The following is a 52335-nucleotide window of genomic DNA, read 5'->3' on the forward strand; positions in this document are numbered from 1 at the left end:
CAGAATATGTAGGCACGTGATCTCAGAGTCTCACAGGAAAAAAGCAGCACATGGTAAGAATTAACTAACTGCTGAATCTCAGAAACTTACTGTGCATTCAGAATGATCATCCTTTGGGGATATTTTTAATGTCTCAAAGGCATTTTTTCTTGGGTAATTAAACACTAAAATATCTTCAAGCTTGAAGTTTTTAAATCTAGTTCTCTAGAAAATATTATTCATTTCAAGCAACATAAGGAGCTGCAGAAGTTCTCTGCCCTGTGTTACCATGAGTATGAGTGTTTGAACATAAATCTCAAAGGCTTTAGTCTCTTCACTTAACTCCTGCTCACTTTACTTTGGAACACAGGGGCCAACCTGTAGTTCATGCCTAACCATGAAAAAGGATTCCTGCCTTGCTTATTGAGGATCAAAATGTCTTATAGAATTTCTGCATGAAACAAACTCTCTTCACAATGACATAGGAGTCCCACAAAAGTGCTTTCAAAGACAAACAAGAAGGGATGTGTATGTTAATGGCAGCAGGGATTGTAACAGCAACAACACAGCCTACCCAAACATATGCACAGAGGGGAGAGCAGCTCTTCAGCTGAAGGAAGTGCAGAAAAGGAGTCAGAGGAAGCATCACAAGGCACAATGCAGCTGGAACAAAGCTGTCTCCCAGCCCCTCTACTCCAACAGCCAGAAGGGCACAGTCCCACCAGAAGGGCCATGCGCTCTGGTGACCTCTCCTTTCTTCCTGCCTGACAGCCACAAGTTGCTTTTTAAACGCTGGCGAGCTGAAGGAAGGGCTTGGTGGACTCTGACCTTTCCAGGCTCATGTTAAACACAGGACTGTCAACTGAAAAAAGCAGAGATCTCAGCACTGATCATAAACCAGGTGTGAATACATCAGCTTTATTGCACCTAAGCGCTGAACATTGCTCCCATGAACAGCAGGCAATCCTGCAGGGCAAACCTTTGCCCACAGGATACAATCTGTGGCAATCTCCTGGCTGAACATTTGTGACTCACTGCACTGCTTGTGTGGGGCAGGAGAACCTGGCTCCAGTGTAAACACAGCATTCCATATCCTGGGCACACTATACATGTCTGACAGGCTGCCTCCAGAGAAGTGCTGCTCACTCCTCAAGAGCAGCCAAATAGGGGTTGTTATCAAAAGCAATGACCACAACCATTTAGCACCATCACTTCCTGTACCAAGTGACCCTTCTAATAATACTTTGTCTGTGAATCTTCTGTCCAAGCCCCAACATCTCCTCCATCCTCCACTCTGGCAGGCAGAGCCCAGTGCTGACCAGCTGCCAGTGAGGTCTCAGTGTTTGCTGTGCCCCTTGGTGACTGCACAGCTGCTACTGGAATAAAACAGCGGCTGCAGCCGCTGCTGCTCTCTGCTCCAAGGTCAGGCCAGGAAAACTGGGCACTCCCACAGCCAGTTCAACCCAGGTGGCTGCAGTCTGATGTATTCCCAGGAGAATATTCTCTGCTTTCTTCTCCTGGCTTCATTGGCTGCAGTCTGGTGTATTCCCAGGAGACCTGCTTTCTTTTCCCGGCTTCATTCCTATCCTTGGGAAAATGACTTTGACTTCCTCTTTTCTCTCCCATCCTTTATCTATCTTTTGTGATCAGACCATGATTTTTTATCTCAGTTTTATAATTTGGTTTTCTTTAGTTTGGAAAAAAAAATTAAGTAGGGTAGGGTCATTTTGAAGAGGCAGGGAAGGAAAAGAAGTGGAGTGGAAAGGGAAAGTACTTGCTGCCAGTAACAAAGTTTGTTGGGAAAGTGGGGCGGTGCAGATAAATTATCGCTCCCTGGGGCAGAGGTGAGAGAGATAACTGGTACAGTATGACATAGTAAAGGTGCAAGTGTTAGTGGCTGGTGAAATTATGAAGTTGCCTAATGGGTGCCCTGATGGGAGGCATTTGCATTTGGGTATTAATGTGCAAACCATGCACATTAAAACACATCCTGGGTTTGTTATCACTGAGGCCCCAGTTGAAAAATATCTCCACCCTTTGCAAGCTGCAGGAGTGGAGAAGATGCTGGAGAACAGGATGACAGCTCCCTGGCTGTGTGGGCTTTGGGAAGTCAGAGTTCAGCAGCTTGTGGCAAACAGGAAACTGCAGCCAAAGAAATACCCTGATAACTGCTTAGGAGATGCTGCAGCCGCTCCTGCCAACCAGTTCCTGCTTCTCGGGAGGCACCCAAGTGACCCCTGACTCCAGAGGTTCCCAGCCAGGCACTGGGAGGGATTGCAGTACAGCTGCCTGGCACAGGGATACTCAGCCCCAGCCCTGGAGCTGTAGCTGGGCACTCCTGATTTACACAGCTGGCTTCTTTACAAAGGCAGCACTGGACACAGCAAAACCCGCTTTGGGATTGGTGTTTGTGTAAAAGTTATAATAAAATCTGTATCTGGAAGATAAGTTAATATAGTAGGAGTCCTAGTAAATATATGTATTGTATAAGTGGCCTTGCCCCAGTCCTAGTTGTTCTAAATGGGCTGCAGCTGTGATGTCCTTAATTGAGCAGCAGCTGTGGCTAATGAAGATAACTGGGATAAAAGGGGGGTGGGCTGGCTGGTCAGGGAGAGTCTTGGAGGAGCCCTGACAAAGAAGCAGGAACAACACTGCTGTGAAGAGCTGCTTGTGAGAAAACCACCCAGAAGGGAGGGGACTCTAGAAAGAATATAACAATAAGAATACAAGTGGTGACCCCGACGTGATAGAAGATAGGACAGCCCAGAGCTGTGGCAGCCTGAGAGCTGGGACTCTAGAAATATAACAACGAGTGGTGATAGAAGATAGGACAGCCAAGAGCTGTAGAAGAACATGGCCTTTGAGTCGAGGAGCTGTGGGAATATGGCTTATGAGCAAGGAGCTGTGTGTGTTGTAAATGGCCTTTGAGTCATGGGGAAATGTATGTATTGTACTTGAATATCTATAGTGTATTTGAATATCTGTAAGTAAAAGAAAAGGGGAAATATAGTTATGAGTCTCAGTAAAATATGTATTGTATAAGTGGCCTTGCCCAGATCCTAGTTGTTCTAAATGGGCTGCAGCTGTGGCTAATGAAGATAACTGGGATAAAAGGGGGCAGGTTGGCTGGTCAGGGAGAGCCTTGGAGGAGCCCTGACCAAGAAGCAAGAGCAGCACTGCTGTGAAGAGCTGCTTGAGAGAAAACCACCTGGAAGGTATGGGACTCTAGAAATATGAATGCAACAAGTTAAGAGTGAACAAAACAATTCCCAGGTTCCCACTCAATCCATGAAAACCCATCTTTTCTTGAGCTGTCCTGTGCAAAACTGTTCATTCACTCTCCCAGATGCCATGTACACTGCAGTATAGAGACACTGCATTAAACATCTAGACATCACCTACAATTGTGTCTACTGGCTCAGACACCTTCAGCACTTGTTTTTTTCCCCTGACATCTTTAGTACTTCACAAATGTTGGAAAATAACTCATGATTTTCATACCCATCTGTGCTCTCCAAAGGAGTCTAGAAAGCAGCCAAACAATTCAGTGATTTTATTTTTCAGCCATTTGTGAGACTTTATCCTCTTGATTTCCTACTGCTCAGCACAGCCAGCCACTGGCCACTTGACACAATAAGATCTGAGCAGAGCCTTGGGTAGCACTTGAACCAGTCTGTTGAGCAGTTTTATTTACTCCTGAGCCCCAGTGATCTCAGTAGCACATTTTTGCCACCAGTTCTTTGCAGTATACTACAGTGGACAGCTGCTCACTATTTGCATATTCTGGCAAAATCACATAATATTCTGAGTTAGAAGAAACCCTCAAGGATCATAAAGTCCATCTTTTAAGTGAATGGCCCACACAAGGATCAAAATCCACAACTTTGTCATAATTAGCACCAGATGTGATTTTTCCCCCTGAAATAAAGAAGCAGAGAAGAATACCATGGATAAAATTAATTTTTATCTTCCAGTCCTTAAATTTCACACATTTTTGGCAGATAATGACCCCTCTGGTATTTGCTTTTACTTTGCATGGTGTTAATTTTTTAGCATTTTTAAAGCTTTGTCTTTCTGGTGGCTTTCTTCTTTCCTGGCAGTATTAATATTATATCTTGATTTACCTGTTGAAACATATAGTCCCTGCTGTCCTTATCTTTGGATATCAAAATTATTTAGCTACCATTTCATTTGTCCTGCGCTTGCTTTCGATGGAGCTGCTTGAAGCATTAGTCTGTCATTTCAATCTCATTTTCCAACACCACTAAAACAGTTTTGCAATTACAGCTGTGACAGCATTAAAAGCTTCTGCTAAAACAGCTGTTATGAGACTGCACCCTAAACCACTGCACTGCCCAAGTGGAACACAGGGTTGAATCACAGGCCACACTTGAGTAAACTAGAATAATTCCTTTCTTATTCCAAAATGCAGCTAGAAAGTAAGCAGAAGGAAAGTGATTGAAATTATAAATAAGTTGCAGCATTGTTGGTTAAGTTAACCATACAATAACAAGAACAGGCACAAGCTCCAGTAGCCACACATAAAGGCACAGTGGAGTGAGTTGATAGCTTGTGTTTCCCAACACCTTACCTTCAGAAAAGTGTCGAATGGCACGCTTTTTCATTTTTTTTAATCGGTAATTTCCCAAGTACCTATTTTAAGGGAAACTCAGAAATACCAAGAGCATGCTCCGAACACCAACAGGCTCCGGCCGAAGGATTTGGGGAAAGCGACCTTTTTGCTCGGGGCGTGTGTTAGCACCAGACAAGCCCACTCATCACTTAGTGACTTCCACTGCTCTTGGCAAAGCTGCCAACAAGAGGGACAGGGAATCCCTGTCTGCCCAGATTCCCTGCTGTCCCCGAGCGTGGAACCAGGCAGGGAAGGGAGCAGGAGAAGAGCTCTGGACAAGGGCTGGGGTCGAGCAGCCTTTCGCCACCGCCGGGAGCGAGGGGGCAGCGGGGCAGCCCCGGCCCAGCCCGGGGGCGGCCGGCCCGCGGGCAAACCCCGCCAAATAAGGCGCTGGCGGGCGGCACGGAGGGAAGCGGGCACCGAGCCCCGCCTCAGGAACGGCTCTCCCGTCCTTGCCCGCCGCGCCGCAGACGCCTCCCCGGCCCGCTTGACGGCAGCGGGGAGGAATGTGTTTCCGGGGCGGGTAGAGCGGAGCGTGGACCTCCCCTCCCCCGCGGGCTGGGCTCCCGCAGCAGCTCGGAGCAGGCGGCGGCGGGCAGCCAGCGAGCAGCGAGCCCGGGCGTCCCGCCGCGCCCAGCCCAGCCCTGCCCAGCCCAGGACGCCGCTGCCGCAGCGAGCCGGGCGGGCCGGAGCGCGCCCGCTGCCCGGAGCCATGGCCGAGGTAACGGGAGGACGGGCGGGGGTCGCAGCCGGCCGGGAGCAGGATGAGCGGTGCCTGTGGCCGCCGCGGGGCTCAGCGCCTCGGGCGGGCTCCGGCGGGCGGCGCGGGACTGCGAGCGCCGCTTCCCGCGCCGGGAACCGCCGCCGCCCCGAGTGCGGGTCCCTCGGCGCCGGTCCCGGGCGGAGGAGGGGGCGCCGCCTCCCGCCGTGCCTGCCCGGCGCTGTGGGCGGGAAGGTGTCGGGCCCAGCCTGCGGCTTCCTGTGGCGGCGGGACGGCGGCCTCGGGCCTCCCGTGCCGCCGGGGCCGGCCGGGCCTTTGTCCGGCCCTGGCCCTACCAGTGGAGTAGCGGCCGCCCCGGGCAGCGCCCCGAGCCCTCCTCTCCGAGAGGGACGGAACCCGTGCGGGTGCCGTGCCCTGTGCCCGCCGCGGCCTCCCGCCGGCGGTGCTCGGGACGGGGGCAGCACTCGGCTGGGAAAGTTTCGGGCGGCTTCCCCGGAGTGTGGGCGAGGGCGGGCGGCCGGAGGAGGACGGTTCCTTGTACGGGAAGCGGGCTCTGGAGTTACAGGAATGGGAGCCAAAGGAGTGAGGCAGTGCAGGAACTGAGTACCCCGGTTTTTGACCTGCACAAATCCGCAGAAAGGGAGCACTGAGAGCGGGGTCCATGCAGTTTGAATGACGGGATGGTCGCAGTGCAGCGTTTGGCTGCTCGATCCGTCCAAACTGGCACTGAGCCTCTGTAGTTGCTATAAACTTGTGTCGGGATAGAGTGGGAATGCGAGGCCGCTGTACCGTGTCCCACATGGGGATTTCTGAAAAATCTTACAGCAGTACCGCACTGCTTTGTCTCCTCTTATTGCCTTCAGTTACTGGTGGTTGGAAGGAAACATGGAGCGATGGGAAATTCATTCTGACTCACTGTCCAGGCCCATGTCAGATGTCTTTATGTTATAGAATAAGGATCTGACTGCCTGTTAAACTCATTAGGTAGTCTGTGACTGTTTATGAAAAGAAGCTGATCAGCGTTCATGTTTGCTTCTTCATTTGTCCTTGATAGAATAGAGCAGTCCATTCATGCCAGCACATGTGCACATAGCTGTTGGGTGAAAAATGTTGATTTTTCTGGTAGATTTGCCATCGCTGCTACAGTCCTATTCATGCCAAGGTACACACAAACTTTCAGGAGTAACGATTGTCTCCATTTAGATTAGTGGAACCACTCACGGCTAATGCTTCTTGTGTGCTAAAGCGTTGAAATTAAGCAGGACCCTACGTATGTGGAAAAAGATTTAAATAACTTGTACTCCTGGCACGCAGATCATTTGGTAGGTGATGGTAGCAGTGTGAGGAAAATTAGTTTTGAGAAATGAGGCAGCTTGGTGGCAGTGAGGGGATTTTGTTGTTCTTGATTGTTTGTATGGGCCTTTTAAAAGTAGTATTATACTACTAGAAGGATGTAAATTAGACTAAATTAAGCAAGACTAAGAGCAAAGACATTCATTGTCCACATCCATCGCAGCGATGAAACCGACAAAACCGATGATTCATTCTCCTGTCACAAAAAATATTACTTGCCGCTGGGTAATGATTAAGTAGCATTTTGCAAGCTTGCCTAAGGCTCTATTTATAAGGGTTGCAAAAACAGTGAGCCATTGGCAATAGATTGGCAAGACAAGACACGTTTAAGATGTGAACGCCTTCAACTTTTGTCCTTTTCAAAGATGTCTCAGCTGAAAGGTGAAAAGCTGACAGGCATGCATAATCTTACCTTAATCAAAATTGGAGCTGCTAAGTGCTGTATCTGTTTGCCAGCCACATGATAAATGAACCATATTTATTTCAAAATGAAATGTCAGCAGTTAAAACTCTGTTGTTCTCTGTGGGTGCAGCCAGGGAGCTCATTCTGCTGTCTCTGTTCAGACGCCTGATCTGTGCCATGTCCCCAGTAAGGCCCATCCTTGTGAAATTGGAGGGATGCTTGTTTTTCTAAGAATGTACGTGAATTTCTGATGGGATTGCAGAATTTTAGTGTCTTGTCTTGAGTATTTTAAATGACTCAGGTGGTTAGCCTTACACCACTTCCTTTGGGAAGTTGAGTCCCAAAGCTGAAAAAAAAACTGTCTGAGAACTTTTCCTGCTGTTCCTTCTTCCTGATTCATGATTCCATTCCTCTCTCTAAACCATTCTCTCTATACCTCTCATTGGGTAACTCTGCTGTAGTTCATATTTGAAGAAAGCTTGTTTGCTGTAGCAATAGCTCAGGAAGTAGATATAACTTGGGTGGCAGAAAGGTGAACTTGGGGAGAGCCGTGCACACATGGCATGGGCACGTGCTGTGGCCTCCCTTGCCCTGAATACAATTCCCTTGCTGCTGCTGGTATGAGTGCCAGTCAGTTGTTTGTAAATAGTTGTCATGCCTGCCTTTCCACCCAGTCTCTATTTAGCTGGGTGATGTGATGTGATGTGATGCACGCTTTGCTTGTGGTTCACCCAGCTTCTCATCGGTGTGCTACAGGCCTCGTGCTTGGCTGTGGCTCTTGGTGCTGAAACAAGGTGCTGCTAAAGTACCTTGTCTTGATGGGACCCTTTTAGTAAGCAAAGGCTCTAGTTCTGCATCGGGCTCCCTTTCCTTTTAGTGGACAGCCATGCAGGGTCCCTGTTGTTCCTCTCCTGCTTGTGGGTTTCTTCAGTGTGGGCCTGCTCATGATGCTTCCTGCAGCCTTTGCTGGTGTCCCTGTCACTGCTGCACAGGAGGTTTAGGGGTTTAATTCTGTGCTACTGTGCTACTGTGCTACTTTCTCTGGTAGTTCTGCCATGGTGTAGGAAGTGGGTTTTGTGGAGGAGGGCTGGATGGAGCTTGCTGGCCATTGGTATACCTGACCTTCCTCTTCCTCCTCATTCCTTTCCAAATGTGTCTTGCACCCCTTCCATGTAAGACAGACTGTTGTAATCAGTGAGGCATTGCTCAAATGAAGTTAAATCAGTATTAATCACTAGCTTTAAGATTGCTCATGCCACCTCATGTGGCACTTGGAAAAGACATTGATTAAATAGGTCTAGGAAAGACAGAATGCATACTTAACAATAGCAGAGTCTATTCTGTCTCCTTTGCTTTTCTAGAATGTCAAGTGATTTATTTTTTCCAACCTTTTTTTTAGGATGGCCAATCCCCTTTGGCATCCTTTTAATTCTTAGGGGCTGCCGTCAGCCCTCTGAGAGGGAATCCTTGTTGGGAATGCCTTTTTTTCTTTTTTCCTTTGCCTTTTAAGCTGCATCTATTGGTAGAGCTCATAAAGCAATTACATAAATTTAATCAATCTTAAAAATGTAATTAAGGCAATATGTAGTCAGATTTATTTTGGAAGTGTCATTAAAAAGTACTTGCCAGTATGTGTACTATTCCCCTATGACTAGATTTTTAAGTCAGCTGCTATATTCTGTGCCTGGTAGAAAATTTCCGGTCTCCCAGCAGCAGAAAACTCAGAGTTCAGTCTGTGTTTTCCTGCCTCTCATCTCCCATCTGTCTTTATATTGCTGATTCTTCAAATTGTTTCACTCGTCCCACTTGCCTTACTTTGAAGTCACCTTCTAATAGCAGCACTCTCACTGCCACTTTTGCTCCAGGTTTTTCAGGCTTCTGCTCTGGTGTAGGTGTGCAGGGATATTTTTTAGACAAACGCATCTCAGACCTGCAATGACAATAAGTTTTTGTTCTAGGGGAGAGTTAGCTGGTTTTTTCTGAAGAGGATGTTTGTTTGCTTTTCAAAAGGGAGGGAGTATCACAGATTTGAGAACAGATGAATAGATGAACAAATTCAGTGGCTCTGTCTCCTGGACAGATACTAGCAATATCTGTGTGTGATTTAATGCTCCTTTTGTGTCAGAAAATTAAAATCTGTTGGATAGTTCTAGTGCTGCTGACTATTGTCATTTATGGTGACAAATATGTTCTCCTTTTTACTGCCTAGTTCCTCCTTGCTCTGCTCTGTGGTGTATTGTGTTGACAACTTTCTATAAAGGATGATGTTTCTTGTCATGTGGTAACCAGAGGGGACCACAATATTGACCAGTATCTGTCAATTGTTGTGGTTATGGCATTTCTGGGGTAGCCTACAAAGGCATTTTTATGTTTACCCACAAATGGGAAGACATATTCTATTTCTTTTTTTTTTTTTTTCATAATTTGTCCTGCATAGGTGTGGTCCGATAACCTGAACTCCTAAAACTGTAAGTCAGAATAAATTTATGAGAAGACTTTTTCTCTGAACTTTTTTCTTTCCCAACATGTGGATTATTAGGGTAAGAACCAGTAAAAATATATATGGCTTCACTGAAAGAAGTGGTTGTGTGCTTTAGCTGTGTGAGTTTCTAGCCCAATGTAAGACACATCTAAGCTTTCTGAGCAGCAATTGTTGGGAATGTTATGCAGGAAATGAAGATTCTAACTTCTGTGAAAGAAAAATGCGACCCTAGGCACCTTATTATAATCACTAAATAATATGATTGCCTTTTTCACTACTAAAGGTGCTCTATTTAGCAGAATGTTGCTATTAAACATCCTGTGTTTTTGTGATAACCACCTTCTATTATTTTTCTATTCTTAAAGTAATCAGAGTGGTTAGTGGACTTCCTAGGCTATTGTATTTTCTCATTAATGGATTGGATATGTTCAGAAAGATGTTAACAAAATTTGCACTTAACCAAGCACATGGTAGGGGAATTAGCCTGATGAGACTATAATATTAATGTTTTCTTTTGCAAAAGGTCATAGAATTCCTACTTGGAATCATCTTTGGGGTGTCACTGAGCAGAGGCTCTTTAATATTTTAGTGATATTTTTTTGTGCTATATCTTTTTCATTTCTCTTTACAGTCAGATGCAAAATGGCTTATGAAACATGCTTTCTGTCTTAAAAGCAGTTTCGTGTATTTCATTTGTTTCTTTTTCAACAGCAGCAACGAAATGCCATCAGTATTCTTGTGGTTTTATTAGAGGGGAAGTTTTGAGTAACAGAACTGAGTCTGGAATCTTAACTTTGTTGTTGCTCATAAGAGCTGAGAAGATATCAGTCTTTTCTTACCATCCTATTCATTCCTTTCTGTCACAGAAAAATGTTTTGCAAATATTTGTTTAATTAATGCAGTTCTCACATTTTGTCAGCAAATCATTAGACTATAAAAGTCACTTTCTCAAAAATTCTAATCTGTAAGACCATGTTTAAGTGCAGATTCCTCTTTATAATGCTCATAAACTGCAACATATACAATACCTAATGCCAGAATTTCCTCCCTCAAATGATTGGCATCATATTTGTAGTTCTCCTATTTCTGCTCTGGGTTTTGTATGAGATCACATACTTAACTTAGTCCTAGTTTTTACCCACTTAGTTTTAACTTCTGCTCTTGGTACATTCTTCTGTAAAAGCAGGAAGGGCTGTTGTTTGTATGAATTCTTGTTGTTTTAAACTACAAATTTCTCTGTAGTATTTATACTACAAAGAAATACCTGCATTTAATTTTCTATTATAGCTATTAACAATATATTTTAAATTTTGTAGATATAGAAGTAAAAGCATTTTTGATGTGGAAGCTGAATAGAAGAAGAGAAATATTTCTTCTTTTCTCATCCTTTGTGGTAGAATGAAAAACAGTGATTATATATTGGGCTGAACTGAAACACTGAACTTACCCTCATTCAAAGATGACTGATCTGTGGTTATTTAAAAGAGAAGAAAAATAATTGTGTCAGATTAATTTAGAAGGAGTCAGTATTTCACTTAGGAAATGGTGATGAGTCAAAGTGACATCTTGGATATCCGTGCATACTTGGTCTCAGGAAAACAAATCTGAGACTGGGATGGGTAGTTTGGCATAATCTTGCCCTTGAGGTAAATATTGAAGTAAGGATGTGTCCATTTGGAAAGGGGGATAAGCTGTTATTCTGGTGTTTCTTAATTTTCTTTGGTGGAATTGTAATTTAATGTGTCTTAACATGTGCTTACCTTGGGCAGTGGCACCAAGAGCCACATCTTCCCCGTGTGCAGGAAGCTGCATCTGATCTCTCCTCATCTGCTCTGGGTCCTTGTAGGCTGGCAAGACCTGCTGGGAGTGATGTTCCACAAAGCAGAGGGTGCTCTTCCAGGGAGCCCTGGGGTCACCAGAGTGTCCAGGAGCATCCTGGGGACCATAAGGGGGCCATCTGAAGGACCTGGCATTCCAGTAGCTTGGCCAGCACCCTCCAATTCAGCTGCTTAAGTATTGAATTGGCAACATCCAGCTCCACCTAGATCCTCAGCTGTCTGGTGTTCCAAATCTTGGGTAAAGACGTTTTGGATAAAGATGAGTACAACTAAAAGGAAGGCCTGTAGTGGAGACAGATATGAAAGAACGTCATCTTTTTGATGTTAAATCAAAGCACTCTCCCAGGTGTCAAAAGATGACACATTTTAGTATTTGGTTATCAATAAATTTGGAATAAATTTTGTATCAGGATGACTTCTGATACTGCTGACACATCTTTGAGAATGGAGTGGTGGTTGAAGGTTTTATGCTTGTCCAGTCAGCAAGTGAAATGCCCCCTCTTCTGCTAATGAGAAGGAGAAATGAGAAAATCTTTGCTATCACCATCCACAAGGTTGGCTAGGGTAAGCGTGGTTGCTGCCAGTGAATTCTGGCTGGGCTTTTTTCTTATTACACTGATATTTTATTTTCTTGTGTATTAGGAAATTAGTTTTAGTGGGCTTAGGAGAAAGTCAATAATTACTTTCTCAGAGCTTCCTTCTGTGCTTTTGCAAGGTTGTATTTAGTGTGTGTTACTGTGCTGACTTTGTGATGCCAGGTGGAGATTGTCCCACAGCTGAAAGGCATGCTATAGCCCATCTGCATAAAATACAAGGCTTGACAGTTTTTTAATTGTCAATTTGCTGATTTTGTGGCAGAATAGATTAAAAATCTGTCTTTCAGTGACATATGAATATAACTTATGTGCATTTTCAAAACATCTAAAAGTGTAACATTTTAGAAGGTAACACTTGTTCTGTGTAGTTCAAAAACGGAGATGATTTTTTTGTGTTGTTTTTGTCACTTATATGCAAATACAAATCAGTGTGAGAAATTAATGTACAAGAAGTTCAGTGTAATTTTTCCTGGGTGTGGACTTCAGCATAAAAAAGGAAACAGCAAATTTCCTTTTTTGGAAGAACATGCTGTACATACCAGCTATAGGTTGTTAAAAACCACATAATAAAATCAATAAACAGCAACAAACATTTTTTTCCTGTGTTATATCCCTCCACTACACATGTTGTTTACACAAGTTTTTAAAAACTAGACTAAAATGTTACACAGCTATGTTACAGATATCTCCTTTCAGTGAAAAACTCAACTTCAGCTTTAAGGAGTAACTATACTGTGTGAGATTGCTGCCAGCATTTTTGCCATTGCCAGCTGTCTGGTTTGGATAGTAATAAAAGAGTTTGCACAAATACTGCCTCTTTTTGGTGCATAATTCACAATACAGTTTCACTTTCTAAATGAAGAATATCTGTATTTAATATGATTAACATTTGTTGTAGCTGGAAGCAATTTTAATGCTATGTTGCTGCAGAGTTTAAAAAAAAAACTCACTCATTAGTGATAACTCAAAACTCTGCAGCAGACAACTGCTTTTCAAATTTATCTGAATTTCATATTTTGTAAAATGTTCCATTGGCTTTTGAGCCATGAATTCAACTAAAATTGTGTTTAATTTTCATAGGAATGTGGTTCTGCAGCAGTTTATACCAGTGCTAGGTCTCAACTGTCCCTCCTGCCAGTAACTGTGCAATTTTGCCATCCTGCTTGCATCAGCTGTGGAAGTTACAGGGCTGTACATTGAGTTATTGAAATAACTGTTCTGGCCAAAAATTAATTTTCAGCTAGGTCAGTTGTTGCAGCTGGGAGATCACATATGCATTGTGAGGGATGTGCTTCACAGCCAGGGGAGGAAGGGGAAAACGTGCAACTCATAGAGAAAGTGTGTGCCACTGTGGCAGTCCAGAGATAAGTTGGCATAAACTGCTGTGGAACCTCACAGCATCTGCTCGTGCCTGCTTCAGTGCTCTTCTGACTTGAGTAAACCATCTTAACTTGCTAGATCAGGTGAGAAATCACTCAGCAAGGTGTTATTGCTCAGCTTGTTCCGCTGGCTCAGCTAAGGGGCAGAAGTATCTTCTGTAGTTGGCACCAGAGAAATAAAGGGTGCAAAGTGCGCAATTTTAGGGTCTGGAGAAGTTGAGCTGTCTCCTGGGTTCTCTAGTAGCAAACTGGTAGATGTACTTGGCTACTATGAGAAACCTCACCTTTTATTATCTTTTGCAGTGCTCTTAGAAGCAGCTTGTGGACTCCAGGCTTGAAATCTGCTCTGGAAAGCAGCAGAAGTGTGTGAATAGGAAGATTGTTCTGGCCAGAACTGCTTTTTATGAAGTACTTTGTGATGAGTCTGGGTGGTTTTGGTTTTGATTTTTTTATTAAATAGTCTTTTAAGTTGAAGTTATTTTTTTCCTGAGATTGATGAGCTTTTTGCAAGTGCTCAAATTCGCATCAAAATCTGGATAAAGTTCACTGTTTGTTTCAGTTTGTGCTTCTGCCTAGTCTTTTATCACTGCCATTGAATTAATAATCATCATTAATTATGTACACAAAAATATATAGCATACATATGAAAAATATATAGAGAATTAAATTCTGTTCAAAATCTCATAGATGCAGATTTATAAGGCTGTATGTACTTCTGTGGGATGACCAGTTTTTTATTGTTTCTACATGATCACTTTTGTGGACACTGGCATTAAGAATGTTGAGGACAAGGGTTGTTCCAGTACAAGTCTCATTCTAATTGTGTTTGAATAGTGAATCTTTTTAAAAACTTGATGTTAAATATTTGAATATTATCTGTAAACATTATTTTATGTGCTTGCTATTCAAATTCTGAACTAAAATATGAACAACCAACAACAAACCTAAAATCCTTCAATGTTTTGTTCTTTGCTTCTGTTAATTTTTTCAGCCAACTAATTTATTCTGATAACCTGTAAAAATAAAATCAGAGTAGTTCCTCAAATTGGCTGGGTGTGTTGCAGAGCATTTATAAACAATTCATCCAAGATCAGCTTAGGGTGCTTGGCCTGATAGCCTGAATTTAGGCTGGTTCAGCAGCAGAGAGCCTTCAGTGTAATTTTGGAGGGCAGCCAGTCTGACAGCCACCTGCCCCTTCTTAGGAGCTGTTTGCTCCGCACTCCTCTGTCCGTGTGGAGGTCTGGTTTTCACTGAGCCTTACAGAAAGTGCCATTTGACACAGAGGGGAAAGGGGTGGCCCAAGGTCCAAGTGGAGCCGGCTTGGATAGAGGTGGGGCAGGTCCCTGAGTTGTTGGCACAGGGGTTTGCAGCAGAGGTTGCTGTTGCGGAGATGCTGCAGCACTGCTGGTTCTTTCAGCTGCAGTTTGCTTTCATCTGGGTTTTGGCTGCTGAAACTGTGCCCTGGGTGTTAATGATAGCTTCTGGTGGGTGAACTCTGCCATGTAACGACAGACGAGTTTCCGCTGAGTGTTCTCTTTGTGGCGTGCCAGCTGCCGGCTTCCTGCAGTACCTGCAGCAATTGCCAGCAGCGCATTTGCAATTGTTTTTTCTTAAAGAAATAGATACATGAGACACTGCATTTACTGAAACTCTCTAGCTTTTTACTTAAGAACATACTTGCCTCTGTTCTGCTTTTACTTTAACAGAGAAGCTTGGATTAAAGTAAGTTTAGCCAGATGTTGTGATAGTCGTGGAGGCAGTACAGCCTCGGAAGCATCAGTTACAGTCAGCTGTGCAAGAGCTATATTTATATGCATAACTAAACTTTTCATTTCCCCGTGTGGATAAATGTGAGGTTTAAGTTGCACAAAATTAAATAGTGTCTTTATGGGAGTAGTAAGTGGTGCAGAGTATGCAGGAATTTAATACACATGGAACAGACCCCCATATTTTCTACTAGAATGGTTTAAATCATTATGTGGCATTCTTGATTGTAATCTGTCTGTGATGGAAATGCTAAATGTAGCCAAGAAGTCTTGTAGGCTGGAAAAAGCTATGTAAACAAGTTAAGTATCCAGTTCACACTTTCTCCCACCAAAAAATCATGTTATATGTAGACTAGAGCAGAAATTAAGTTATTATGGCAAAAACAACTCATGGTTCTAAAAGCATTTGAAAAGTACTGAAACAACAGATTTTTAAAATTCTGTTTTAATCACAGTTGTGTGAAGAGATGCTTATAATAATGAAAATCCTGAAATATTTGTTATGGAAAAAATGCCTACTGATAACAGCAAGATTGAGTGCAGTAATAATTCTTATAAATTTTTGGAGACAACATGCTTTGAGTCAGTAAAGTTGTGATGAACTCTTGGAAGCTTATGTTTGGAAGAGCATGGAAAAGGGATATCTTTGACAGTGACAGTTTTAATGGGAAAAAATGACATATATTTGTTATTGGTGCATATTGTTGTATATTTATCCTTAAAGAGGAAAGTTTCTAGCTCTGCATGTATAGAGGTGCTGTAGGTGTAGCAAACACTTTCAACCGCAGCAATAAAAAACAAAAAAAAGTAGCAATAGGCCTGGTGTGTTTCAGTGGTTTAGGCTTGGAGAGGTGCTGCCTTTGCAGGGTGCTTGCACAGCAGCCTAAGCAGCACAGGACAGTGTTTTGTCCTTTCCTGAAATTCAAAGAGCTTCATTGTATCCTTGTATGGATCCTCGGGTTCTGTGGATGGGATGCAATGACATAGGATTTCATAGGCACAACAGTTTGAGAAATGTAGAGCAAGCTGTAGTCGCAGATTGGATTGTCAGGAATGTAAATGTTATAGCTTAAACTAGGTGTAAGCCAAAGGTGATCAACACATAAAGGACATTGCTGATGTTTTAATGAGGTGTAGCTTCGAGTCTGAGTGCTCTGCTGGACAGCATGCAGAGTTGTATTTCTCTCCTAATTTAGTGTTGAAATTTAAGCACAATACACCTGCTTTGTTAGTCTAATTTTCCAAAATGTAGCTGTCAGAGTTCATGCTGTAAATTGCAGTTTGTGGATAACTGCCTGATAAAAAAATTTAAATAAAAAGGAACATTTTTGTGAGAAAGAGTACCTGACTTGGCTCTTAAAATGTTTCATATATGTGGTCATCATGCACAGGTTGCTTGTTCTTGTGAGCTGTGTTGAAGTCCTACCTGTCTTTCAAGCATTGAGATGCTTCCCAGGGTAACTCCTGAACTGTGGAATCTTGGCTTCAAATTATGATGCAACAGGTCAAGAAAGTGGTATTCAAATCATCTCTTCATGTGCATACAAACCAAGCCAGGGACAAGGATGGTTAATACAGCAAAGCAGTGTTCTTAAATTGGTAATGATTTATGGAATGGTAGTACTGTGAAGATCTAGCCATGAGTTACAAGCTGTCTGTGCATGGCAATGTGTACACACACTGTTTGAAGAAATGTTCTTCCTTCAAAAGTGGTGCTGACTAACCAGTGTTAATCCTGCCTGCACTACAGCGCTCTCCAAAAAGCCTGAGAACAAAGGGAAGAGATCAAGGTTGCACTTGGGGTTTGCTGACTAGAAAGATGAAGGCTCTTTGTCATAGCTGCATCTTCAGGTAGCCTCTGTGAATCTTTCCTGTTCTTCTGCCTTCTGTCATCGTCGTCAGCAAGACATTCTGACGTGTGTGGGTTCTGAAATAGAGCTCGTTAATGAAAAGACAAATTGTGGTGTGATTCTTGGGACTGTCCTGTACAGGGCCAGGAGTTGGACTTCTGTGATCCTTGTGTGTCCCTTCCATCTCAGAGTATTCTGAGAATAAATTGATTGAGCTTTAGTAGCAGTATTCTTTTTTACAATTTGCTATGGCACTTGTTTTTCTTGTGATGAGTATTACTTAGGTGTGCAGCCAATTGCAGGAGTTTGTCATTAAGAGAAATTGTCAATAGATTTCTGCTAGTGAAAACACAGAAATACAGTGAAACACATACAGAAATACAATGAAATCAGGCATGGTATGTAATTTACCCTGCCTTTATAGGTTTGCTATGTTCCATAATAGTCTACATTCTGTAGGTTTTTCTGGCTTTCTAGAAGTTCCCTGGCTGTCTTTGGTTCCTTGTTTTTAGCTCCTTGTATTCATTTTTAATGTAAGTCCCTAGAGAAGTCTGTATAGTTTGGATTGGTCAGGTCTGCAAGTAAAGAGGGATTTCAGCCCAGCGTCCACAGGTCAGAGTGATCATCCACGACCCAGGAGGTTTGCAGTTGAGGCTCTCATATGTGTCTGAGTGTGAACATACATCTGTTTTACCTCAGGGTAGAGCATTTGGTGAGAAAGAAATACCAAGTTCGTACTCCAGATTATGAACCCAAGTGTCTGTTTTTTCTCATGGACAATATGCTGTAAGTCTGTAAATATTACAGGGAACAGTAACTGGAATCCCACTTATACCTTTTTATCTGACTCTGCTATGTGAGCCCTTCAGTAGGTAAACTAGAGACAAAACTATCAGTATTTCTGTCTCTGTGCCTTTTGTTCTGTGTAGCAGAACAAAGGTTTAATTAAAGCTCATACTAGAGGATGATAGAGCATTCCCAGAAAATGGGAATGCAAACCCTTTGGGGCTGAGGAGGGACTGGAGCCCATTTACCTTACTTCCTGTGAATGCCACAATACTGTAAAATATCTGGGATCCATTACCACCTTCTGTCATGTCCCAGCTGGATCTAGAGCATTTTATCTTTCTCATTGTGCAGAGATGTCAGATACCCGAAAACTTTATCATCTACAGTTGTTCTGAAACCTCTACCTGTATTTTTTCTGATTATAGATGAAATCTATGTCTTCCATTAAGAAAAATTTCCCCACCACAATTCCCTGCAGCCAGGCACCTAACTTGGGCAGATTTGTTTCCATTCCATAATTCAAATCAAAACCAAAAAGTAGTTTGCATAAAAATACCCAGTCGCTTTTCATTCCATTATTTAGAACTGTCAGAAAATTGAGAGCTCCTGTTAAACCCAGAAACAAACATGAGCAAATTCTATGTAAAAGCAATAACTGGTCAAACCATGTGGGTGCTTGTGAATTTAGTGGTTGAGTCTTGAAGCAGCTGTGTCCTATATAAACTAACAAAACACCCCATACTCTGGGGACACAAGATGATACCATGAACAGCCCTCCAGCTCTGTTCTCATGAGCTGTGGCCTCAGCCTGCTCCTACTTGTACATGAACATTTTCATTTATTCTGCTGAAGAGGCCATGTGGTGTCGGTGCCCATGCTGAGATTTCAGCAAAAGACACAACGGTATTTTAGAACCTAACACCTACTGATTTTTTCCACTGCATTCAGTCTTTTTTGGTGAATTTTAAGCTACTTGATCTTGTGGGAAAATTTTTAGAGCTGTATGAATCAACTGTGGGTAGTAATGTAGTGTAACTCAGAGTCTTGGCAGTTGCATTACTGTTGGTGTTCGCCTGCCTTACTGGACATGGGAGTGGCACAGGAGTTTCAGTGTCAAACTGGTACAATTGTGGTATCTTTTCTCATGGCTTGGGCATGCACAAATGTGTATTCTCATCTCTTTTGGGGCTCCCAACCCTGCAGGGGAATCTTCTGAACTAGCAGTGACATACACTAATTGTGGCAGGTGACCTTACAGAACCATACTGGAATGGAGGAGCCAGTCTCCCTAACCTAAGCAGAAAATCAGTTTTCTGTAGATTTTAACTCTTGTAATTGAAAGTTAAGTCTTAACTAGTTTATTATATATTATTTAAATATATAATGCCCTGCTAAAACAGTGTTTAGAGAAGTGATTTGGAGACATGTTTTATTCCATTAACTTAGAAATAACTGACAGAAGTTAAGTCCAATGTGAAATACTGTTGTTTCTTTTATGCTGTAGCATCACAGTAGCTGAAGTGTGTATGCCTTAAAGTTTTCTCAGGAAACACTTTGAGTAAGCAGTCTTGATGCATTGAACTTTTTGTGTAAAAGTTATTTCAGTGCTAAGGAATTTTTTATTTTGCACTTCAGTCTGTGATAACATCCCATTCTTTCCATATTACTGCAAGCAGTTCAGAAACCTCTGCGTTCATGTCTGTAAAGTTACCAGGGGCAGAAGGAACATTGTGGTCTTGTAGCTGTGGTGTGAGGCTGGTAGATAGATAGGCTGTTGAAGGAAGGCTTACTTCTAGAATTCCCATTTGGATTGGTGTGTTGCAAAGCCCTGCTCTTGGGACTGCACTTCTTGACTTTTGTCCATCAAATTCACTTTCCCATCAAATTCACTTTCCCTGCACGGGGATGCTCTGCTAGTTCATCCATCATGATGCAAGGTCAGGAGCTGGACCTCTGTGAAGGGCAACCATCACAAGGCTGGTCTGCATCCAGGGAACAAATAGTTTTGTAGGCTGAGTTTAGGATTGGGGTTTTTGATTAAAATTGCCAGCAGTTCAAGCACCAGTGTTTATCCCAAATATCTGCTTGTTTATTGAAGAAGGCATCACATAGTTTCTTAATGGTGATCCTGGAATTTACTGTGTGGTGTATTCTGACTATACTTCAGTATCATAGTAACACTGATTAAGTAAATTAGATAGCTGTGAAGGTCATAAATGAAGAATTACCAATTTAAGATTTGTGGGAAAATCTATTCCTCGGACTTGAAAACTTTAATCAAAAGTAATTCCTTAGTGTAAAACTTTTTTTTTTTTTTTTTTGTACTGGTGCCTTAGTAATGTGCCTCTCTCAAAACAGAAAAGAAAGATACCACTTTAGTCCTTTCTTTTATAGTGAATTGCTTCTTTACAGTAAATAGTTGTACAAACAGATATGTTTAGAGTTGTTTCATATGCAGGCAACTTGGGGATTGTAATTAATTAACCCCCTCTGCTGAGGGAGTTCTGCTGTCAGGAGTATTTGCAGGTCATTGCTAGAGGTTTGTAGTCTCTGTGTCATTGTGTCCCATGTCACCAAGGTTGTTTGGTTCTTCAATCCCTTCTTTTCCCCCCACTTTTTTTTCAGAAATATCAATGGGATTCATTCTGTCAGTCAATAAAATTCACACTGAAAAGCATGGCCCTCAGCTACTGCTAGGAAACCTTCTGGAGGGAGGGAAGAAGGAACTGTTTCAGCAGGGTAGCCATCGAGTTCTGAAACAGGCATCTCCAGAGACTGTTTCTTTCTGCTTGTTTTAGAAACTTGTCTCTTCCTGCTCCTTTTTTAACCAGAGCCCTCATGCCTGGGGGTGGGGGCTTGGCTGTGTGACCAGTGTAGTCCAGCACACACCACTGGCTCTGGCTGAGCAGCAGGAGCTTTTGCTTCCCATCCCCTCCAAGTTCTCTTTTTCTCCATCATCATCTCACCACTTGTCCCACACCAGGAGAAGTGATTCTGTAGCCAGGTGGAAGGAACAGGGCAGTTTGTTGGATTCATTTCAGACAGATCTTTTCTTGTTCCAGCCATCCTGGTGGCCACGGTAATGCTGGCACTGATCAGAAAGGAAAGCAGTGAGAGTAATCAGCCAGGAGGTTGACTAACAAGAGGGAATAATTAGCCAGGAGAATGGGGCAGCTCTCTTCAGTGGCTTTCCATCCTTGCACTATATGAAAGTGGCTGTAAAGGTAACATCAGCTCCAGGAGGAATCAATTCTGTGCCGCGTTTCTGAACTGAGATTTCAACCCATGAAAGTACAGCTCATGCTAAGAGGTGTCAGGCTGAGGGAAGCACGAGTGTGAGTCCAAAAGTGTGAGTTGTGTATTCATTTCTAGGTTTATAAGTGCAATTAGAGCAGTGTGTGGGGCTGTGAGTCAGCTGGCTGTCTGGATCCTGCTTTAAAAAGGTGCTGTCTGCACGACAGCTCAGCTCTTACTGCACACTGAAATGTTTCCCCCGTGCTCTGGTTGCATGTTTCAGTGGAAAGCTTTGCACTAAGGCAGAGTTCAGAATGCAGTAGGGGCAGATGCCATGGAGTGTGTTCCTGTGCTTGCCATCAGCTTGGTGCATTCTGCATTACTGGGGGAGATGAGCAGCTCAGCTGAAGGGAATAATACTGCAGGAACCCAACACGGCATTGTTAATATTACCTAAATATCTGTATAAACTGTGGCCTGTGGCAGTGCTGAGCTGGGGAGTGATGGGAGAAGAGCAGCATAGCCATCAGTATTTAATTTCAGGGCATTAAATGTGTGTATAACTCTTACCTTTCTTCCTTGTTCCTATTTGCCCAGTCAATTTTCTGTAGGGATGATATTGCCATTCTGATAAATAAATTTTAAAAGGCTTCTGTACTGTGGAGTAGTCAGTTGTAAATATCTTGATGATTAGCAGAATGTGAAAGTTCTAAATACTTAATTCTATGGAGAAAAAATCCTTCCTTCTTTCTGTTGTCAGTTAATGAGTCTCTCATTTCAAATTAAAAGCTGCAGAAATTTCCATTGAAGCTGATTTTATAAATAAAAAATTTTCTTCAAGCATTACTGTTTGTCGAGACAGTAAAAAAAAACAACTTGGAAAGCATTGAATCTAAACATTTAAGGTCATGTCCATGTTTGTTTTCCTAAAATATTTAACAAAAATAGAGTATGGTTCACAAATAATTTTAAAATCAGTTTTTCAACAGCACACCATTTGCAGCCTTTTAGAAAGAATCCAAGTGGCGACACAGTGTTAAAGAGATTTCAGCCTCTTGGCCTTTGAGTTGCTTTTTTTTCAAGGAGAAAAAAAAACACTTTTTCAAGGATTCTGGAATCTTTCAAGGTGTGAAAAATGCGTATTTTATGATTTGGCTTTTTGCAAATATTAAAATTAATATTATATGTGTTGTTTTAGAAAGTAATGCTGTATTAATTCTCTTAAGTAGTGTGTTAAGTATAGTTTTAGGTTATAAAAACTGTTAAAATAGAATCTATGCTATGTAGGATACTTTTTTTTAAAGAAAGGACTTGCAGCGAGATAGCAGCCACAGGACACCTAAATTTTTCAGAGAAAAAGAATTTATTGCCCTCTTATCAGAAGAAACAAACTTCTTCCGACCTCGAAGGCGCTGTCGGGATTCAGAGGAGGAAGCTGATGATGACCAGACAGAATCCTGTATTTGAGTGGAATTTATGCATCATGTATGAAGTGTATGAATATACAACAGACTATTGCTTTTAAGGGTTAATCCTTTGTTAACGGGGGTCCTTTTTAAGAAAAAGCTACCCAGATGTCCGTAACTCTTTGTTTCTTTTGTCTCATACTGTCCTAATTCAAATTGTCCTATTGTATTACTATTTTTATAACCATTTTATTACTATTAAACTTTTAAAATTTTAAAAATACAAGTGATTGGCATTTTTCACAAAGGCTTTAGGAAGGGCGGATCGAGTATAATAGAAAATAGTTAAATGTGGCATAAACATATTATTTCATTGTAACAATTGGGTTTTTATTCAGTTGCAGTCATCTCTGGTTAAATACTGACACGACATTTAGTTGTAGCTCCACCAAGGGTTTCCAAAGGCTTCCTTTGGCCAGCGGGTGTGCTCGGAGTGATTTGTTTGGGTTTATTCCCTCGATGGAAGAATCTGCTGGGACTTGCAGGGAGTGCATGCGGCGCTGCAGCGGCCGCAGGAGGGTGGGAGGACGAGGGCGTGCATGGCTTGGCTGGCGTGGGGCAGCAGCCAGAGCTGAGCCCCGTCAGCAGATCCGTGCTCGCATTGCCCAGCGCTCGGCAGCTGGAAAAGCTGTTCGGCTGGGGGGGCAGAGGAAGAGAGCTGGAAAAGCTGTTCGGCTGGGGGGGCAGAGGAAGAGAGCTGGAAAAGCTGTTCGGCTGGGGGGGCAGAGGAAGCGGGCCGCTGGGAGAGGCATTGGCGCGGCCATATATGGGAAAGGACGTTTTCCTTGTTAGCCTTGCCGGGACTCTGTGCCCAGAGCTGCGTTCATCACGCGGATGCGCTTCCACTGGAACGTTTCTCTTCCAAACGGTCTTAATCATAGCTTTAGCACTGTGTCACATCTTTGCTGACTTATTTATATAGTCTGTGTGGACTTGCTGTGCATCCACTCGTAGTCTGCCCTAAAAAGGTGAGCTGTTTATAATTTTCTCATCTAGGCTGAGAGAAAAGATGGTGCTCACCTGGTGCCAGCAGCTTGGCTTTTTTCTTACTGAAAAGTCCACCCCTTTCTGGGCTTTTTGTACTAAAAGCAAAACTGCTTCTCGAGTAAGAAAATATCCTTTCACTTGAGGGAAGCAAGATTTGCTGAACACAGCATACCTACCCTAAAACCAGGAAAGAAGAACCTGAAAGTTGAGCAACCTGGTAAGGACTTGCTGTCCAGACTCCTGGTCTGGTAGGTGAGATCCTAACCGTGTAACCACTGTCTTTCCAAGCCTTGGTTCCGTCCCTTCACCTCTCCTCCACCTGCTCGCATTCCTGGGGTCACCATTCTCTCTGATCGAGGTTGGTGGTTGCACAGGTTGAATTTAGGTGATTACTTATAGAGGGACTTGATAAATGTGTTCTGGAAGAGAGTTTTTGTGAATGAAGGACTGGTCACTTGCAACAGTTTGCAGAGAGAAATTCAAGTTGTGTATATGCAGAAAGTAGCATTCAAAAGTTAAGTAGGATATAATTCATGCTTCAGTTTTTTCCTCTTTTTTAACCACTAATTTCTTTTGTGTTTATGTATAACATCTGTCAAAGTAGTTCAACAGCATATTCTCTTAATTCTGCTGTGTCTAAACTCCACTGCCAGTCCTCTCACCATAGCATCCACTGAAAAGTGAGCCAAAATGATTTATCTGAAAAATATGAGCCATCTAATACTGTTGTTGGATACAATTTGTTAGCAAAGGGTTGGCTTCTGTTTGAAATTTTCCCCATTGGATTTTGGAGCAGCCATCCCTTCTCTGATAGGTCTGGCTGGATGTGCAAATTAAAAACTGTGTTTCAGTGTGCAAAAACCAAAGCTCAACTGCTGTACTAATTAAGCACTGCTTACTTTGTTGCTAATTTACACAAAAAACAGTATGACTTCTAGAAAAAGGACATACTCTGTTTAGGAGATTCTGCCAAATTCACTTTTCCTTGGCTATACTGCAAGATATTTTTTAGGACAAAAAGTTATTAAGAATACTTTTGTTTCCAGGATGACTGGAGAGGCTTTAATTAGCAGCAATATTTTAGGGTGTTCAAGGAAACTGGCTGTTATCATCTAAGTTCTCAGAACTTTTATAATGAATAAAAGAGAAATATCATTTAAAATTGTATCAAAATTTAAAAGGCAACTGACCCTGGCACTATTAAGGTAGAAAACAATTTAGAAAAATTTAGCCTTTCATTAATACTTTTAGCACTGAACATTTTTTTTTCTTTGATATGGGTGGTATCCATTAATTTTCTGTTGTCTAAAGAAGAAAAAACAGGTAGATTTTATGTCAGGGATGCTTTATGGTGCATATTTTGAGATGAAATTTCTACTTTGTTGTGTAAAGTGCATATCTGTAAAATGCCTTTTGAAGATTACGAAGAAAATGTTTTGTAAAAAACATGTTTTGGTGTTTATCTTAAAACAGAGGTGTGAGTCTAGAAACTCTGTTTCCGTCCTGTATTGCTGTGGTAGCTTTATTTAGAAGTCTCTCTCTGATAACATTCAGAACGTAAATATTTTTTATAACCTGTTAAAAAATTGGTCTGGGTGCTTCCTCCCAAGTCAACAATGTTTTCAAATTCCTCATAGCTTGCTGGTTTACCTAGCAGAAGAGCATTTCAAAATAATTTAAGAAGCTACCCCTTCTAAATACAGTATAGCCCGCAAACACGGTTTGTATTAGGGCAAAACTGTCCAGTGGTACTACTAAGAGAATTAGATTTGTGTTTGTTCTTTGTTCCTTGTCTCCTCTGAAACACTGTTGTATGTCCACAGCTTCGTGAAATTATCTTTTTTGCACTTACTCTTTAGAGTAAGTCACCCAGTTTGGTTTCTGTTTTGTCTTCCAGACTAATTTCAAGTGGCTCACATGTGCTGGCGTCCTCTGTTGCTTGATATGGAATGGATTTGCCCAGCAGGGTAAGGCGCTCGATTGCACTGCAGCAGTTTATAAAACTGTATCTGTTTAGCAGTTATTGTGGATAAATACATCCTCACTAGACAAATGCTAATGGCAGAGGTTAGCATATCTCATGTTAATAACCTGTAGCTGGAACTGAGTTTACAAAACCAGAGTGAGCCAAAGTGAAATGCTGTTGTTGTAAAACACCTTTTTATACCTGAAGTGACGGATTTGCGTTCTTCTCTAGGTGGAAGCGACTGCATAAAAGCAAATGCAAAGTCATGTGGGGAATGTATACAAGCAGGACCAAACTGTGGTTGGTGTAAAAAAACTGTAAGTGTTGCAAACATCTTTTTATGATTTGGTTTTTCCCCTTGGTTTCAAACTTTAGTAAATACTTTACCCATATAGAAATGACTGTTTTCATTAATAGTAATTTCCTGTAGCTCTTCAATTCGATACTTATGTGTACTTTAACAATCAAATGCTGTGATTTTTCTGATTTGAGTATAAACATTTTTCACAATGTGTTTACTTCTCCTTTTCTAAATCCTAAGTGTATACAGACCCTATAAGCTGTCTCATAGTTATTTAAAATTACTCCAATGTGGAATCTGTCTGAGTATGCTTAATTATAGTCTTCCAGTGACATTAGAGTTAGAGCTAATTTTAGACAGATGTAGGTGGAGTAGGGAAAGAGATTGAAGGGGATTTTTCTTCTTTCAAATTTTAGTTTTCTGTTGATAGACCTGAGGACTAAGAGATAGGTTTGTGTGGGTGGCTAGTTTGTTTCATTATGAAACAAAAAAGGGTATGTTAAGAAAAATTAACTTTAGGAAACTGCAAAATATAAGATATAACCACTGTCTGCTGACATATCTTCTTCAGGTTGGAAACAGAAGAACATATTTTCTATAACTCTTCTTTGGTTTGTTATTGAAACTGAGAAATTTTCCTTTTTCTTGCTAGGAGATGATAATTTATTTTTATTTCTGTATATTGCCTACTTACTATTCCCCAAACCAGCTTATAAACTCGCAATATTTAATTAAACTGACTGATTCTATAATTTCACCTTGAGCTATCAGATTTCCTGGAGGTCTGTGTCACCAAAAACTGACAAGCTTTAGTATACATTTATTTATGTGCATATTTTAGGGGAGGGAGCAGAATCAAAATTGCCAAGTTTCTCAGTTAGAAGCCTTATTTATTTGTATTTGAGGTTAGAGCTTTTTAAGGCTTGATGTAATGATAATTTGTTGTTCAGAACAAAGTTAAGGATTAGTTTTGCTTATGGGTGTTACTTTCTGATTGAATTTCCCCAAAATAAGAGTTGACTGTCTTTGCCCTGCCCTGTCAGCATATAGCTATTACTTTGTTGTGGAGTACCAAGGTATACTTATATAATCTTAATTAAAAAGGAAAGAATGTTAAAAGCAGGCTGTATGAGTAGGTTCACATTATTGGTACTATGTGAAAATGAAAGATTTTTCTACTCGCAGTCACTTCTAGAGTAGCCAGTTTAAACAGATGTCCCACTTCTAGTGGAGTTGGCATTGGGCTTTATTTTTTTTCCCTCTTGCATCTTATGCATATATAAGTAGATGCAAACTCCTGGAGTAAATAGTAGTCATTGAATATATGTTGTATCATTTAATATATTTCAAGACAGTGTGTTTTATTACTGAACTTTGGAAAAAAATAGATGTGATCATTGTAGGAAGAGCAGTTGTGGGTAGAATATAACAACTTGCACATAGCTGTAAATGTGATTCTCTTTTGCTTTGTTTTCTAGGACTTTTTGCAAGAAGGAGAGCCAACATCTGCCCGCTGTGATGACTTGGCAGCACTGAAGAGTAAAGGCTGCCCCATGGAAGATATAGAGAACCCCAGAGGCAGCAAACAGGTGCTCGAAAATAGAGAAGTAACAAATCGTAAGAAAGGTGCTGCAGAGAAGCTGAAACCAGAAGCCATTACACAGATCCAGCCACAGAAATTATCACTGCATCTAAGAGTTGGTAAGGACAGTTTCGTTCCAGTTTTGGGATGATTCTCTGTCACCACCACGCCTGCATTTTTTGATTTGTGTCTGTAACCATTTTGTTACAGAAATGACTATTTTTCAGATAACAGGAATGATAGCAGAGCCATTCAGTTCAGCTTCAGGTGTTTAGGTACTCCAAATACTGTTTGATTTTTGAGAAAGATTAGATAGTATCACTTGTTCTATTTTCCCAATAGAATTTAGGAGAAAATTGATACAACATGGATTGTTAGATATATCAGAAAGGTAAAACTGTTTTGTTTTCAGTATTTTGTAGTTGATTTTCTACAGTGTGCCTGTAGGATGAAAGTAGGGGAGTCAGCAAAAACTTCAAGTTAGTGGAGCATTTTCTTTTGCTTGAAGTTCTGCTGTTTCCTGAAGTCTGCATGTCTGAACAAAGTGCTTTTGCAGTTATGCAGCACAATTTTTGGATTACTACGTAAAATACCTTCCAGAGGCTAAAGATGTGGGCACAGAACCACAATAATGAAAACACAAAGTAGTTGTGTACCATTTCTAGCCCCTAAAGAGAACTTTATCTAGTTCAAATGAGGGAGGTGGGGAGGAGCAGGGCTAGTGGCTCAAATGACCACAATAAAGATTGTCCTCAGGGAGAGTTCTTAGGTACTGTAGATACATTGAGCAGCTGCCTTGTGTTTTCCTGGAAGATGAGCTTGTACTTGGGGTCAGCTGCCTGCTGGTAGTTGCAGTAATAATTGGAAGGTGATGTAAAGCAGGCTCAGCATGATGTAGAGAGAAAAGTAATGAAAATTATTTTGCAATTTTGGTATGGCTCCTATTTCTTTCTGATGTGAACTTTTTTGCTTCAAACCAAATTATTGTTCCTCTGCTGACACAGAAGTTTCTTCATCAGAATATAGCAGGGACCTGGACAACCAGAATCTAATTACCCAAAAGATGTTTGTAAGCACTTCCATTGGTATTAGTTCTCTGAGGGACTGAGAACTGCAGAGAGATACTTGCTTTCTGTGCAGACTTTTTGAAATATTAGCTAAGGAAAATCTAAACAGATTTTTGTGCTGACTTTTTTTCCCCTTTGTTGTTTGGGGATTTTTTGGTGAAAACCATGTTATGTGACTTAGCCATTTAATGTTTTTCTCACATTACTAATTTTGCTGATGTTTAGCAAATGTTTCCTAATTTTTAAGCAAACTTAAGTAGCAGCAATACTGCCACTTAAGCTCAGTGACTGAGGAAAGGGGGCAATTCTATTGATTTAATTCCATATTTCATATAAAATGGGCAAAAGAATACTGTTCCAGTTTCTGGGAAGAAGGGGTATGTGGTATGTATGTGCAATCCTTCTGCACTGTCTTTCAGCATCAGAGTGAGACTACATTCTTCTGTAGGTAAAATGCAGGGTCTGGGCTTACAGTCACAACAAATACTGACTTGCTGTTCTCTCACTGCCATTTCTGTGCTCTGAGCTTGGTAGATGCAAAGTAACTTGCAGTATTCCATCCAGAATTAATTTTTCTTTTATAAATCTATTAAAACAATGTGGTTTTTTAACTTTTGAGAATTATTGAAGTCATCTTGGATGAAAATAGATGTCAAAAATTTGTGCCATTAGGTGTTACAGGAACCTTGTTAGAATGACTACAACTATGAAGATTTAAAATTGCAGCAGTTATAAGAAGCTTGGGTTTTGGCATGGGAATTTTTCTGTGGGGAGATAAAGCACCTCAGAAATACAAAGTTGAACATTTGAAAGAAAGACTTGTTGAAATTTTTTTTAAATCATAATTTGTTGTTAAGCATTTCAGTCAACAGGAGGAAAAAATAACTCACCTTAATAACTCCCCTTTAGCAATTCAAAACCTTCATAAGGATTTACAAGCCTTTCCTTAGAAAGGCATTTTTCTTGCCAGTGCAGTTATGGAATTTTTAATGGTTTCTGTTTGTTGTTTAATCTGCAAAACAGGGGAACCCCAGACATTTTCATTAAAATTCAAGAGAGCTGAAGACTACCCCATTGACCTTTATTATCTTATGGACCTCTCCTATTCTATGAAAGATGATTTAGAGAATGTGAAAAGTCTCGGAACAGCTCTGATGTTTGAGATGGAAAAAATAACTTCAGACTTTCGGATTGGTAAGAAAGATTTGCCTATTCTAAAAATACAATAATTTTCTTCTAAGTTTCCTTCCTGATGTTTTTTACATTATTGTAAATGAAGAGTATTTTTTTTCAGTTTAGCAGTATTATGGCAGATGTTTTAATACATAGGACCCATTGAACAGTGTAAAAGTATTTGGCATTGGTGGAGAAGGTGGGACATAAACAAGTAAAAGAGCTATTTCTGATGTCAGTACAGCTATAATGCATTTGAATTCTGTTGTGTGATAATAGAAATGAGACTTCCATTCTTCAACTTACAGAGATTTTGTTGTTCTTGTCTTAGGCTTTGGCTCTTTTGTGGAGAAAACTGTGATGCCTTATATAAGTACAACACCAGCCAAACTCAGAAATCCTTGTACAGGGGACCAGAACTGTACAAGTCCATTTAGCTATAAAAATGTGCTCAGCCTTACCAGTGAAGGAAACAAGTTCAATGAACTTGTAGGTAAACAGCACATTTCTGGGAACTTAGATTCTCCTGAAGGTGGATTTGATGCAATAATGCAGGTTGCAGTTTGTGGGGTAAGTGTGTATTTATTTTTTTTACTGTTCTATTAGATGAAATTGTTTGAATGCAGCCTTAGTGTTTTATGGTGGCTGATTTTTGAATATGTCACCTCCTGTGAGCAAGACAGGGTAGGTGAGGAAGAATTGAGTGAGTGAATGAAACTGGGAAATGTGAAGGTGCCAAACAGAGGTTGTGATCACAGCACATAGGGACAAAGCTTTTAAAGTTTGCTATAGAAGAAGACTCAGGTTCTGCTTAAAAGTGTATGAGATCCTGAGGTAGCAGTTATTCTCAGATCATTTTAAAGGTCTGTAAGCTTCTTGTGGTTGCAGAAATTTGGTGTGTTGTGACTTTTACTAGTTTCTCAAAGTAGATGGAAAACTACTTTTTTACTTGCTTTTGAAGGCCTAAAGATTACTTGTTTCTGTCATTTTTTCAGACTGTTCTATGCACCTGTACCAAATGGATTTCCAAAAAAAGCAATACCCAAGTTTATTGCTCTGTTTCCATATTATTTTTGCTGTTGATCAATGGATTGAAGACTTTCTGAAATGATCTGGAGTCTTGATTTAAAAGTGCAGTGTTTATCATAAGCCTTATAGGTTTTTTTTGGTGGTAACTTAGTATATGACATTTCTGCATGGTCATCTTTCATTAAATTAGCTAGAGCTTCAGCTCCGTGGATAAATTTTTAAAATTAGAAAAGGGCAATTTATGTAATTGAACAGTTGTGAGCCAGGATGCTGATGGGCCAGTCCTCTGGCAGGCACTGTGCTGGTGCAGATCTGCACTAGGTTGGCAAAGCCTGATGGTTACTGAGAGTCTGGTGCTGGGCAGCTCAGAACTGCAGCAGTGCTGCACACCAGTGTCCTGGGCTGCCTGCTCATGGCAGGGGGGTGGGACTGGCACTGAAGAGCCTGATTTCTAACCCCTGTCACTCTTCAGATACTCCACTGAGAACTGTGCAGGGTGTATCTCAAAAAGAATCTTTTTTGCCTTTGATGAAAAACCTGCAGCCAATATTTTGGAGCAGACATTAAATGAAACACAAGTGTTTCCAAGGTTTACATGAATTAATGTTTTCCAGGGTGACACTTTTGCAGTGTGACCTCTCCTGAGTCTCTAACTTTCCATGCACTTCTCTCTCAAGTGTTGGTTCCCAATGCTTTAAAATAAATTGGTACAAAATACCAAAAATATGTTTGTGTTTTTCCCAAGGAACAAATTGGCTGGAGGAATGTTACAAGACTATTAGTGTTTTCCACGGATGCTGGTTTCCACTTTGCAGGAGATGGTAAACTTGGTGGAATTGTTCTGCCAAATGATGGGAAATGTCATCTGGAAAATAATGTGTACACAATGAGCCACTATTACGTAAGTCATTATATCATCTTCTAGGGAAATGAATATTTTATGATGCTTAAGCTCAAAAGAACTCGTTGGGTCATCTGATACGGTATCAGACCGCTATGTCTTAGAAAATTTATCTGTTTACATAAAGTGATTTTAGTTAAACTAAAGCAAATGTGCAAGAATTAATCTAGCCTTAATTGGAGATTTTCAAGAAATGGCAGGTTTCATGCTATGACTATATGTTGCTGGATTTTAACCTTTCTGATGACTAATAGTCCTGTATGCTACACTGAATCACAGGATATTCTGAGTTGGAAGGGGTGCACAAGGGTCATAGAGTCCCACTCCCAAGCTGGACTTGTATGTCCACTGGAAAACTGATGATTGTGTCATTATTTTATAATTTCACCAGTCTTCATTTTCAGAATAGTTTACTAGTGAAAAATACTGTAAAATATCTGCTTGAATGGTTTTTTAAGACTGAAGTCTTCTGATGCAAAGTTTATGGTAAGAGTATGGTTAACATTGTCTTCGTGGTTTATTGGGAGGGAGTTCAGACAAAAAATGCAAAGAGAAAAAATTACCAGATGGGGTAACCACAATAAGGTTCACCAAGTTTGTGTGTTCATATATTCATAACTTGGAGTGAAAATACCACAATAAAAACCTAAAATTAATTCGGTTTTATTTTATAATTTCTTTGTGAAGCAGTACAAAAAGTAGTGGTTTTGAGGCGCTGAAGATAATTTTCTGAGGACATTGAGATTAAGGATTTAACCTTTTGTATGGCATGGAATGTGATAACGTCCATGTGAAGGAACACCTATCTTCATGAGGCATATATGAAATCTTACCAATGCCTGTTTGTTTTCAGAGGTTGTTTTGCTTTAGAACTGTGACATGAAGAGTTAGGAGTTCTATGTATGTTTCTAAAGATGATTTGTTTTTATGATCTCAGAATCCTTTTTATTATTTTCTAGCAACATGTCTCAAATTTGAATTTAATTGTATGCTTGACTTTTTTAGGATTATCCCTCTATTGCTCATCTGGTACAAAAACTTAGTGAGAACAATATTCAGACAATCTTTGCTGTTACTGAAGAGTTTCAGGCAGTCTATAAGGTAAAGAAATTACTCTGAAGTCATTAAAATTTACTTACTTGAAATTAAATTAATTTGTGGAAGTAAGTGATCATGGAAGTAATATTTTGCTACCCACATACTTTGTTATTAAACTTTTTTATTTCTTCAAATCAAAACTGACTCTCTGTGTAATTTCCAGTAAGAAAGTGCCTCTTCTCCTAGCTACTCTTTATAGGTATGACTGAGTGGAGATCACATTTGCAGTTCTAATTTTTGTCAACCTTTTTACATCAAAATAGCTGAGGGGGGTGTGGACACTGAATCAGGGGACACACTTATGAAAGAACATATTTTGTCTCTTTTGTTCTATTTATGTATCCCATGTTTAAAATTAACTAAACTGCTGGATATGATTGTGCAATAGGAAATGACTTTGTAAAGGACATGCATATTTTTCCTTCTTTTAACCTGTTTTTTTTGGTTTTGGGGTTCTTTCTTAAACTGTATTCAAATTTTTGTTGGAAAATGATGCCTGCCTATTTTTAATGTATTCTAAGTGTGGTTGAAGAGAGATTGTGGTCAGCTTGTACAAGGCTTAGTATTCTCTTACCAAATGCAGAGTTGGTGCCAGTAAGGCTGTGTATAACCTCAAAAATTGTGTTCATCACTGGCAACGCAGCTTTATTTTCTGAAGTACTTGACTAGTTAATCCACTAATGCATTATATCACCATTTTTATTGCAAATTATACTCTGTTTGTTAGTAAGACTGTACTTTTCCTTCTTTTTTGTCAATATTGAAAGGAACTGAAAAATCTGATACCAAAATCAGCAGTAGGAACATTGTCTTCAAATTCCAGCAATGTGATCCAGCTGATCATTGATGCATACAATGTAAGTTCAGATTTTATGTATTAATTTTTCTTGCTCGTAAGTTTTTCAAGCAGAGACTCTAAGGTGAATTAGTTAGTGTTCTACACTATAAATACCGTCCATTGCTGTAAAACATTGTAAACATTAAACCTCTGTGGCAGTAAGAGGTTAGATGAGGAAAAAGATGTGCTCTTAAAGTCATTTAAAATGGCATTACAAGGAAAGCTAAAATTCACAACCAAATCCCACAGTTTCTTCAGCTTCTTCATTTTCACCTTCCTTCCAACTGTTAGCAAAAAAGGCCATTTTGCCGGGTTTGGCCCCACAATATTTTCTTCATTTCTGCATTGTGTGTAAATGAGCCTCCCTTCTCCTGTGGAGGATGTGGGGTAAACAAGTGCCTCCAACATCTGTGGAAACCTGTCCTGACCTTGTAACAAGCTCAGACATGGGAAAGAGTCACCACAGAGTGACTTTGGGCAGCCCTGGGCTGGTGTTTCTCAGCACATTGGAACTTAAATAATTCCAGTGTGCCTCTGGGGTTGGTGCTTAGACTGGGCATAGTTGTGTAATGTCTGTTCTTCAACAGAACACGTCTGCAACTCAGTTTGAAGTTAGGTAATAACTGCTGTTTCAGTCCCTTTCTTCAGAGGTTATCCTGGAAAATACTAAGCTACCAAAAGGAGTGACAATCAGTTACAAGTCTTTCTGCAAGAATGGAGTGAATGACACACAAGAAGATGGAAGGAAGTGTTCTAACATTTCTATTGGAGATGAGGTAACTCAGAGCAGTGCTGCTGCTCAAATACAAAATGCATTTAAAATGTCCAACACAGCATTTCTTTTAAATAGTACAGACAAAACTCCTTGTAGTAACATGACACTCCTTATTTTTTTAGGTTAGATTCGAGATTAATATAACAGCTAATGAATGTCCAAAGAAAGAACAAAATGAAACAATTAAAATTAAACCCCTGGGATTCACTGAAGAAGTTGAAATTAATCTTCAGTTCATCTGTGAGTGTCAGTGTCAGAGTGAAGGAGAACCTAATAGTCCAGCCTGCCATGCAGGAAATGGAACATTTGAATGTGGTGCCTGCAGGTAAATAAATACACATTTTCTTTATTTTTGCAAAAGAGGAATACGAGCAAGATCTTTGTTTCCTTAATTAGGGTTTACTTGGGTTCCCTAATTTTTTTTTTTTTAAAGAGCAAGAATTGCTGTTACAGGCCTGTTTCTTTTAGGATACTCTGAAATACTGCCATATCTCTGCAAATAATCCCTGTGCTTAAATATTGATCATTAGATCAGCATTGTTTTATGAGTCAGAATTCAAACTTGGCCTTGAGTCAGTACTTTAAAGGATATAGATCAGTTTTTGGTGTTCCTTTTTAAAATCAAGAGAATAGATCTTCCCATCTATGTGTAGAAGAACTTCATGTACTTGGTGTCACTGTCACTGGTGTCCACTTGGTTTCACGTGGGTGAGAACAGGCCTGTGGGTAAGCACAGACTTTTTTTGTAGGTGCAGCAGCTTCTCAATGATCTGTTGTCTCTGATGGACACTGTGTACCAGTCTGTTGATCACTGATGGGAACAAGAGCAACCTCCATTTGCTCATCTGTATCTTACCCTTGATGATGAGAAGTGCTGATCCCTGAAGTTCTCAGTTTGGCAGCTCTGAAGATCATCTACTCTTCTTAATTGATGTTCATAAAAGCCTTTTCATTGAAATACGACAGCAGTTACAGGGAACAGTTGTTGTCACTTGAGAAATAATTACTGTTCTGTCACATGAGAGAGGGATTAATAATGATTATGTGACAGTTTAGTTAGAGGGAGTGACACATAGTCTCTCACCTGGAATTTCAGAAAAGATAATCAGCATAAAAGCAACTTAGTCCAGTTTGCTCCAGTGCCTTCAAGAACTGGTACATAGTCTGCTGGAAACCTCATTTGAAGATTAAGTTGAAACATCCCTTGAGAGAGTAGGCACTTTTAGTGCTGTTCTTTGTGCTATTCTTGTGGACTTTTTTTTTTGTGTCTTTCAATGAAGGTTACATTTTCAGCCATGCTCTTACCTTGCAGATGTAATGAAGGACGAATCGGAAGACTATGTGAATGTAGCACAGATGAAGTAAATAGTGAGGATATGGATGCTTACTGCAGGAGGGAGAACAGCACAGAAATCTGCAGTAACAATGGAGAATGCATTTGTGGACAATGTGTGTGCAAGAAAAGGGAGAACACCAATGAGGTGTATTCTGGCAAATACTGTGAATGTGACAACTTCAACTGTGATCGATCAAATGGTTTGATCTGTGGAGGTGAGAGATGCTTCAGCTTTCTGCAGGCAAAGCTGGTCAGCACTTCACAAGTCTGTCTTCTCTTCTCTACCCAGCAGAGTAGGGATACTTAGCTAAAAGATCAAAGCCACTTGATAGCAGAGATGAGGATACTCACAGATTTAGTGATTACAAACACTTGTCTGTTAATAAAACAGCCCTCTGAACATGTAGTCTGTTAATGCATATTTCACCTCCTTCAATCACAGCTCCAAGAAGAGTGTAAAGTGAACTTGACTTCTGCTGTTTATTACAGAATTACTCTCAGGTATTTCAGTAAAGAAGGCTGAGACAGCTGTCCTGAGATTGTAATGTTGTACTGGCTCAGTGTAAGCACTGTGTCAATAGAAAGAGAGAATGCCCTCAGCTTACTTGTAATAGTGAATGCTTGACTTTGGTGCTTGACAGGATACCAGTGAACTGCTTGACACTGTTCTGAAAGGTAAGTGAAGACCAGAATGTGCAAGATCCAGAAAAACACTTTAAGCACTTCAGGCAAGACTTTGATGATAGTTAATTCCTGAAATCAAAAGCAATTTAAAAAGCCATTCAGCAGCCACTGTCTAAATTATTTTGCTGCTTTGCATGTGGAAGTATTTGATAGGAGTATAACTCAGTACTACCTCAGTGTTGTCTGTGCTGCAAAAATAAAACAGAGAAGCCACTAAGCTCTGAGTGGTGAGATCACCTCATTTGTCTGATTTGCTCAGAATCCAGTATTGCTCTGCAAAGGATGGGAGCAATGGTGGTGATGTTCCAGAGTACACAGTGACAGGAAAGTGTTGACTGAAACACTTCATTCATTGGAGAAGGAGGGGTGTAGCCAAAGACCTTTCCGTGTCATCCAGATCAGTATAAAGGCATCTTGTTGCTTGTGCAGAGAGTGTAAGGGGCATGAAGTTGGGTTGGGTGTGTGAGGTCAGGAGTACAACAGCTGAATGTTGGTGTCCTGTGGAGCCAAAGCTTTCATTTTTCTGTGTTTTGAATACTCTGTTAGTGCACTCCTTTAAGTCTTGCTTTATACATTTGTATAGTGATAGATATGAAGACGGGAGCATGGAATTTATCTGTAGTGGTCTACATCCATCCATATTTTCATATAGCAGTCAGTGCATGCCAGATTGTGAACTGGAGCAGTGCTGTCATGCTTCTCCACCCGGGGGATATGGTCATCACATTATACTATTCTTGATCTGATACTCCTCCATCTTGTTATTTTGTTTACGAAAAGAAATCCAGATGTATAGGAGAATGGGAAAAGGGGACAAATGCCTGCAAGTTGTCTTTCAAGGAGCTAAAATTTATTTTGTACCTCTTAATTCATTCTTCATTGTCTCGCCATGGTTTCTTTTTCTTTTATGTACCCTGAGGTGGTGAACATTTATTTCTCACAGTCACAGATGTTTTTTTATTGGACTTGATTTCATTGCAATACCTTTCACTGCACAGGAAATGGAATCTGCAAGTGCAGAGTGTGTGAGTGTTTCCCCAACTTCACTGGCAGCGCCTGCGATTGTTCCTTGGATACTACACCGTGTATGGCATCAAATGGGCAGATTTGCAATGGAAGAGGAACCTGTGAATGTGGCACCTGTAACTGTACAGATCCCAAATTCCAAGGCCCCACCTGTGAAATGTGTCAGACTTGCCTCGGTGTCTGTGCAGAGCACAAGTACGTACCCAGAAAACCAAGTCCCAGCTTCTGTGTGTTTTGAGTTTGTGATATGTGAGAATTTTCAAAACAGAGCCTTTGATAGTTAAAACTTCAGCTAAGATTTTTACTTAAAAGAAATACTGAAAGTACTAACTTGACAGTCAATAACTAAACCTAGACCTGTGTGGGCCAGTGAAATTTGCATCCTTCCCTTTGGAAATCCAGGTTTCTAGAAACCTAGTGTTTTCTGCATGAAAACTTTGAAATATGTTTAGGATTAGTGGCTAAGAGGATTCCTGTGCAACTCACTTTGTGCTGAGAAAAAAACCTATTTTTAGTGTAAAAATCCTGTTCAATATGCCTTTTTCAATGAATTATTCAGTGATACCCCACTGTAAAGCTCATCACTGAGTTTGTTCTTTTTAACCTGTGTGTGTTCCACTCTAAGTACCCTGTTCTTACAGTGCCTTCTCTGAGAGTATTCATTTCCCAGACAGAGGTGTTGAAAAACTTTGGGGTTTTTTCTGTCCTTCAAACCTGTGGGTCATTCAGGGAAAGAGGATTTTATGAAAAGGACTTTTGTTAATCTCAAGGTGTATAAATGTTTTGACTGGTACAACGCCATGTCTTACCTTATTTTTTTCCTAACCTTTATGGCTAAAGGGTTGGGGTTTTTTGCGTGTTTTGCCCTGTGTTTTGTCCATAACATTTCTTGAGATTAAATGCTAGAAATCTTCCATGAACACATTCAGAAGCACTTTTCTGTTTTGTTCTTGCCCAGGGACTGTGTTCAGTGCAGAGCTTTTGACAAGGGTGAGAAGAAGGAGACGTGTTCGCAGGAGTGCATGCACTTCAACATGACGCGCGTGGAGAGCCGCGACAAGCTGCCGCAGCCCGGCCAGCCCGACCCCCTGTCCCACTGCAAGGAGAAGGACGTGGATGACTGCTGGTTCTACTTCACTTACTCTGTCAACTCCAATGGTGAAGCCAATGTCCACGTGGTGGAGACCCCAGGTAGGAACATGATGTTGCCTGCTCCTCCTTTGTTGTTGATTTGTGCGGTTGTTGGGTGCCTCTGGTTGGTTTGGGTAAGTTAAATGCATTCAGAAATGGGCGCCTGTTACCTGAGTGACACTTGTGCATGTCCAAGTGGAAAAAAAAGTAGAAAAAAGTTTTAGAAAAACATGTGTCTCCCTAGATCTAGATTTTTCAAACCCTTGGGCTGATAGAAACAGATTCTATTTTTTAAAAACAAAAGGTAAATCAGATATGCATATTTGTTGAAACATTTCCTGTTTGCACTTGATGTACTCTGACTTACTTTATCTCTCCTGTAGCAAGTCCTATTTAGATAAATTTGATAACTTTTTTAACTACACTTCTGTCATAAACAATGGTGTCTGTGGGGTTTTGTTCCTTTTCCTTTTCTTGATAATTTGGGATCAGTCTACATGAAATTGTGTACTATGCTGCAAACTGCTTGAATTTTTTTATGCTGAGAACCTTTACTTTGACTTGACTGTGGTACCTTCAGTAATAGATCCCAAAATAATTTTGTTTAGTTAATCCCTAATAGATCAATCTTCGGATAGGAAAAAGAAAGTGAGAACAATTCTATAGCTCCATCGGTAATTTATCTTTTCTTTACCAATAGTATTGATAGTTTGAATCACTGGATATTGCATCTAACAGTGCAGAATTTATGGTTCTGTACATTAACAGTTTCTGGTCTCCTGATTTTTAAAAGCCTGATAGAAAATGTACACCTTAGAGATTTAGTGCTGTATTATATACATGAGGAATTTTCAGAATGCTCATTTTGATGATCATTTCTTAACACAGTCCAGTGGCTCTTAGAAATAAATACTTCTTCAATTCAGAATGTTTTAAATTCTCTACCAAAGTAGTCCACAGTAGAGAGGAGCTCTCTCTCCTAGGACAAGCTGTATATGCCCTATGCTTTTGGGGCCTGACCTTTTCATGTTCAAACTGCCTTAGCTCAAAGGTGAATCAAGCCCATTGTGCATGAGGAGGCACCTTAATTTGTGCCATGCCAGTGCTGAAGGACCAAGCTCTGGCCAGTAGAGCTGTGTTCTGTGGAGCAGACATTTGTTCCTTACTGGCTCCCAAGGAATTCCTGTCGTGTCCCTCCCCACTTCCCTGACTCTTGCAGAGGCAGCTATAAAGAGGGGAGTGTGGGGGAAGCTGTGTTCTATCCACAGTTGTTCTGTTGCACAGGACTTGCATTCATTTGCTTCTGACTCCTTCAGTCTGTGCACTCAGCTCTGCAAAAGCCTTTCTTCAGTTTGTGATGATTAGGAATTTTATGTTAATAGTGGAGTTGGATTTTGATTTGGAGGATTATTATTTCTGTGTCAGCCACTTTAAATCACCTTGCACCTCATCACAGTCTACAGCTTCCTCGTGAGGGGAAGAGAAGGGGCACACACACACTGATCTCTGTGGTGACCATGGCAGGACCCAAGGGAATGGCCTGAAGTTGTGTCAGGGAGAGTTCCGGCTGGATATTAGAAAAGGTTCCTCACCCAGAGGGTGGCAGGCTCCCCAGGGAAGTGGTCACAGCACCAGCCTGACAGAGCTCAAGAAGTGTTTGCACAATGTTCTCAGGCACAGGGTGTGATCCTTGGGACTTCCTGTGCAGGGAAGGAGTTGGACTCAATGATCCTTGTGGGTCCCTTCCAACTCAGGATATTCTGTTTCTGTGTGTGGGGCCTGTTCTGCTGGCTGGAATTTGTGCTGCCACAGCTTTGACTTGGAGCTCTTGCATGTTTAAATAGAGTTGCTAGTTATTTTACTCTTAATATTGTAAATAATTCGCTTAAGGGGTAAGCAGTGTATAGACTTTATCTTCAGAACAGGTTGTTCTGTTGCTAAGATCAAACACAAATTAGAAGAATAAAAATAAGCTGGAATGTTACAGGATGTACATATTCCAAAAATTCTGTTGTTTGAAAGAAAAGTAGTATTGGCATATTTGATATTTAAAATATTGGCTTCAGTACAAAATCAAACATTAACAGGTTCTGGATATGCATTACCTTTACCATTTTGGAAAATCATGTTTCCCTTGCTTTGTTCCCCAGAATGCCCCAGTGGTCCTGACATCATTCCCATTGTAGCTGGTGTGGTTGCTGGAATTGTTCTTATTGGACTTGCATTATTATTGATTTGGAAACTACTAATGATCATTCATGACAGAAGAGAATTTGCTAAATTTGAAAAGGAGAAGATGAATGCCAAGTGGGATACGGTGAGTCAAGAAGCTTTTCTATGCACAAAAGCTACAATAGTGGAGGAAAAATAGAAGATTTTTGTTCATGTGCTTTAAAGTGTTTCAGATTATAACCAGCCCTCTTGGAGAGGTGTTTCTTGAGGCAGAAAAGAGAGTAGTTGCTCAGGTTTAAATAACATTTCAGAGAGGAAATGTGATGGTGACAGAACAGTTCAGCTTTGCAGTTCTACCACACTTTACAGCCTATGATTAAAACGTTTATTACAAGGATGAGTCACTTCTGTAGAAAGCGAAGAAGAAAATTTTGCAGTGATTGAGGAAATCTTGTAAATGCTCACACAGGGTTAGTTGGGAGACTTCCATAAAGTCACAAAATCATGGCTGGTACTGGTTTGTTGAAATCTTCCCAGCTTTTTGTCAACAGAGAAATGTGCAAGGAAAGCAAGCCTGTGGTCTGTGGCTTCCATAGGCTACGGAGTCGCTGCTTCTGGGCAGGGTCAGGAGTCTGCTAATCAAGAGCCCCTTCACCACAGTTCTGTAGAAGACAACACCCCATGGGCTTGATAAGAAAATATCTTTTTAAAAATTGTCCTAGGAAGCCTTTTGGTTTTATTTAAGAAAATTGATTATTCTCACACTGGGGAAAAAATTACTAACATTTTATTTTATATATAGCATGATTCTTTTTCAGTGATAGTTGAGAATGTTGCTTTTTTTTTCCTGTTGAATTATTCGACATTGACCATTTCTTTTACTTCAGCAAGAAAATCCAATATACAAGAGCCCTATTAACAATTTCAAGAATCCAAACTATGGACGTAAAGCTGGTCTCTAAGTCTCAGTTTGTATCTCCTTTCATTTTCTTTCCTTTTTCCCCCTTTGCATGTACTTCATACTCACTGCGTGTCACAGTCTGTTAATCACAGTTTGAGTCTTGCTCAGTGTATCTTCCTTCTGCTTTGATTGTGGGGCTTTCAAGAATGCAGCTTGAACATTTTTAACTGGTTTTGACAGTGAGATTGCTTACTTACTAATACTGTCAGTACTGGCTTAAACTATCCTGCAAGTGATTTTTTTAGGTTTTTTTCTAGATGTGTGGATACATAATAGAGCAGCTCCTAAGACTGAAGAATATTTTTGGATTGTAGAGAGACACACAGGAGATGCTTTGTCTTCTAGTTCTTCAAATCAGCAGTCAGTTTGCTTAAAATCAATATTTTTGCTAAGCTAGATTAGATACTCTTAAAATATCCAAGCTATAAATATCCCTGTTTTTATTGGAATAGCTCTGTGAACATGCAGAGTAGCATTACTTTTTTTTGTCAACTGCTTTGGCTTCTTAACGTAGTATAGACCTAGTCTGTAATTAAGCTATGAAATGCATATACTCTACTAATTTTATAATTAAATATGCACCGTATTTTTTTCATCCCTATTTCTATTGAAACTGGCAATATCACAGTCCTTGTAACCTCGCCAGCTATAGGGTGTCCTATAGATATGGAACATTAATAGGACAGGAGGAAATATTCTTGTCCCCTCTAGATGCATTTTTCACTCAGTTTCTACTCCCTCCTAAACTCAGCCTGAACACCTCATTTGGTTGGAGCTGCTGAGTTCAGTTCTCTTCACACCCAACACCCCAAAGTAACAGCAGTGTCCAGGAGAGGATGTCAGGGAAGCACCAGGGATGAGCTGATGCCTTCTGCAGACTCAGATTGCCCTTCCATGAGTGCTGGAGGTGTTCTCCTCCCTGGGACCCCCAGCTGCTGGGGAAGGAGGGAAAGGGAGGCTGACATGGGGAATGGATGTCAGAAGAGCTCTAAGAGAAAGTAGTGCAGAGGTGAGATTGGAGGGAGGGGAATGAAGAAGTTGTGAAGGCAGCACATCCATTAAACATCCATGGAGTTTTTTCCAGAAGCCTGTGGAAAGGAAGGATCTGTATCTCTAATTTTATACTGTGTGCTGTCTTCCTTTTCAGCGTTTTATTCAAAAGCTTTTGTAAAGGAAAAATAAGGGGAGAAAGCAGAAACTGAGAATATTTAAGCTCTTACTGTGACAACAGTTCCAAATACTTTGTGTAGCATTCCAAGCCCTTCCTGATGAATACTTTCCTTTTGTCTTCACAATCATTTCACTTTGCAGTGTGTCTAAAATGGATTGTAAACAACATTCCTCTTGCCTGCTACATCAACCACATTCACCTCCCTTTCATTCTTCTTCCCAGAGCCAATTATTCTGGGGAGGAAATTGAGTTTTTGGTCCTTACTAACACTTCACATACTCCATCTGGTGAAGTCTGTTACCTGTTCTACTGCCATTCACTTAATTGTGTACTTTCTGTTGCATGCAGGACAAGCACCTAACAACCCATACGGTGTGTAACTTCCATTCTGTGCTCTTGTTCTCTACCCTGTGACTCTTCAGGATGTAATGTTTGGTGCTGCCATTTCTCCTCAAAATGTATTTCCTGCAAAAAGCTTTTCTCTGGTGTAAATGGAGAGATTGACTTCTGCCTTTTTGGCTCGCTCAGATGTGAAGGTTAAAAGTGTGAAAGGGTGTGCTGTGGGTTTTTTAAACATGACTTTATAATTGTTGGTATTCATAGAAATATTAGAAGTCTGGGGAGAGAGGGAGGTGGGTTTGTTCTTACGGACCACTGGAAAGGAGGAGGTCAGAATTGTCAAAGTAGGTGAGCCATGAGGTGTAAAACAAGTTCCTGCTTTTCCCTATAGATAAGATTTTCTGGTGGTCTTAGATTATTGCCATAGACTCTCATTTAGATGAAGAGTTGCCTTGTAATATCAAGGCAGGAAAGTCATCTGAAATCCCATTATATGAAAATCACACCGTAGTAGATTCCCTCCAGGTGTGTGAATCCACAAATTAACTGTGTGCAGTTTGTGTGACCCCTCCCCTGTCCCACAGCCATCACCCACACACGGGCTGAGGCTGTGTGGTGAGGGAACTGCAGCACCTGGAGTTTGCCATGGACCAGGTACTCAGGTATTTCCCTGGTGCTGCTCCATGGTGGTGCAGATGATGCCACAGCATCCCAGTGCTCAATGCTCAAACAGCTGGGTTTGCCCAGGTTCTGCCCCAACCAGCCATAAAAACTTTTGTGCAATCATGCTTGTAACAAATCTAAGGATAAATTTCTTCTGGACTAAAAAGCTGTGCTACAAATTTAAACCACAGAGCTGCTATCTGTAGTGAATGCCATTACCACCCCTGCATGGGGATAGATTGTGCATTGCTAAGCATCTTCAAACAGACTCCAAATTCAGTCGTCTTGAATTTCACAAGTGATAAACACATTTGTATTGGACACTAATAATAAAATATGGGAAATTTAAGAAATTTAGGTCTATAATAATTTGCTTAGCCTTATTAGCAGCTGGTTAAAATGAAAAAAAAAAAAAAAACAGAAACAGTTCAAAGCGCTCAAAATCGCAGAGACTTGTCCTTCTCCTGAGTTGGGTTTTATTCCTGTGACTTGCCTTGCTGCTGAGTGATGGAGTTGCTCTGGGTGTGGGAGCAGAGATACCGTGTTTTCAGTCCCTTTCCTGTGAGTTGTTGTGTTCAGTGAGCGCTGGTTTGTGGCCCAGGGATGGATGGATGGACAGACGGACGGATGGGGCTGGTGGCGCCCTCTGGCGGCCGCCCGGGCACAGAGCCGGCCCCGCGCTCCTGGGAAGCAGCGCTGGGACAGCGGCGGGGCTGGAACAGTCACAGCCAGCTCTTGAACAGCGTGTGCATGAGCTTTAACTCCATTTCTTACAGTGGCTTAGGTCTTAAACCCACCATGGAGGTAATTCAGTGGCTGTTGAAACACTGAGCCCCTGCAGCAAAAGGAATAAGAAGGTTAATTGAACACAGAACTATTCTGTGTGATAGTTTCATCTTTATGTAACACTGGACTGAACTGTTGTCCTTTGAACACCCCAGTCTTTTAAAGACTTTTTGAAAGTACCTCCATCTTTATTTTGCTCAGTATTTCGCTGAGTCTTGTATGTGGTTACTGTTTGTTAGTTTTAATTTTGGTTTAAGTGTGCATGGAGTTTTCATTTGTAGGGGTATGTGGCAAATGTGTTTTCCCTAACTCTGCATGCTTAAACCAGTGAATTCTCTGCAGTGCCATGAATAAAAGGGAGCATTTCAAATCATACTATTAGTCTAAGACGTCAAGTTTGGAATCCCATGTTTTAGTGGCCAGTGAAAAAATTGGAATGCTTCTAATGTCTGAAAATATATACTCTCTGCCAGCTGTGAGGGGCCCTGAGTGAGGGGAGCATCATGTTGGATTGGTGGATATTTATTTTAATGAAGAGCTGTCTGCAGGAGACCCTGCCAAGCCAGGCCCAAGGCAGGGTGGTTGGGGTGGCTGGAGCAGCCAGGGCTTCACTAGAAGAGAGCAGGGAAGGAACCTGCAGATCCATCAGGTGCCTGTGTTGCAATTGTAGGCAGTGGAACCTGCAGATCCATCAGGTGCCTGTGTTGCAGTTTTAGGCAGTAGAGCCTCAGGAGCCATTTAGCTGATCATATATCAGGTTGAGTTAAGCTGAAGAGTTGTGACTATTGACTAAATCTCCATTATTTGTAATGGGAACTGAGACGCTGACCTGACATGGGGAGACAGCCAGTGAAGTGCTTTATCCAGTGACCTAAATCCCACTGTGTGCTTCTGAGAAGTGCAAGTAGAAGGGAAGGCAGGACAGTTTCAATATCCTTATAGGGCTTATGCTAAATCAACAGCATGAGAACTTCAATTCTGACTTCTCTTCAAAAAGCAGTGTAGTAGAAAACTTGCAATCTTGTTATTCAAATTGTATGTTAAGCCTGATTTCAGGTTCAAATTAGTTGTATGAGTAGCGCCTAGCAAATTTTGAAGTTATAGTCCTTACCTTTAGACTCATTCCTAGGCTATCTGGTAGAATTTCTCTCTCTTTTAGAAATTAGAAGATGTGAGTGTATAGCCCCTGTATGTGCTGGGGGGAGTCTGTTCTGTAAAATGTTGGAGGCTAAGCATTACACACAGCACAAATATTGCATAATGCCTTGCCATGGAGGAGCTGCGCAATAACTTCTACTCTGCACATGATGCAGCCTGTTATGCTTACAGACTTCCTCTGCATCATAAACTTTATTGGTTTATATTTATATTTTTAAGAATTCTCTGTTAAAACTTGTCAAGGAAATAAGCAATGTACATTGCCAAGAACTTTGAGGCATAAAGAGATACTTCAGTTCCAGATTAAATCCCTCATCCCTGCGTGTTTTTCCCATTTTGTTTGCATGTTACTATTGCACCTTTTGCTAAAAATATTAGGGAAGGTCTTAATTTTGCATTGATTAATTAGTGTGCCTGAGAACTAGCCACATCACATGATTGTCCATGATTTAAAATTGAAAAAACTCCAACCAAATGTTGCTCCTCATCCCTTCCCAGACCAGTAGGTGATACACTTCTAATCAAGACAGCATTTGCCTGGGAGCTGATAGAAGGGGGAAGGGATTTTTCTGTTCCACTGTATTTGTGGAGCACAGCCAGCACTGAACACCCAGCTCCTCCTTCACCTCTGTCCAGGTGACATCGACTCAGATCTTGAGAAGACTGAACAGAGAGCTTTGACTTCCATTGTCTGGCAGTCCAGCTTCTGCCTGGACAGATCTCTTGGATCTAGGCAAAACTGGATGTGCATCCTTGCTCTTTGCATGCTAGAGAAGCTGGCTGTGAGGAGAAAAACCCTTTTTCTGTGAAAGAAACCATGAGAGCAGCTGCAGCCTCTGGTGTTGGGGTGGAGCAGTTACTCATCCTGTGCTGGGCCTTGCAAACAGAAGGCAGCAAACTTCCCAGGAGCCATGATGAGAAAATTTCACACCAAGTGAGGTTCTTGCTTGCCTTTGGCACATTCTGTGGTATTCCAAACTGTTTTTCCAGGTTTATGACCCTGAAAAATAGACACCTGGTGTTTGTGCATCGTTTAATTGAGTGTAGGAAAAATTGGTTTAACCTGAAATATTGTAAATGGAGTTGAGTCAATATGGTTGTACAGCCCATCTCAGATTGGGGTGGGGAGCTCTGGAGGGACAGAGATTCCCTCACTGTGCTGAAGGGCAGATCCAGCCCTGGCCAGGCAGTACTGGAGCTCACATCCTCACTGAGCTCAGTTTTCTCAGGAATCAGCTGTGTGTGCACAGACAGCTCCATGCTGACAGACTGCATTCATTCAGGCTGAGGTTCAGGCTGCAGCTCCAGGCCCTTCTAGCAGTGGTCCTTTCTCCTGTGAAGATTTATCTGTTAATGTTGAGTTCAAGCTGTTCATCTGAGGTGTGCAAGGATGTCATAAATGAAGTAAGATGTACTGAGATAGAAGGAAACCTGGGGGAAAAGGAAGCTTAAAATAAGCTTCATTTAGGGGGTTTTAAATCTCAGCAAGAGAGGTGTAAGCAATTGTTCTGTAGGCTTGTCTCATATCAGTAGAAATAATTGTTTTATTACAGCATCTGCACCAGTACAAAAGTTTCTTTGTTTTATCTGTACCTTTTCCTCTTATGGGCGTTGGGGAGACTTGCAGGAATAAAATGAGAATGACAAGTACTGAATGTTCACTGTAGATATTGACTGTGTATTAGCAAAATACTAGCAGTCTTTCCAAGTTGTTTCTAGAATTCAATTACAATGTAAGATAAGCTGTTTAAATGTTTATTATAGCAGAATGTGGCTTGTGGTCAGTCCTGGTGTCAAACATTGGTGTTTACAATTCTGTTCTTCTCTAAAAAATGCCCTGGGCTGCAGAGCCCTGGGGTTCAGCTGCCTCCAAGGAATTCTGTGGTGCAAGTGGAACAGGATCCTGCTAACCCTTTGCTTTATTTATTAGCTGTGCATGCCTTTGTTCAAGTTACTAGAAGGAAAATTAGTTTGACTTAAGCTGTTTGTGTGTATAAGCAAAGCATTAATGGGTAATTTTTTACGCTGGTTTTTATGCTTCTTGCAAACACAGATCTTTTTTCATATCTTTAAATGTTAATATAATTTTCTTTTCTTTTTCTAGGGTGAAAATCCTATTTACAAGAGTGCAGTGACGACTGTGGTCAATCCTAAATATGAGGGAAAATGAACACTGCTTGTATTACTTCACAACACTGTATGCAGTATAGCAACTTTTGTAGTCACAATAAGATAGATTTAGGGCAAGCTGCAGTGATTTTACTAATGAATTACATACAGGTTTGTTTTCCTGTGTGAAAATAGACCTTATGTAAATTTTTTTTCTTTAATTTTTTTTTTTTTTTTTTTTTTTTTTTTGCAAATAAGAGTAATTGGTGCCAGAGGTTGGACAAAAAAAAAAAAAACTTGAGACTGTGTAGCCTAGTCAGCCCAGGACACATGGTGCCTTTTTGACCTTTCCCATTCCCGTGTTGTGAATCCGGGTCTTGTGCAGGGCATGGTGCTGCATGGCAGGACTGGGAGGGAAGGGGTTAAAGCAATCAGCATGAGGGCTCTGCCTAGCCATTTAGTATTAAACTTTTTAGCTTTACAGGGAAATCAGGGCTTGAGTTTGCAGATGTAATTAAACTCATGTAGCATGGAGCTGGTGGTTAATTGGTCTTTGACTTGCTAGATGAATGATTAAGTGTTTGGTAAGTTGAATAAGCTGGAGGGGAGCAGTGTACAAGACTGAAAAGCGTGTGCATACTTATCTTTGATTTTCAAGTTGTATATTGCCAGGTTATGGTTAAAATGAAAAGTTTTGAGAAGAATGTTAAGAAGGAAAAAATAGCTTTAAAACACGTGCCATTACTGAAGAAGTTGCTGACTGGTAACTTACTTAGTTTTTCTTTGTAAATTCAAGCCCTGGGTGGCAGTATCATGAAGTACCTTACCAAGACATCCTCAGATCACCTAAGGGCCTTAGTGATGCTGTGTCTTTATTCTGTAATGTTTGTTTGCTTTCAAGCCTGGTGCTTTGTCACCTTCTAATCTTTTTAACGTATTTGGTTGCCATTCTTTTTGTAATATTTTTGTATCAACACAAGCTTTTTTTTTCCTTTTTTTTTTTGAGCAGTCTTAGCTGTAAATTTGCCTTTACCCTGTAGCTAAGATTGCATAGTTTGTCATGTGAAGAGTCAGACATCATTCTTGACATGTGCCATGTATATTTGCCTCTGACCATTCAAACTGCATCATAGTCATATTCTTGTTTTAAGTGCCTTTTTATTTTAACAGATGTTCACTTTTTACAATGCTATTACTGAAGTTATTTATTAAATAAAAGTACCTTAAAATACTTGATCTTGTCTCTTTATCTTGTAGAGGATAGAGGTTGTTACTATTCAAAAAACCTGAGAATTGCATCTCTGCAAGGTAGTAATTGTAATAATACCAAATATGCCCTGAAAGGAGTTAATGTCACACAGGAAGAAGACCTTTAGGAACACTGACCCCTATGCAGTATTACCAGTGCTGTCAAATTAGGCCAGTATTTAATTACATGTGCATTAACCTGTCCACTCATTATGTTACATGTTCTCCAGTTTCCTTAACAAGTCTGGTTTCAAAATGCTTTTGTGGATTGTTAGGCTGCTTTCCCACAGAGATGCTGAAGGCTTTGAATTTAAGTGGCCCATTAAGAGAGCTTTTCTAAACCCTTGTCTGAACTGGGTTTCCAGCAAAGGCTTCCAGGCAGATGGAAGCTGCTTAATATCTCCAAGTGAACAGTTCTTAAATGAGAGAGAGCAGCTGCCATCCTACAGGATCAGATTCAAGATAAGGGTCACAGATTGTGGGATTTGCTTTAACCAGGATTTTGGATGATGCAGCCAAGAGAGAAGGTGTAGTTCATGTAGGATAAAATCTGGGAGCCAGGAGTAGTGGTGAATCCTCCTTGGTTTGTAAACAGCATCCTCAGGTACTTACCTGAATTCTGCCAGTGGACAGAGCAGTGAACTCTTACAGTCAGTAGCAGTGCATCAACCCAGAAGACTGATCCCACACAAGCCACATGTAAGGTCCCAGCAGTTTCTCTGTTTTAAAATAATTACAGTTAATATACCCATAGTCTCACTATCCTTAATCCATCCATCTCCTCAACTCCTGTCTAGTAACTAAAGAGCTAAGCTAGAATTGGTTTATGGCAGTTGTAATAATCAGAGTTTCTTACCCTGGATAGAAACTAAAGACAAAACTACAAGTCAGCTAAAGAAAATAATTCTCTGCAATCATGTGGGTCATTGATTAACTAATTTTGCAATAGTATGTTGAGCCTCCTACCTTAAAACTGCCTCTAAGTCTGCTTGGAAAGTAGCCTTAGCACAGCCTTGAGCACCTACACATGAGGAATCTGGGCTGATAAATTGATGCTCTGGGGATGCTGATGGGCTTGTTCCTTTTCTGCAAAAGCTACAATATGTTTTCTTTTCCACAACAAGTAAAAATGCATTCTCAGAGGAACACAGAATGCAAGTAGGATAAAAAGGAGAAGCTTTTAGTTAAGTAAATACTGATGAAATAGAGATGGTGAATATGCTCTAGCTACACACTTCTATTTAGAGGGTGTTTTTGAAGCACTTCTGATTTTCTTTTTGAAAAGTCAGTTGCTGCCAAAGCACTTATCTAACAGAAAGAAAATATTTATTAGCAGCTGTGAATACAACTATCAGACACAGATTGCTGCACTGTAACTCCAGTGAATGTTCATTAATGATAATAAATACATTAACCCCATCTCAATAAAATGGATAAATTTCACATAGAAAAAAAACACTGTAGGGCATAATTTCAAAGTACTTGGGAATGTTTTTAATGAGGGTGCTGACATAGCATAGTATCAGAATAATAATACAATCAGAATAATATCAGAAACTCTAAAAATATTACAATTGTTAGTCAAATAATCTACTGTAGTAATGCCTAACTGCAAAATGGGAAAATAGAGTTAATGCAAGGAGGTAACTATAAGTATGTTTGAATGGAGCCACCAAATTTTTCTTGGGCACCAGAGAACCTGTTCAAGGAAGATTTTAGAAAGATTACACAAAGAGAAGGCTGGATTAAAAAGCCAGTAAAAGCAGCTGATCAAAGATGTCCTTGAAAAAGCTGAAAATATGAAAGAAATTTAAACATTAGAAGTATGCTAAAGAGGGTTTAGTTCCTCATGAAAGGCACAAGAAATAATAAATAGACTGTAAAAAGAAGTCTGACACCGAGATTAAGAAGGACAGTTGGAATAAAGAAATGACAGAATATGTAAACTCATTCTTTGCTTATATATTTCTTATGGAAAAGTTTCATGAGACAGCCAACCTAACATTCCCCAGCAGAGGGCAAATACCAGAGAAATTATTCAAAATATTCTAGAGAGGAATCAACAGAGTGAATAGCAGCAAAGTGCCGAAAGCCAATGGTAATCATTTGAGAAGGCTTAAGGAACTCCAAGGTGAGTGCCTGGTCTCATTGCCATATGAATGGGAAATGGCTAACACACATAGTCTCAATTTTTAAGAGGCTTTCTGGGACTTAAAATTTAAAAAAAAGAGTTGCCCAAATGTTTCTACCACTATCTGGTAGGAATAAGTGCACACAGGGGTAAGTGTGACAGGGTGGAAGAATCAGCATGGGCAGAGGGATGTTTTGTCTCACAGATGTGTACTTTGAGGGAATCAGCAACGTGCAAAGAGATCATTTCATACAACTGGACTTCCAAAGCCTTCTAACACTGCTTTGCATCAAGGACCATTGCAGAAGCTGCCAGGGGATGTGAAGAAAGTCTTCAAAAGAATAAACAGCCATTAAGGCAGAAGGTTAAAAACACAGCATAGGAACTCAGTTACCAGTTCTCCAGTCTGAGAGGTGCCATGGGTGACTCTTCAAGCTGCTGGCAGCTCCCTCTCCGTGCAGTCCAGGACACCACTGCCACCTTTGCCTTGGGGGCACTGAGTCACTGCCTGGTCCTTGTGTAGTCACCAGGACCAGCACAGTCCCCAGGGTGTGCTGGGGCTTGGGGTTGTTCCTCCCCAGGGACTGGCCTTGGCACTTCCCTTCGTTGAATGTCCAAAAATCTCTCCATTCCCAGTGTGCCAGGTCCCCCTGCAGCCCCAGCCCTGCTGAGAGCCAGCCACTCCCAGTTTTGTTCCTCTCTGGAGGTGCCCCATCCTTCAGGCCATTCCAGGGGATGCTGAGCTGGGAGGGGCCCGGTGTCCAGCCCTTGGATCCCCCACTGGCGGCTGCCTCCAGATTGGTGCCCCCAATCTCTGCCCCCTCAGCCCTGGCATTTCACGCAGTTTTCAGCCCATCTCACTGCCCTCCTGTCTGCCCTAAACTCCATCACCCTGTCTGCAATGATGTTGTGGCAAACAGAGTCAAAAGCTTTACTGAGGGGGAGATAACATCCACTGCTGTGCCCTGGGAAAACTAAATCCATCCGTTTAAACCAAGTTAAGGGCACAAATCAGTCATTACCTGTGTGTATTCAGGGACAGTCCCTGAACTACCTGGTGCCTACTCAGGAAATCTGATACAGACCATCACTTTAATGCTCAGTAACAGTCAATAAAACACACAGCATAAGTAGGGATTCCTAGAAAAAGTAAAAAGCAAAAGAGAAAACAGTAATTTTTTTTTAAGAAAAGACTGATGTGACTAAATGTTGAG

The 52335-nt window shown here is 40.9% G+C and overlaps 1 protein-coding gene across 3 annotated transcripts; it reads left to right on the forward strand.

Annotated features, from left to right (window-relative positions):
• Positions 1 to 5143: 5143 nt before the first annotated feature.
• On the forward strand, positions 5144 to 48951 carry ITGB1 (integrin subunit beta 1). Of its 3 annotated transcripts, XM_064703989.1 has the most exons (17): positions 5144 to 5333; positions 25374 to 25443; positions 25674 to 25759; positions 27222 to 27444; positions 29416 to 29586; positions 29897 to 30135; positions 31340 to 31495; positions 32501 to 32596; positions 33361 to 33450; positions 34067 to 34207; positions 34329 to 34531; positions 35519 to 35757; positions 37225 to 37447; positions 38211 to 38443; positions 40534 to 40700; positions 41443 to 41523; positions 43036 to 43060. In XM_064703989.1, exons 1-16 carry the CDS (start codon positions 5325 to 5327, stop codon positions 41515 to 41517), a joined length of 2421 nt encoding a protein of 806 aa, XP_064560059.1. In that variant the 5' UTR covers positions 5144 to 5324; the 3' UTR covers positions 41518 to 41523; positions 43036 to 43060. The 3 variants fall into 3 exon arrangements, with proteins under 3 accessions (XP_064560059.1, XP_064560058.1, XP_064560060.1); XM_064703988.1 differs by lacking the exon at positions 43036 to 43060 and having other exon boundaries at positions 41443 to 41865; XM_064703990.1 differs by lacking the exons at positions 41443 to 41523; positions 43036 to 43060 and adding an exon at positions 47738 to 48951 and having other exon boundaries at positions 5145 to 5333.
• The last annotated feature ends 3384 nt before the right edge of the window (positions 48952 to 52335 follow it).

The sequence above is a fragment of the Zonotrichia leucophrys genome, chromosome 2 (genome assembly GCF_028769735.1).
Source record: "Zonotrichia leucophrys gambelii isolate GWCS_2022_RI chromosome 2, RI_Zleu_2.0, whole genome shotgun sequence".
NCBI classification, from domain to species: Eukaryota; Metazoa; Chordata; class Aves; order Passeriformes; family Passerellidae; genus Zonotrichia; species Zonotrichia leucophrys.

What these genes read in the sequence shown, in the direction of transcription:
- ITGB1 (XM_064703989.1), top strand. An exon ending in GTGGTTGGTGTAAAAAAACT is followed by an intron (nt 25,760 to 27,221) that starts GTAAGTGTTGCA and finishes TTTGTTTTCTAG; the next exon opens with GACTTTTTGCAAGAAGGAGA. An exon ending in GGTGTCTGTGCAGAGCACAA is followed by an intron (nt 37,448 to 38,210) that starts GTACGTACCCAG and finishes GTTCTTGCCCAG; the next exon opens with GGACTGTGTTCAGTGCAGAG.